The following is a 60,948-nucleotide window of genomic DNA, read 5'->3' on the forward strand; positions in this document are numbered from 1 at the left end:
AAATATACTACAGCAACGAGTTTGTTTTAAATTATCATGATGTTCCTTTAAATGGATAATGTCCGTAAAATAACGTAAAATAAGTCTTTGAAAACAGTAAAGGATGAACAACACACAATGACATGTGACTGATAGCGCACATACTTAGCTCCTGCTGGTTTCCGTTATTGTGGGGAGTGATGAAGCCACTTTTAGGGCAGGGTTTAACCAAGAAAGAAAGAAAAAAAAACATGATTTGAAAAACAAACTGACAAAACGATCCCGCGAGAATCCAAACTAGGCTGACCATGGCTATAAGGGAACTGAAAGTATGTCTACTTGGGGTAAGTAAAAAATTCAAAAGTTCAAAACATTCTTTTAGCTTATCAGACACTGAAGAAATAAGGACTTGCTAATCATTTCAAGATTGTGGTTCTGAGATTTGTTTTAAACACAGTCTGCTATTATGACGTTATAATTAATATTGTTGCATTCGTTTTTAAATAATGCTCAGGCATTTATCGTAGAAGTATTTTTTTTCTCCTTGGCTGTCCATACTGTCTGAAAGTACTGTCTGTACTTGCTGAGGTTTTTCTTGTTTGAAAACACCCGTCTTGAAGCTGTGAAGATGCTGACAAAGATTTAAAAGATTAGCCAAAGCCTTTGTTAAAACATTACGATTAGGATAAAAGGTGGCAAACACTTTTAAACGTGTATTATTTGTAAGTGAAAAATAAAGTATGGCATTCCACTTTTTGTTTTGGACAGTCATGGCAATTAAATATTTATTATCAGCATTGCGTCATGGAGTGAGTTGCAGTGTTCGCAATGTGTACTCCGTTTCAAAGGGAGGTACAGTTGACGATTACGTGGCTTGCCTGATAATTACAAGGATAGTCGTCATGTAAACAAAAACACATTTACTCGACAATAAAAATTAATGAGATATGCACAAACTTGGTCTTTCGTGCGGTTATTTACAATAGGCTGCTATATGTAGCATTTTTTAGGATACTCGAGTTTCTATGGAATGCGTATGTTTTTTTCAGTGATATTTATTTTTATGATGTTGCAATGTTTCCTGATAAGAGAAAAAGGCTACTTCTACTGATACAATGTACCCAGCAAGTGTGTGTGTGCGTGTGCGTGCGTGTGTGCGTGCGTGCGTGTGTGTGTAGTTGTTGATGTCACATATTATCCTTAATATTTGATATTATTGAACTTAGTATGTTAAGTTCAAAGCCAATATGCATGTCTTCATTACTGCATACAACCTATAAGTATAATTTAAATTCTATATTTCTTTGATATCCATAATTTATATATTGTATGATTAAACAGCCAAATGAGCTGTTTTCTTCAGTAAGTGAAATGCTCATTTTGATATCACAATTGTTATTACATTATATTGTCATTGCATTTATCACATAAAAATGTATTGCCACAGGTGTATACAAATAATGATATCCTGATATATAATACACACAAATGTTTGACATTAAAAAATAATTACTGATATGATTATTATTTGTACTATGAATAATATGTTGAATGTTAATATTCCTAAAATGAATAACAACATAAAAGTTTATTCGTGATATCAGGAATTTGGATATCAATGTTTGCATTTTTTTTTTAAATATCAATAATAACATTTCTAACAAAAACTGTCTCACTTTTAATTACATTATAGCAATTAAAAATAGAATCATAAATAATAAAAAAAAAACACACACAGTGGTATCTGTAATTTAATTCTTAATTTCAGTAATTGTGAATTCAATGTTAAAACGTATGCACTGCACCAATACATTTTGATGGAGGCATGGTTTGAACAATGCCTGGCTTTGTGCTTTTGCATTTGTCCGAAAGATGTCAACTGTGAAAAGATGTATTATTATCCGTTTAATCTATTCCAGGACACAGGGGTTGGGAAATCAAGTATTGTTTGCCGTTTCGTCCAGGACCATTTTGATCATAACATCTGTCCCACAATAGGGTAAGAAGACAGTACAAACATACTGAACATGTGACTGAAAATATCTGCTAATATTATATGCCTCTCATCGTCCAGTGTATTTTAAAAAAGAAAACAAAAACATTCAAATCCTCTTGTATCTTTCTCTTTAATATTACATGTACATTTCATTAGAATATTAATATTTCAGTGTAATTTAATTTAACCAAATTTAACACCTTGAGAAAGAGATTCGTCTTTTGAGAAGGTATTCATGCTATGAAATATGTTTTAAAGTAATTGTAGCTAACAAAATCATTCCATAACATTTCTCTGCCATGCACATCTATTCAATCTATAGGTCCCAAATGTGCAGTTTTGAAAGAAACACCTGTATGGTTTTATTTTATTTAACTGGCACTACACCTGTAGGATAAGGAAACTTTGGTTTGGAAACCATGCTTTTAGACTGTCTTGCTTTTAAACTGTCATGTGAAACTGTCCCCACCCCATTCACTGGCTTTTTTCCTGTCAATAACCAATCAGCTGCTTCCCCTATTGATTGATATGCTTTCAGCCAGTAATATGCTTTGACCCAGAAGACACTGCTGAGGTGAAAAGACCCAGGCAGTGCAAGTGCAAAAGGATGAGGCATAAACTGCACAGACATATGTTGCTGATGGAAGTGCAAAATGGCAACGTTTTATGGAGTTATTTTGTTAGGTGCAATTACTTTAAGAAAGACATGGTGATCTCTGCAACGTCAGTGGCACATTACAATGCCTCACTGATTTTCTCAATCTACCACACCCTGTTACTTACAGTTTTGCCCAGGCTGTAACACGATTCATTTCCAACACTGACACACTAATGGTGTTCTTGCTTTTCAGTGCATCTTTTTTGACTAAGACAGTCCCCTGTGGTAATGAGCTTCACAAATTTCTAATTTGGGACACAGCTGGACAAGAAAGGGTACGTCACTGTCCACTGCAAGCACAAAACATACTGTAGTGTGTGAAAATGTAATGTTGAGATTGAACACATTTGTCACTGTTGTTTGAGTAAGCCTGGGAGTTCTGGAGTTTTTTCTTATGGTATGCACTCTGTTTTACAGTTTCATTCTTTGGCACCTATGTACTACAGAGGATCAGCAGCGGCTGTTGTAGTATATGACATCACTAAACTGGTAAATTGTCTTTATTCTGATATCTATTGGTCTCCAGATGCTTTTCTTATAATTTCCATTATGATTTCTGTGTAATAAGGGTTTGGCACATTCAAACCCTGGTATAGTATAGGTTGTGTGTCTGGTATTGCAATACCTGACATCTGCAAAATGGAAATTATTTTATACTGTCTGCTTACCATGTTTTGTTACAAGTAAGAAAGATTCAATTAAAATAAACTTATAGAAAGCAGTTGCCAACTAACTGTGAAATGGATAATATTATACTAGGAATTTGAGCATGGAAGAAGAAAATATTTTGGGGTAGATGTGCTAAAGTGTTGCGCCTGTCTCAATAGTCGCAAACCAGTCGCAAATGGGTCTAGGGTGAAATGTACTAAACATGCACAATGCTGTTAGCGGCTTTTTTGGGAATGCTTTGCGGCAGCAGTTTTTCTTTGAGGTTCACTCTTAGATGAATATGTAACTATGGGCGTTCCTGCATAAATTCACAAAAAGGGGGCAGGGATGAGGGTTCTTGAATATTTTAATGAGATGTCCTAAAGCTGCCGGCAATTGCAACACTTACAATTGCATCAATTTGTTAAGAACTTTTGAAAGCATGTTTTAAACAGTCGCAATTGTTGCTGTCATTTCCCAGTCCGCTTTTTCTCATGTGTTGCCAGTTGTGCTCAATGTATTTTTGAGGCAAACACCCAAGTACCTAATTTTCATTAAAGTCAGGGTGTACTTACAAGCCTTGAAAACAAATTTCTATGACATTTCTGGTTTCCCAGCGTGTTGGGAGCAATAGACTGCACACATGTGCAACTACCCCCCCCCCCCCCCAGCTCATTCTGAACATCTGTATAGGACCATGCTCTATTGTGTGTTAATTGTCTAGGCTACTAAGTAGGCCAAGTTAAAAATAATAATAATAAAAATAAAATAAAAAACCCTAAAATCATTTAGTTTCAGTTCTTTTATTTGCATTGTACACCAATGTGTACAATGCAGCAGCGTGATTTATTTTGTGTTACCAGTAGGCTAAAGTTAAAAAAAAAAGTGTGCTAGGTATTCATTTGATTTTACTACTGTACTGTATAGGCCTACTGTACAGATTTGTATTTTTACATAATGTAATGTGTAGCCTACCCAAAACACATTAATGTTATTTCAGCGCAATGATTTATATTTAAAATACATCGAGAACTATAAATGTATGTGTGTGCTATTTTATTGTATTGTTTTTAAACCCGACACCTCTTTATGTTGGACAAACATGTCGGGTTTAGCGAGGGGCTACTGTATGATTATGAAAAGCTTTTGGGGGGTGAAGGTTGGGGCCCCACTATAGAATCTGATGGGATTAAACTGCCTTTCATATATATACAGTACTGTGCAAAAGTTTTAGGCAGGTGTGAAAAAATGCTGTAAAGTAAGAATGCTTTAAAAAATAGACATGTTAATAGTTTATATTTATCAATTAACAAAATGCAAAGTGAGTGAACAGAAGAAAAATCTACATCAAATCAATATTTGGTGTGACCACCCTTTGCCTTCAAAACAGCATCAATTCTTCTAGGTAGACTTGCACACAGTTTTTGAAGGAACTCGGCAGGTAGGTTGGCCCAAACATCTTGGAGAACTAACCACAGTTCTTCTGTGGATTTAGGCAGCCTCAGTTGCTTCTCTCTCTTCATGTAATCCCAGACAGACTCGATGATGTTGAGATCAGGGCTCTGTGGGGGCCATACCATCACTTCCAGGACTCCTTGTTCTTCTTTACGCTGAAGATAGTTCTTAATGACTTTCGCTGTATGTTTGGGGTTGTTGTCATGCTGCAGAATAAATTTGGGGCCAATCAGATGCCTCCCTGATGGTATTGCATGATGGATAAGTATCTGCCTGTACTTCTCAGCATTGAGGAGACCATTAATTCTGACCAAATCCCCAACTCCATTTGCAGAAATGCAGCCCCAAACTTGTAAGGAACCTCCACCATGCTTCACTGTTGCCTGCAGACACTCATTCGTGTACCGCTCTCCAGCCCTTCGGTGAACAAACTGCCTTCTGCTACAGCCAAATATTTCAAATTTTGACTCATCAGTCCAGAGCACCTGCTGCCATTTTTCTGCACCTCAGTTCATGTGTTTTCGTGCATAGTTGAGTCGCTTGGCCTTGTTTCCACGTCGGCGGTATGGCTTTTTGGCCGCAAGTCTTCCATGAAGGCCACTTCTGACCAGACTTCTCCGGACAGTAGATGGGTGTACCAGGGTCCCACTGTTTTCTGCCAATTCTGAGCTGATGGCACTGGTGGACATCTTCCGATTGCGAAGGGAAGTAAGCATGATGTGTCTTTCATCTGCTGCAGTAAGTTTCCTTGGCCAACCACTGCGTCTACGGTCCTCAACGTTGCCCGTTTCTTTGTGCTTCTTCAAAAGAGCTTGGACAGCACATCTGGAAACCCCTGTCTGCCTTGAAATTTCTGCCTGGGAGAGACCTTGCTGATGCAGTATAACTACCTTGTGTCTTGTTGCTGTGCTCAGTCTTGCCATGGTGTATGACTTTTGACAGTAAACTGTCTTCAGCAACCTCACCTTGTTAGCTGAGTTTGGCTGTTCCTCACCCAGTTTTATTCCTCCTACACAGCTGTTTCTGTTTCAGTTAATGATTGTGTTTCAACCTACATATTGAATTGATGATCATTAGCACCTGTTTGGTATAATTGTTTAATCATACACCTGACTATATGCCTACAAAATCCCTGACTTTGTGCAAGTGTACCTAGAAGAATTTATGCTGTTTTGAAGGCATTCTTACTTTACAGCATTTTTTCATACCTGCCTAAAACTTTTGCACAGTACTGTATATATATAGTGTAAGCCAATAGAAAACATAACTCTTCCAGCCCCGCTACTCTCACTATCTATATACAATGTAGAAAGGAGGAGCCTCAAACATCACATTGTCACATGATTTGAAAGGAACAAGGAACTCAGGTCAGTCTCAATTAAGATTCTCCAGACAAGCTCAATGCAAGCTCAAACTCTAATAAAAGTATTTTCGAATACTGTTAATTAGTTAATTAGAATACTGAAGCAGTCGTACAGTATGTCTCTCCTGCAGAACCAAATCCTTTTGTAGAATTCCACAGCGAGAGAAATAGAGAAATCAGAAGGAAAGGTAGTTATGTAAACATAATTTTGGTATACATATCACTACAGTTATTACTACAGTTATCATCCTTTGTTCAGTATTATTTTTTTATACCACACTGGTGTTCTTAACCCTAGTAATGAGCAATAGTGGTGGTGTAGTGGATATGTGGGTCTAGAGAACAGCGTATGCAATTGAGATTAAACACATTCTTCAACACAGATTTTGGGGTTATGTGGAGGCTGACTGTCTGTCTGTACAGTATGTCTGTGTGTATGCATATCACACAATTTAATATATGTAGAATAGAAGTACTTATTCATTTGGGATGGTCCTTAGATAAAACTTCTGTCTGGTTTAGGTCATGATATTTTCTTACAATACTGTAATTTGTATGTTATTGACCTAGTTTTTTTTTTTTTTAATTTCAGGACTCATTTATAACATTAAAGAAATGGGTAAAAGAGTTAAAGGAGCATGGCCCAGAAGACATTGTAGTTGCCATTGCAGGAAACAAGAGCGATCTTGGTGACATCAGGTCAGTTCTTGGCATATCAGCACTTCTTTGTTTTTGAGGTGGAATCTGAAAAAAAAACCTCCTCCCTTTTTAGCATGTGGCTGTTCCCAATTAGCACCAATTATCTAATTTGGGAACAGCCACATTCTCACATATATTTGGTAGGGATAGGAATTAACCCCACCAAATTACCACCACCAATACACAAACCAAAACACTATTTACAAGCAGGGCCCTGCCCTGCCACAACGCTTTACAAAGAACTTGAGAATAAAATACACACACGTATATATACATATATATATTTTTTAAATATTTACAATTTTTAAATAATTTTGTGTTAGTTTCTTTTTAGGTGTGTATCCCTTTAAAAAGACAATCCTGTTTCTTAATTAGTTGATGCGCACACTTTTTGAAAACAGGATATATTTTCCGATAAGGTTAGAGGAAACTGGTGAAGAAACAGGAGTAGAGATTTATAGCTATTGATTGTTTGAAATACATTTGTTATTCAGGTTCTTAGAAACAGAAAAATGCCAATCAATGGAATAAAATGGTTAAAAAATACTTTAATGTGAGGTGTTTGCCTATGAGACTGACAATGATTGGTATGTATAGGGTTTGTTGTATCTTAATATAAAATAAACTTGATTATCTTGATTATACTGTGTTTGTATTTTTTAGTAGTATTAGCAATAAAAAGTAGGTCTCTGCGAGCCTAGGTGAATTTTTCTTTTTAAATCCTACGATATTGCGATATGGAAATTCTTATCGATATTGAACGATATCGATAACAAAATATCGATATTGGTACCCACCACTAATATAAACATATAAAATAAACAATGAGAAATTTAGCTATATGAACTGTAATGTGGAACGTGCCATCATTACCTTTGGTGCTGCTCTGACGTTTTTATGGAAAAAAAATAAATAGAAGTATACTTCATAAATTAATTTATTTCAGTGTGTTTTAAATTTGAATATGCACTTATTAATTTGCTGTATGAGGTCTTTCAGAATATGTGTTTTGAACCTGTTCTAAGTATAAAATATTCCCTTAAAAAGGTGCTTTAATGAGAGCATTTGTATTTTACAGTCTGACTGGGAAGAGTATACCGTTTGCTTTTGCACACGCGTATTGGATTTCTTATGAGGAAAAGTGCAAAACAACAGTAAATGCATTATTGTAATTCAAGTAACAGATTTAACTCTGTCACCTGAGTTAGTGCTTGTAAACATTAGTTAGTACTGTATGTGTATTTTGACTCGGTTGTTATTTATTTTAATTAAACTGAACATTTTGTGAAGGTTAACCGTTTATAATGTAGGGTAAAGTGGTGGGAAAAAAGTGGTCACAATTTATTAATTCTAACAATGGCTTGGTTTACGTGCACTTGAAAATGGACTCTACAGTCATGACTGTGTGACGTTGTCACGCGAATACATCATGCATCCGCAAAAGAACGTCCTTTTGGCAGTGCGACTTTAAGGGCAGGTCAATCGCTTTTTCACAATAAAAATAGCTGTAAAAACCCATGTAAACCGGAGCAGGAATCGTGCTTGTGGCTCACGAAGTTTCAGCAGTCAAGATCCCGTTCTTCTGACTTAATCTCATGTAATCTCCAGCAGAAAGGCCGTACAAAACACACACACACACGCACACGCACACACGCACACGCACACGCACACACACACGCACACACACACACACACACACACACAATGTACATTTATGGACTAATTTAACACTAGAACCACCGCGGTTATACTCATACCTACAACCGCCGCTGGCAGTCATTATCACGGTACATTTTAAACATCATTAATATTAAAATGAAAGACAAACTATCGGATACAACTCAAAAGTTTTATTCAAGCACATCATGTCAAACATCTGCACAGCCGAAACGGCATATTAAATGAACAATTAAACATAAACGGGTTTATTTTCTAACTTACCACATATTAAGTGTTATTTCCTAATTGCTTATGCCTCAAAAGTATAGAAAATGGCTATTATTCCCCACAAACTTTGCTTTTGTGACCAGGACAGTGATATTTTGAAATTTACCTATTTTCCAGAACATTCCAGATAGATTCAGTGCTGAGTAAACTTGGAGTAACTTCTAGAACTTTCTAGAACTTTCCAGTAATATAAATAGTAGTATAAATACAGGGGCCTTAAGCCCACCAGTTCAGTTTAGTTCCAGCTGCCTAAGTGGATACATATCTGCATTTTTCTGAGATGGCATCAAGGTCATAGGAGACTTCAAAATGGTGGCATTCCTGATGGGTCTCCAAGGCGGTTTTACCAAGTTTCCCTGCTATCTTTGCCTTTGGGACAGCAGGGACACCAAGGCGCACTACCACAGGCGGGACTGGCCACAGCGGACCGAGTTCTCTGTGGGGAGGAACAACGTCAAGTGGGAGCCACTGGTGGACCCCCGGAAGGTGCTGATGCCACCACTGCACATCAAATTGGGCCTTATGAAACAATTTGTCAGAGCTCTAGATAAGGAGTCGGCAGCCTTCAAGTACCTTCAAGACTTCTTCCCTAAGCTGTCTGAGGCAAAGGTCAAAGCCGGTGTCTTCGTCGGACCACAGATAAAGAAGATCCTGGAGTGCAATGAATTCCCCAAGAAGCTCACTAGTAAGGAGAAAGTGGCTTGGAACAGCTTTGTCGCAGTGGTTCGGGGCTTCCTGGGCAATCACAAGGCCAATAACTATGTGGAGCTGGTTGAGACTCTGGTGAAGAACTACGGCACAATGGGCTGTAGGATGTCCCACAAAGTCCATATCCTTGATGCTCATCTTGATAAATTCAAGGAGAACATGGGAGCGTACTCGGAGGAGCAAGGCGAGCGCTTCCACCAGGATATACTGGACTTTGAACGCCGCTACCAAGGACAGTATAACGAGAACATGATGGGAGACTACATTTGGGGGCTGATTTGTGAAAGTGATTTACAGTATAATCGTAAATCTCGAAAAACTACTCACTTCTAAATCTTTTGTAGTCATTTTTGTATTACTTTAGTATAAATACATGTTAATTTGGATTCATATGTTGTTTTTTTCTGACTTTATGTGAACGAAAAGATACAAATTCGCCCGTTTTCTCATTGGATATAGGTACATTTCAAAATATCACTGTCCTGGTCACAAAAGCAAAGTTTGTGGTGAATAATAGCCATTTTCTATACTTTTGAGGCATAAGCAATTAGGAAATAACACTTACTACCCAGGAACAAAAATTGTGTTACATAGTGGAATCAAAGGGTTGTCAGTGAAAAATTGCAGTTTTATGGAAATCTGTTAGTCAGCTACTAGAGGGGAAGCAGGCCTTAGCTAGGCAAATATTTTTGATGACGTTTTTAAACATCAAATTGCATATTGTCTATTGTGAATTATAAAGGCCTGACATAAAATGACTATTCAATTGTTTTATTTCTAGGATTGGCTAAATGGGCTGGGTCTTTCTTTTTCATTTCTGAGACCGAGATTAAATATCTGTATATAAAAATATTTGTGCACATTAATTCACTAATTTGCTTCAGATTAATGCCTGTCCCTGTGATACATGGTGCAGACACAAGTCATATTTTAATGAAGTTCTGTGTGTATGTTACATACCTAATGTTTTTTGCACTTGCAGAGAGGTTCCTGTAAAAGAAGCTAAAGAATACGCTGAATCAATAGCAGCTATTTTTGTAGAAACCAGTGCTAGGAATGCTGTTAATGTTGAGGACCTCTTTCAAAAAATCAGTAAGTAATTTTAGTTTTCAAAACCATTTTTGCTCATTCAGATCACCCAAATTATTTTGCATATATATATAGTCAAAATAAACTGGGAGATTGTAATCATATAATTGTGTATTTCAGGCCGGCTGATCCCACCGCTGGATACTCAAGAACTAGAAAATAGTGAAACTTTTAAACTGACAAGACAGCCAGCATCACCTAGCAAACGCTGCTGCTAACAAGAGAAAAATACATCGGAACAATCTAGGCGTCTGACAATAATTTCAAACAGACATACTTGAAAACTAGATCATTGGCTTCAGTCAGCAGGAGAAGGCACACATTTATTCTTTCAAAGAACAAATATCCCAAATGTAAAAATAAATAAATAAATAAATAAATAAATAAATAAATAATTCCAAAACAATATTTTTTTGTCATATTCCCGGTTTTACATCACTGTCTGAGATCAGGTATATTTTTTTCCCTTGATGTCTGCTAAAGTCTATGTTTTTTCACCTACAACCAAGGTGATTTTAGCCTATGTGGATATCAAGGATGTAATGCTACACAGTTGTCAAATTGAAGCTGACTTTTATTGGAGTGGAGTTTGCCGGAGTTAGTTCAGCGAGTCTTTGCTCCCTAACCAGTGAATGTTGTGCAACTTAAGCAGACATTTCAACAGAATACCAGTGTTGTAGTTCCATGTGTTTTCATTACTGTAGATTATTATGTTAATTTTGCCTGTCAGCACCTATTTAATCTTGTCTTGTATTATTACTTCTAATTGTTTATGTACAATTTTGCCAATCAGCATACATTTCTTTTATACAGCAACAATAAAGTGTCCTTAATAGATAAAGTCAGAAACTAATTTTAAAAAAGTGTTTTTGGACGGCCAAATTCTGTTGGTGATAGCCTTTGAATACTAATTAAAATTAAGAAACACAGGATTCCATTTATAGAAATAAAATAATAGAGCAGGGACTTAAGCAGAGGTTTGTTCCAAATGAAAACAAAAAAATACAGAATAAAGAGACTGCCAGTTGTCTAAGGCTTATCATCACCCGGTGTACATAGACATTATGCGAGATTAAGCTGTGAAAATGTGCCTGGAGGTGTTGTGTGAACACTACAATTGAATGTTGTAGATTAAATAACATAAGGTAAATATATAAGATTTGGTGCGATGCAGTGAAATAAGAGTGTGCTGAGAGTGGCTATTCCATTGCAGGCCAGTTCTACATAAGAGTCACCATCAATACCTGCCAGTGTGTTTTGCTTGAGAGTTATGGAGGAGTAATTTAGTTTTCTGAGTTTAATTTAAAAATCCTGATTCTGAATTCGATGGTGATGGAGCACTGACTCTGGGAGCATCATCTATGACTTGGATTCGTACTAAAGTCGTCTTATCTGTATATGTACCACTTACCTATTCTAACTTTGGTTGATTTAGTAGAATCTACGGATTTGTTAACAGACATTCTGAAAGGATTGGTTGTTGGAAACCGAATTGTGATTCAGCCATGCTAATAAGGCATGCATTTAAAACAAAAAAAAAGAACAGTTTACAACAGCAATAAGGCATTCCTGGACAGATGTAACCAAGCGTTCTCTGGGTATTGCCATTCATTTAGTTATGGTGTTGGCAACTGGCTACTTACCTATTTTGTGTCTTTGTGTTTAACGACAAAGTGCCTTAAACGTGGTGGAGTGTGTACATACGACCATACTCCTGGCACACTTGTTTTGTCACACAGGTTTTGCATAGGTCCAATTATGACGAAACCTGCCAAGGGCATTCATTAGCACACGTTATTTAATGTATCAGGGGTATATGGACACTGCCTGTCAGTCTGACTGACCATCTGTCTGTATGTTACCCTGACATTTTTTCATGTGCATATAGTGGATACAGATCATGGACTGGTTCTTCTGATTGCTCTAATTTTGAACTCACAGCCAATGTGTAAGATGAATATCACTGGCATGCTTGTTTACTACTACTGTCTATAGTTGACTTATATGACAATGAGAATGCTCCTTTTATAGTCCAATAAGCAGAAATCAAATGGCGTTGCATATTACTTATTTGTCTGTGACAGTGTAATATTGTAATCTGGTACAATCTTTTACAACACATTTTTTTTAATTTTAAATGGGACAGAAGATAAGTAATGTAGAAATACCCCAATGTAATGCTAAAATCAATGCTCAGTCAAATGTATTATATTAAATAGCCATTTAGTGTTATGCATATTAAATAAATGAAACACATGGACCTCTATTAAGAGACATGGTTCTGTATAAATAGTAGATTGTACTTAGTGTTACTTATACAGCTCAAAAGGCAATGGGTCATGTTGCCGTAGCGTTATAAAGTCATTAGATGGCTTGGTTTGGGTGCTTTTGTTCTGTGTTGCTGTATTGTTCTACTGACCTGTAGAAGTTGTTACTCAACTGTTGACAGGTATTGAGAGAGTGTCTTATAATAACCTTCAGAAGGCAATTAATACCCATGTGAAGGCTTTCTCTTGGAACCAAACCCCTTAAGCATTGCCCCCAGCCTAAGTATTGTTTAAACCATTGTACAACATTTAATGCCTTATCTCCTTACTGAAACAGGGCACAATGCGTTTTGTTAAGTGGGCTGGTTCTACAAAACAAAATGTGCATGTGCCAAATCATATTGTTAAACCTGCTAAATATATTCGCTCTGCAAATCTTCTGCAAAGATTTTATCTTAATCTTGTCTTATTAATAAACTTTGTTATATTATTTCTGTTTTCTTGTTTCTTGCTTGAGTGTATGCTTCCTTTTAAACATTATAAATGTGTGGAGACAATGGCACCAATGACTCCACACAAAACCCCCATAATGCTGCTGTAAATTGTGTATAAATTGTAAAATTGTGACTGTAAAGTCTGATTTTACCGTCCTCTACAAATGCAGCGTATGTAAAGAATGGTTTTCACCTGCCGTTCTGCACCCGCTATCAAATTTCCACTTTGCCATCATTAATCCATTACAATTATATTGAAATGCATTCAAATGAAGAAAAGAGCATGGAATAGGATGGCATCAGGATACTAAGCGGGCGCAAACATTATAATGTCATGTAAGGATTTTGTCTTGCACTTAGGCAATTTCTGACACTCCAAAAACTTTACACCTCTTTTACAAGGTGCAAACCATTGTAGAAGAGAGTAATTAAGAGCTGTATAAAAGTACACACCTTCAGAGACCTGTCATTGGCTTCAGAATGGCTGCTGTGGTACACTTCCTGATGCGGCGACACATGTTTCTTGTTGAGGAGAGGCAGGAACGTGTTCGGAGGAGAAGACCCTTCCGCTGACATATTTTTTTGGTTTGTATTTTTGTGCTCCACAAATGTCATACAGCGACTACTGCTCTCTGTACTCCTAATTCTGCCGATGCACTCATTGAGACCCTGTGGCAAAGTGGTTTGCAGTGCGTAGGTGTAGAGGTGATGCAGTGCTCAGGAATGATTTGAAACAACACAGTTCACGGTTAAACAGCTCTTTATTGGCTGATAAATAATAACTGGCTCTACACACCAATGTGTATCACTCAGTTAAACCACGGGGTTCATTCGCGAAATAATAAGACACTAAACAAGACACACACAAATACAGACACGATCACTTAATCCAGGGGGTCAAACTATATATTTTGTCCCTTTACTTTTTTTCGTTAATTATACTGTATATGTATTATACCTTGTTGTGTTGGTTTGTCTTTAAAAGGTTTAAAATAAAATATAAAAATGGAAAAGTATTCAAAGGATAAACAATCACAATAAAGTCTCCCTACACAAACATATTGGTTTGACCCAAGATCTGCACCATGGCTAACGTTAGCTAAGTGGAAGTGCTGGCTGTGCGGCCGAATTCACAACTGTTCTCTTGTTAACGTATGAGCACGCAGTGTATGGTTGATCTGTACTGCCTGTAATATTGTCATGAATCAGCTGTTTCAACCAATTAACATTGCTGTGTGAGGCCTGGCATTTAATGTTTTAACCAATTAGCACAAAGCATTGCCATGTGAGGGCGGGTGCTTATTGTTTCAACCTATCAACACCAAGCATAGCCCTGTTATAGTGAGCTCAGCAATGTCTGATGACAAAACGTGAAAAACATTCTCTAGCATCCAGCACTACTTTTAAAACAAAGCCAAGCAAAGAATATTTTAATTGTTAACATACATACAGTATATCAATATATCTATCAATGAACAAGCCATATTATAATGTTTTGTACATGTTATTGTTTGTGTTTGTTTAGCACTTCCCTTTAATAAGCTGCATGTTGGAATTATGTACTGTACAGCATTGTACAGATATGCCACTGGAACTGGTTCTGCCATTTGGTGTTACTTGTGTTTGTATTTAATAAATGCTCAGTTCGTAAATATTCTATATTTTATGCTGAAACACCTGTCCAATGTTGTGGGTTTACTATTTTACAAAAACAGTAATTTGAAAAAGATTGAGCAGTAAAAATGAGGTTCACCAGAGCTTCGCTTCGCTTGCAATTCTTCTTTACTTTTGCATCCCCACTTTTAAACAAAGTTACGTGCCCCTGTATAGGGCACAGTGCAAAATAATTGCCTGGCTGCCATATTATTATTTGCACTGCGCCTATACTTACATCACCCCCTAGTGTGAACTTTTTGATTGAAAGGGTGAATAAATAGAGTTTAGCACATAGATGTCTATTATTTAAAATAATCACAATTAAATACATTCTGACAGCAGCTGTGGAAACCAAATTTCAGAAGTCTACGATCATTTTATGATAACAACTAAAATATTTACAGCTGTTAAATGGCTGTTAACACATCAAAGACTATTTTTAGTATGTTACAAATTATGTTCGGGAGTCAATGTGAACAGGGTCCAGTTCCAACTTCTCTCCTGAAAAATAAAGAACAATCGATTTTCTAAATAATATTTCATCCTAGGTACAGTTTGTGAAAAAATAAAAAATTCAGTTGGCACCATTGGCGATTTTAGAATGGTCCATTTTTATAAGGCTATGGATTCATTTTTTTTCACACAGCTTTACCACACAGCACATAAAGGATGCCATTGTGAAAAGGGGACATTCTGAATCAGTTTCCGCTGTGATACACATGCACTATTCACTACAGCACAGTGCAGCCCTGTGTAAGTTTATTGACCAACACTGTGGTTTTCAAATCAGTGTGCTAGGCATGATTCAGCGGGCTAGCTCAAAAGGTCAGGTAGTCTTGAGCGTGGATGTTACTAGTGGCTAAACAGGACAATTCATGGCAGTATTTTGCAACAGAAAAACAAAAACTAGTAAACTCACAATATTATTATCACCATATGGAAATGTCTCGGCCAGAATACAACGGCATGTGCTCCATTAGCTAAGTGTTATACAGTATGTTGCACCTCACATGTCCTTTTTATTGTTGGGGAATAGTTCTGTCCATGATTCAGTCCTTGCCTGAGCACCCCAGCGTTCATCTCAACAGTGTAGAAAAAAATGTTTTTAGTACGTTTGATTAAAAGAATTGCAATACAAAAAATGACAAGCTTGGTCAGCATTTACCATCTAAACTCTGCTTCAGAGTCTGGCTCCTCTCCTTAATCCACAGATGTCAAAAGTTTTAAAAGCATGTAGAGCCAGTCTGGACAAATTATAAATTAAATGGTCTTAATTTTGGCTCAAGACTGTGTATATTCAGTTCTGTAGTTTGTGACTAGACCAATGTTTACTGGAAATTAAGAATTTGAAAAACAACACTGTATACTGTGTCATATACTGTAGAAAGTGAAGGATCTTCTTAGTTTTTGTCTCAAAAATACAGTTTCTTGATACTTATAACCAAGGCATTATTAATTAGTATTCTTTATTGTTCTATTTATTTTATGTATTGTTTCATACAGTATGTAAAGAAATTATTTCATATGTATTTATGAAATGGAATGCAAATTAAAACTGTCCTAAAATGAACAGAAATGGGACACACACGCAATCACAGTGTTGACACGTATTGTACTTTTTGCATGTGTTTGAAATTGATGGAGGAGAGAGGTGTAAACTTGTGAGGTTATCTTTTTCAGTACAAACAAAATAATCTTTAAAGGAAATCTGAATATGAATTAAATTAATAATTTTTTTAAATAATAAAATATCTTAATCGTACTGTCATATCAAAAGTGCAGGAATAAAGCCAAAAAAGTTATACAAAAAAAAAAAAAAAAAAGTGTGGCAGCGCACGTGGGCTAGTGGTGGTACATTAGTCTTGTCCATTTAGACTATGGGCCTCATTTACGAAAGGGCACTAAATTTGGAGTGGTCAGCCTAACTTGCTGTCACAGGCAGTCTTGGCATGTCCCTTTTGTGCTATAAGAAATTAGATCCTTTTGCATGGAAGGCCTCTGTTGCGAGGTTGTGTGGTTCTTCGATGGAGCCAGATTCAGTTACAATGTGTTTGCCCACTGAAGACATACAGGAGAAAAGAGGTTGGACACCAAGTGATATGAAAAATAATTTGGCCCACACCAGTATTCTGGATGGAGGGGGTACCTCATAAAATTGATATCAACATGAAATGTATCAAGGAAACTGTTATCAATCTAGAACCATTGTTTCTGGTGGAGTACTGACTCTGAACAGAGGGGTTAGAAGAAATCCTCTGGTAAATATGACAAGTGTCGGAGTACAGAAGTGCTTACCTCCATTGCTGTGTGAACTTCTGCAAAGAGCATGATTTCCACGCAGCACGCAGCCCGTGAAATCGCGATTTTCACAGGGCCCTAATGTGTAGCACCTCGTTCTACTCGTATTGAATAGGGCTTTTCAGAAAAAAAATGCTAGGAGCACCCTACTCACTTCTGGCAAATTGCCAGACGATGGGTAACTGACGAGTTTTATTCGAACTTCAGCCTAACCCTTTACCCTGTAGGGGATGTGGGTCCTAAAATCTAAGTATTGCTGTAATAACCTTAGGAACCAGTCTTCCAAATTCTTTGAAAATCTTTTGGTTTCAAGTCCCATCACTGGTCATTAACCACCCTTGAAATTTGCTATTTGTACCAAGTTTAGGCCGTAATAACTTACGTGGGGGGACTCCAAAAAATCACCCAAAGATATGTTTGGATAGATGTTAATGAGATCTACAAGCATCAAGCAAAATATTATGGTATCTGGGGATTTTTGGCAGATTTTTGGCAGATTTTTGAAGTTGTATTTGTCATGCATTCGCGCACTGCTTATGGCCACTTTGGTGAGGCTAAAATACCACATAGTTCTATCCAAACTGGCTATTTCTTCGATTGTGCATTCTCTGAGGATTGATCTAGAGGAAAAAGTAACAGTATGTGCTTCCACTGGCACTAGCTTGGAGCGGAGGGGTTATGAACTTGCATGGGACTTGGGACTTCTTTGTTACAATGACACATTTGAAACTACCAATTTCAAACAGAATGTGTTTACTGTATAATGTTGCTGTTACAAGCATTGCATTATTAATTAGGGTCGTTACGTTTAATATGTCTCATTCAGATGAACGCGCAGGGTTTAACACTGATTTTCAACACTTGTCAAGTGTCTGCATTTAAAAAAAAAAAAAAAGACGCGTTCGCGTCTACTAGTAACTAATATAAGTCTTTTTTGTGTACTCGAATATGTAACATGCAATTCTAATATTTCTTATTTTTATTTTCGTGTAATTATGTATTCGACTACACTGACCCATCCCTAACTCACTGAAAGCAACATTTTCTTAAAGTATGTTATACATTTGTTGAGGTGAGGTGGAGTCATAGGGAACCTTTTGTGTATCGTGAAGAATTTAGTGAACCCATCAAGCTACAAGGCTAGATACGCCCCTGTTAATAACAAATAGATATTCTTTAAAAAACTACACACCCCTGAAATGTTGTGTTTTTTGTTTTTTTTTAACAAAAGGCTTAAATTCATAAATATCAGGGGAAACAATGTCTTGTAATTTGCCCAAACATTAATATTTTTCAACAAAACTTTCAGGATATATTGTAAAGTCCCTCAGGTCTTTGAAAACACTAAGCAGAATACATAATAATATTAATAAAAATGCTTACTTTTTTTTTTTTTTTTAAATCGTTGAGTACTGGATTTAGTGAATTGATATATCATCACTTTCTTTGCAGTACCTACAGACCTGCACTGCTTCACTTTATTATTATTTATTTCTTAGCCGACACCCTTATCCAGGGCGATTTACAATTGTTACAAGAAATCACATTATTTTTAAATACAATTACCCATTTATACAGTTGAGTTTTTACTGGAGCAATCTAGGTAAAGTACCTTCCTCAAGGGTACAGCAGCAGTATCCCACACCTGATATTAAACCCACAACCCTCCGGTCAAGAGTCCAGAGCCCTAACCACTACGCCACACTGCTACTTTACCTATAGACTGTTTCTGCTTGCCTGTACCAAATGCCTGCATCATAGTGCTTTCTTTCATTTTGGGTTACAAAGATGTCATTCCAAATAAACAGATGCAATATTCCACGTACCATAGAATATTATTCTATTATATAATATTCTAATATATTATATTCTAGAATATTCATGAAAAATGTAACGTTTTTTAAAAAATTCTAAATTTGTCCAGGTAAATTTTCTCTATTAAGGGTGGTGCTATTTAGATCCTCAATGCTCAATGCAGGCAGCAGTGTGGAGTAGTGGTTAGGGCTCTGGACTCTTTACCGGAGGGTCATGGGTTCAATTCCCGGTGGGGACACTGCTGCTGTACCCTTGAGCAAGGTACTTTACCTAAATTGCTCCAGTAAAAACCCAACTGTATAAATGGGTAATTGTATGTAAAAATAATGTGATATCTTGTAAGTCGCCCTGGATAAGGGCGTCTGCTAAGAAATAAATTATTATTATTATTATTATTATTATTATTATCAATGTTTAGATCATTAAAACACAGAGGTGGAAATAAGACTCCTATTGCATAACAGTTTCACCCATGCCAGGTTTCACCACGTGCTTAGCCACAGGTAACAAGGTCAGGTGTGTCATATTAAACACATAGTAAAACCAGGAACAGATCAAACTGCTATGCCATGGGAGTCTTATTTCCAATCCTGAAATAGACCCCCACTGTATAACCTTGGGCAAGCCACTTGATCTTCAGATGCAATACTGTGTAAAGACAGGCAAGATATTTCTGCACAGCTATCTTCTTTTAATGGTCTATGAGAACGAGTTTGTAAAGAAGCAAATGAATACACTGTTACAAACACTTTTCTAATTAACGTTTTTCCTTAACAAGACAGTGTTTCTATTTTGTGTTGCAGCTTCAGAACAAGGACCTCCTCATTTTTAAATTCCATACACAGTGTGATGCAAATGTCATGGGGAAAGTACCAAAGCTTCACTATTTATTTAAAGTATTTTCAATGGATTGTTAATCATTTGCTTCACCCACTGAAGGAAGTAGGTAGCTGAGCCCTACCTATATAGGATGTTTGAACTGCCACAGGGTTTGTCAACTCTGTTTACCTGTATGAGGTAACTGTTGGGTTGTGACTCTTTAACATCACAGTTAACAAATCTACATTCAAGTTACTCCATCTATGCAATAAGTTATAATAATTAGAGGTGTGAGCTCTTTGAGATTTCGTTCCACAGTATATAGCTTGTCCTAGATGGAGGCATTAAATGCAATCAAGGTGAGCTTGTTAGTGTTCATCTACCTCACCAGTGGGCTATCCTTCACAAAATGTGTGGTAAAGCATAGAAAACATTATCTTATTGTATAGCCCAAAATGCATCTTTAATAATCAATCAAGATTGATCTATCAATCAATCCTTTATTTACATAGCACCTTTTATACAAAAAGTATATTAAAGCACCATACTGGACAAAACAGAAGAAAATCAAAATACAATTCATGTGTATAAAAATTAAAGAAGTTTAGAATTCAGTTTAAAAGGCTAATATATAAAAAAAAAGAAAACAAATATAATACATTTGTGTAGAGATTAAAGAGAAACACAGTTTAAAATTCAGTTTAAAAAGGTAATCTAAAAAAAGTAAGTTTTCACTTTTGACTTAAAGTCATCAATTGATGTAGCACTTCTGATCTGAGGTGGCAGTGCATTCTACAATGTGGGAGCACAGTGACTAAAAGCTCTCTCTCTCCCTACCTTTTTGTGTATACTTGTGGGAGGCTCAGAAGGCCTGCAGTAATAGATAAAGATTTTATTTAAAACAAAAAACAAAACAAAACAAAAAAACAGCATTCTTTTATTTGGTTAACAATTTAATGATCTGACATTTTTTACCGTTAGTACCAGTAATGAGTATATTAGCTGTAACCTCATTTATTTATCAAAGGCACCACCTTGTCCCAACACCCACGCCAGATGTGCGTACCCCCTCCCACAGCAACATTTTCATTTAGAATTAAAATACTGTTAAGTAAGCACAAAGCAGTGCTTGTTCGTGTTGCAATTGAAATAGTATAGTGGTTCAAGATATGGTTAGCCTGTGAGATTGATTTATTTAATCAATACAGCTGACTGTGGTAACCATCAAAAATGTGTGTTAGAACTTCTTTACCCAACAAAGACAAAAAGCACTGTCAGGAATAGAACAAGACAATATTGTTGACCAGCGTATAAATCGTTTTTGAACTAGGAAATAAGGCACACAAAAAACCCAAGACTGTCATGTACAGCATATTTTCTCGGTAACGCGCCCCCTTACTCCCGCGTTAGTGGCCGTGTGCTCGCCCCTGCGCGCCTCTGCGGTTCAGTGACTCAGTGCTGCTCTTGGTTCTCAGACTAGCAGAGACTGCTTGGCATTTTCTGCTCCGCCATCACCAACTCTTTCCAGCAAAAATGTCCAAACTGGAGCAGATCCTCGTCCTGGAACCACCGGTCGACCTCAAATTCAAAGGTAAGGGCACGCCGCTGCAGTCGTTGTGCGAGACAGACATTTTCCTGGAACACCTGAAACTGGGAAGAAATGCACACCCCCCTTCGGTTACTGCTGGTAAACTGCCGTCGCCATTTTGAGAAAGCTAGCGAGAGTCGGCAGGCCGCAGCTATGCACCGGACTCCAGTAAGAGAGGAAGCCCGTCTGGTATGCAGGACGGATAATTCAGCGTCAAGGATGAAATGGAGGGTGCATGTTTCACAGGGGAACGCGCGTCGTGGTTGTGTGAAGTGTATGGCAGGATAGTTTTGGTCTGAACCGGCAAATATATGACCAAAACTAGTCTTCCCTGTCTTCATTTCATGGATTCAAACTACGTTGACCGCTGACTATCAGAGGACCGTTTACCAGTACTGAACAGTATATTTTTTAAATATTGATTTATTATGATTTTGTGGTTTGCAGCAGATTTCCGTAGATCATAATCTCATTGACAAAATATACTGGTAATGTTAATGTATAGTGGAGTACAAGAAATACGGTACCGGTAGTTTGCATGATTTATAAATGTGACCTTTTTTTTATTCTGCAAACATTATTTAATTATACAAATATTTTTTGTAGATAAAAAAAAAACGTACTGTTGGGAGATTGGAACACGTTAACAAATTATTGATGCTATGTGCCATTTAATAGGGTAAACTGATTTAAAGCGACGATGACATGCATGAAGTAAGTTACAAAACTATGCATTTATGATATTAGCAAATCGTATACATTTAAATCCCCGTATAAAGGTATGCCAGGGTGTGTGATAAATGGGTACAAAAAAAGACACAAAAAACCATGGCAAACCTAACGTGTTTACACCACAGTATTGATGTGGGTAGTAACTACATTTGTGTGTTAATTTTATTTTTTAATATAAATTGTGTCCCATGTTTTTTCCATAGAGCAGTGGGCACACCACAGAGTGCCTGTTACATAATGTAAGTTAAAGTATTTGTGATTTAAAAAAAAAAATGCTGTAGCTGTTCAAGAATATGGTAAAGTAATTTCAGGACTGGTTCAGGTGCAAACACATGTGTATGCCCTTGGTTGTAGATATGTGCACAAACCAGGGCCTAGCCTGGCTTGCTCTACCCATTTTTACCCACAGTGATTCTGCTGGGATAGGAGTGGTTACTGTCGGTGGTAAATATGTATCTTAAAGCAATGATGCATCTTTTCATCATATGCATTTTTTGACCAGGATTGCCAGAAAGCTCACAGTATTGCGACATATACTTTAGTCAGAATGAGGTTGCAGTACATACCATCTTAAATAACCATGTTATATTCGATGAACGTTTTTAAGGTGGCATTGTTTGGCTTTTTTGGCAGATTTACATTCATTCTCTTATTTAGTAGGGTTTTGAGGGGTATCAGGTTGGTAGTAAGCTAAATGCTATGACATTTTTTCTTACAGAAAGTGGAATTTTTAAAGAATGATAGATCTTTAATACACAGGCTTTTTTTTAACAACTGTAGATCTCTTGAATTTAAGACAGCTGTCAAGCGAACAATATAAGTAATTCAGTATCTCACAGGGTGCACCTGTTGATGTTTTAGTTGCTGTCCAGCACTCGGTCCTCAGAGTGTGGATGGAAATGTGGCTAGTTTTCAGCATGGCCAATTTAGCTGTAAATGGATACCTGCTGTCTACCAGAGGAAGCCAAAGTGTTAAATAATCTTTGTTTTCACAAATGCCACAAAAAACATATCTAATGCTATGCTTTCTATGTGTTGGTATTGTATTATTATTATTATTATTATTATTATTTATTTCTTAGCAGACGCCCTTATCCAGGGCGACTTACAATCGTAAGCAAATACATTTCAAGTGTTACAATACAAGTAATACAACAAGAGCAAGAAATACAATAACTTTTGTTCAAGCAAAGTACAAGTGTGACAAACCACAATTCAATAATACAGCAGATAATAGTGATAGTTACATCAGGATATGATTAAATAGTGATAGTTACATCAGGATGTGATTAAATACAAAGTACTACAGGTTAAACACTTGGCAGATTGCAGTATTCTGAAGTACAGAATTAAATGCAGTAAACTAGGGGGCAGATAAGAGCAAAATAAAGCACATTTACATGAAGGGTGATAGTGTCCCAGGATACAAACAGAGGAGTTCTACAGGTGCTCTTTGAAGAGGTGAGTCTTGAAGAGGCGCCGGAATGTGGTCAGGGACTGGGCAGTCCTGACAGTATTGTACAGTCCAATAACTTGTATAGTTTTGATAAATTAATATAAAGTGGTGTTGCTGTTATTTAACCCACAGTGTTTAGATAATACAAATCTGCCAAGCGAGACATTTGTGTTTTTTGGGCGCTGTTCTAAATCTGCAATTTTCTACTTTTGACCTACTTGTGAGTGTAAAAGCAAACAAAACTGTGACTTATCAAAACTAAAGACTGGACTCCTAGACCACACATCCCAAGATTTCCATGCATTTCGTTGTATTTTTCATTGTATGTCGGCAGTTAATCAGTGTTTGAAAAATAATTGTTAGGTACTGGTAGGCAACATTTGAACATTACAAATAGTCTACCTTTTTATTTTAGGTGATGCAGTTGCTTGTCTTTCTAGTTCCTCAGCCATTGTTGTACGATACGTAATATCTTGGTTTGTCCCAGGGATAATGACCAGCAGTGGAGAAACAATATAATGTTACACTAAACAGTCACAAACTCTCAGTGTTAACTGTTTTATCAATACCAGGAAATGATCCTCTCGGACACCTGATGCTTTCATTGCTCATTTGCTGCAGCCTTAACCATGTGATGTTTGATGGAGGTTTTTGATAGAGCACTTGTTCAAGACAATAAATAAGTTATGAATTACCATGCACTGCAAGTCTCAGGTCCAGCAAAATGTGCAAACTTGTCTTCAGGATATAGTAAGTTTGCTGTATTCAGACTTATGTAAAACTTTAAGGTGTAACTTACTTTTTGTTTTTCTTTCAAATATATATTTTTATTTTTTTGGATTTGCCGTGCAATTTCCAGTAGTGACACCTCCCACAAGTCTTTAGCACAAACCATTTTTGAGTAAAAGGTTGGTTAATGTTAAGGGGGGTACCCATCAAGCACATTTTGACCTCCAACTTTTGACCCCTTCACCTGATCAGTCTGAAAATGTGAATTTGAGCTTGTTTGCCTGAAACACCCCTAAGAACCAAGTCTGGTGTAAATCTGAGATGGTAGGGGGTAACCTGTTGGGTGATTTTTGTCATGGAATGACATACTGTACCTCAAATTTTCTGTACATGTTATGAAAATGCCCTTTTTTATTTTATGGAAAGCTCCTCTTACCTGTAAAGAATAAATGATGATTAGAAGAAAAACATAAGATTACAACAACATTAGAAGCTTTCAAGAGTGCTGCAGAAACCAATTAGGCCTATTTTATTTTTTCGGATTGAGCTCTTCACAGCATTCAAATGATGACTCCCAGGTGGGGGTAAGTGGTGTTGATTGGTTTAATTTTCCATTCTAAGTTAAACTTGAAGAAGCGACTGTTTTAATTTGTGTTGATCATTGCTTTCCAGAGGCAATGAAAACTGACAGGGTTGGGGAGTTTGTGAATAAGACAGGATTCATACCAACTCGGAGCTTGAATTTCATTTTTGTGCGCTGGGGGGATTTCCCCCCTATGCTGCAGCCAATGGGGATGGGGGGGATTCCAAAATTTTAGGGGGAAATGGCAAAAGAAAAGGCACTTTTGCATATAAAAAAACTACATATATTTTACTGCATCATCATTCACACTGGTGTTGCTTTAAAATAAGCTGCTTTCAGGAGACCTAACAGCTGTTCATCACTGTGAGACAGAGCACTCTCCATTGCTTTTGCCATTGTCTGACGAAGTTGTTGCATGCAGCAAAAGAAAGGTGCTTTTCTTTTTAACCAGCACTCCGTTTCTTTTTTTTTTTTTTTAAACTCTTTACACTCAGCCCTATTTCTGCTTGTTCACTGTTTTCATTTATGTGTATTTAACTACTGGATAGTTTGTACTGCATGCATGTAACATACCAAATGAAAGGCCACAAAATGTCCTTTCATATTCTGTAAGTTGCAACAGGATCAGGCATATATATATATGGTCGAGGTGAGAATGTATGTTTTTCCAAAATAATTGTTTGGTCACTGCTATGTGGATTGTAATCATCGATGGTTAAAACAAACAAACAAAAAAAAAACACAAAACACTGCACCATTGAACCTCAGTATGAAATGAACATGGGGAGTGGGGGGAATCTGAGCTTCTAAGCTTTCCAACGATACCACCCCTTTCACTCTAGCTGCTACAATGATGGAGCAATAGACTCAAATCGAAACCTAAGCTGTGAACTCTGTCAGATGATGAGAGGCTTAACTAAAGGCGATCATAGTTCCGGCTAGGAGTACCACATACACACACTGAATATGTCTTTGGAAAGCCCTGAGACTCAACCAGGTTGGTGGCTTTTATGGTGCCTAAGTAATATGTGCGCTGACGCCCTAAAATGAATGATTTGTCAGAGTTAAAGCGAAAGTCACCGCTTGCAAAACACCTAGATAGACTTAATATCGTCTTCTTTTTTTTTCTAAAAACTGTTTACTTTCTGCAGTGTACTGAGTTTCTATAGTCCTTAAAGATAGCGGCCGAGAATCATGTACGAGAGAATAAAGTCTCGCGGCACTTAAAATATCCAGCACTACTTTTATTTATTTATTTTAACCAGAACTACTCGGAATGCGGCTCATAGTGCTTTCGTCACTGACACCCACGTCCTAGTAGAGTGTTGTAGTGTTTCAGGCATTCTAAATTGGGTGACAAATACAGTAGCTTGGTGTCTTAAAATATCTCTGCGGGATTTTCCCGCACTGAAAGTTGCAGATATACGGGAGCAACTTGGAAAATGCGTGATTCCCGCAATCCTGCGCTGAAATGCAAGCTCTGCTACTATACAGTAGGTACCACATGTTTCTTGTCCAGAACACTTAACTGGCAGTGTGGAATAACAATAGTCTCCACCAGAAGTTTCTGCCTGTTTCCAGAGCAAGATCTGATAAATAACTGGGCCGGAGTCAAGTTGGAGGAAGGTTGCGCCTTAAATCTGATCTGATTTCCTTGTTGGAGTCTTGCCCTCCTTTTCTCCACTAGCTCCACATAAGTCAATGTAAAGATTCTTTGCACTCTGATTTGCTGAGCTATAGGGATATAATCTCTAGTCTATGCCCTTATAATCCTTGTAATAGAGGTCTTCATGGGTCCAAATTAACCAACCCGACCACGAACCGACAATTATTTACCCAACCCGATGTAAAATTCTTATTAGACACGGATCCGACCCGGCCCAAAAAAAGTGGAACGCTTTTCCTTTCCCCAGCTTAGTATATGCACTGACTACATACAGTATTAAAGCAGTTTTTTGTTTTTTTTTCCCAGTTAACCTGGAAATCTGGATGAACTACAGACTGTATTTATTCCATCATGAACCTACACAGAGGACTGTAAAATTTTGTTTAAAAGTTACAAAGATAAATAAATGATCAGAATCAAATTAACTGAAGTACGATCTCGTAAATGCAAAACTTGTTTTCCTTCTTTGTCTATAACAACAACAAATTCCCACACCGCAGACTTCCATCTTTCTGTGAGCTTTTGTTCACGGAATTTGTTTTTCTTTCATGTCCTTCATAAATAAATCCATTACTCATACTTTTAAGAATGATCTAAAAGAAACACCTTCGATATGGTTCACGTGTCTGCTGCTGCGCTCTGCAAGCCATGTCATGTGCTACTGGGGGAAGCCAATCCACGCAACAGGAAATGTAAACAATGATTTTTTAGTACCAAAGAGAGCCTCTTTTAATAGTAATCAACAGTTTTTGTATTACTGAGTAAACAAAATCCGACCCGACCTGAGTGTTGCTTGACAATTTTGCACCCGAAAATCCGTTCGGTATGGATCGGGTCTCGGGTATGGGTAGACCCGTGAAGACCTCTAACTTAAAACCGCATCTCTTAACCTAACTTAAAGATATCGGAAACAAAACTTAAAAATAAACCTGAAGTCCATCTTGGATTTACTGTGGATGCTGAACTAACTTTGAGTTTCAATTGTTAAACTATTATATTAAAATAACATAATTCAAATTAAAAAGCTGCAGTGTTTTGTTAAAATAGCAAATCGCTGACTTGGTATATAGCTTAGCAAGTACCTCAATGTTTTCTTGTCACTAATGAGTAGAGCACCCGTGAAATTCTTTTTTTTTTTTTTTAATTTTTCGTTTTAGTTTTTACAAATGTTGTTATTACAGATACATATTAATAAAACAACTCAAATAGATGTATATCAATAGTAGTATAGTAGAAGTCATGTTTGAACTAAGTACATATTTATTAAACAATATCCACTAAATACTGGCCATGCCCTCTATAAAAATACATTAAGATAAAATTTTAAAAAAAATAAATATATATATATATATATAAATTTACACTGCCCTACTATTGTGGGGCTGTCGTAATAATTGCTCATACAGCAATCTACCCATTTAAAATAATAATAATAAAAAAGAACATAGGATTTGTATTTCAATCCCATTTCCCTGAAGAAGTATACAACAAGCTTGGAGTTTCTCAGTGTTTAGACACTAAGCAAAGCAGATTCATTCATTCAAATCCATTCAAAACCAAAACAGCATTTGCTTCGGTGCAAAGTTGACACCACTTGAAATAAAACAAAGAATGAGCATACTAATACAAAATACAGATGAACCTGTTTTATACCACCTTGCTTTATATCAAACCCCCTTTATCCCGATTTTTTAAAAACCACTCGCCGTGCACCACAAGTTCTGTGAGAAATTACCTTTCAATATCATCTCACAAACCTAATTATTGTCACGTTTTGTGCAGTCTGTCAAATGCTGTGTGGCCAGGCTAAGTAACCATAGGATATAATCATTTTATATAATCATTTATATTAATCAACAGCATCTGTGTTTGTTTTCTCATGACATAGGTACTATTCTAGAGAGATAGTGACAACCCTTTTGTAAAGTAACTTAACAATTACATTAAGATTAATGTAATTCTCCTTTATTTTAGATATCCTGGTTGCCTGTCTTCCTCTTTAGGATAGTAAGGCTGCAGCTTATCACAGACTAATTAAAGGGATCAGCATTTCAGAAAGTGTGTGTTCAGAAGCCTCTGTGTGAGGTCTTGTATCATCTCTCATGGAAAATAAAGTAATCTGAACTGTGTTGATATCTCTGTCTAGGTAAATTGAATACTGAGTTTTATCTGTACCTGATTTGAAGTTTAGAATGTATACTTGAAGAAACTAAAGATATAATCGTATCATCTTTGTGTGTTTGGCCACACCATGTTTTGACTGTGGAAGCTAAATTGCCAGTACAGTGTGTGAGCAAGATTGACAGTTTGACCCAAACCTCACATATTAAATCATCTTTGCAAGATGTGCAAGTTAGTGCTTTCTGGAAGTTTAGATTTTTAGTGCAGTCAGCCTGAATCAGACATTGAAAAAGATGGCTTGTCAAAACTGTTCTAAACCGTGACAGATACTAGAATTGTATGTTACAGTAACTCATTTTTGTATTCTTGTAATATATGGTAAAAGTAATAAGGATAGCCTAATTTAATGAAGACCCCATCCTGAGGTTGTGTTCAGCCATTGCAAATCAAATCAACAATATTTAAATACCGGTAAATAAATGGACAGTGGGTTTTGGTGTATCTGCCTTTTGTTTCATGGCATTGTCCTTGGCTATACAGTAGACCTGTACAATTGTCTCACAAATGAGAACTAAAATTCAGCACAAAGGTTAAAATAAAAAGATCAATGAAAACCTATTGTGTTGCTGCAGTGCAAATTTTTTGTGGGGGTGTGGCTTTCTGGCATTTTAGTGCATGTACTGCAAACTGTCTCCAAACCTGAAACCCCTATCATGTTGTGTAACATTGTACTTGTTCAATTTCCTACTTCTTGAGCATCTGCTTGATTTGTGGTTTTACATTTGCTAGCTCATGTTTGTACAGTTCAGCAATCTCACAAGGCTAGTAATACCTGCTTTCTTTCATTCTGTCACACCTCACTTGAACCTTTAGCTCTTGGTGTTCACTGTTTGCACTGACATTTTAAGCCTAAGTTTTATGTAGGGTTGTCATTTAAATTTACTGTAGTAAATATATTTCATTTAAATATGAAAACCAAGAAATCTAATTAGCTGTGATGGTTGTACTGCACATTGCACTTTGTAAAAGGTAAACATGCTCACATTGTCAGATACTATCTTTCATGTGGGTTGTAAATGGGGTACAACAGGATAAGGGCTCTCCAAAACTTTCCAGTTGAGGGTCGATTTAACTTTATGATGGATATAAAGACATCCTAAATGCTAAGCAGAACAACGCAGTGACTAATTAAGAAAACGGCTTGGAAGTATTTATTTATTTATTTATTTATTTATTTATTTTTTACACTGTGGACTGCAGTACAATGTAAAACGTCTACTGTTGGCTTTCTGGGAATGGATGGAGTGACGTCAACATTTGCACTGACCATTAGAAGTACAACCAGGTATGTTCCTTGTTTTGAATTATTTACAGGTTATTGAATGAACAAAGAAATGTCGTCTTGGACATTGTTTGTACACTTGGTGAACCCGTCCGGTTCCTCCGAAGAGTGAATTTAAACTTTAGCGGCTTACACTTGTACTGTCTGCTGTAGTACGCATATGTATTTCCTTTTATTCTTTATTTCGGGTATTTGAATACACATTGTCCCCTGTCTATTCGAATAGGAAACTATTTGAAATTCCCATTCCTGTATTTAATACAACCGGCTACTAGTACATTTAAATTTGCCACATTTCTTTCTTTTTCTCTATATATCTAGCTACCGTCAAAAAAAAAAAAATACCAGGACACAACTACCATTAATTTTACCAAGTATTAACAAGCAACCAGTAGGCCCTTATACTTAGTAGCATTACTATAGTACAGCTAAATAGACAGTGAAAAAATAGCATTAAACTTCTGGGCCATTTCTTTCTCTTGGCAGCTGTTAACATCTTTCAAACACAGTTGCTTATGCTTGAAGTAGTCAGCAAGAGAGTCTAGAAGGGATTTCAGCAAAACACGCAACCATACACAGGAGGTCATGTGATACACAGGAGGTCATGTGAAAGGGGCACAGCTCGGTATTAGGGATATGCTTTTGGTACATTTTTATGAACATTTAAATGCTATGCAGGTGCCAGTAGACTCAAAACGAAACCTAAGCTGTGAAGTGAACTCTGTCACATGATGAGAGGCTTAACTTCAGGCAGTCGTAGTTCCGGCTAGGAGTACCGCATATACGTCTTTGGAAAGCCCCGAGTCTGTACCTTTACTACGGCGCCTGAGTAATATGTGCGTAACCTTGTTTACGCTGGCGCCCCAAAATGAATGGGGCTGAGTTTTAAGAGTTTAAATTGAAAGTCATCGCTTGCAAAACAACACCTAGATAGACTTAATCGTTTTTTTTGTTTTGTTTCAAAACTGTTTACTTGTACTGCAGTTTATTGAGTTTCTATAATGCTTAAAGATAGAGTCCGAGAATCACGTACGAGAGAATAAAGTCTTGTGGCACTTAAAATATCCAGCACTACTTTTATTTATTTATTTATTTTAACCAGAACTACTCAGAATGCGGCTCATAGTGCCTTCGTCGCTGACGCCCACTTCTTTAGAGATGAAACACTGAACGCCTGAAACGCTACAACTTTCTAAATTGGGTGAAAAATAGAGTAGCTTGGTGTCTTTAAAATATTTCTGCAGGTCTTTCCCGCACTGAAAGTTGCACGGATTCCAATTCGTTGTTATATTAACTCTACTGTTCAGGGATCGGTGCCACAAAGGGAAATCCTTTTTTATTTTATTTATTAAATTTATTTATTTATTTATTTATTTATTTTAATAACTAGCCCGTTCTGTGACAAATTACATGTCAAGGACATCCTTTTTTTTAAAAAAAATTTAACAAATGATTTTTGTAAAAGTGTACTGGTAAATTAAAGCCTATACATAACTCATTTACACTTATGTTGTCTGAATTAATATTGAAAAAAAAAACTTCCTTTTAAAATAGTGTTATACATATTCACAGTCGCCATCTAGATCATTCTGTTTATTGTGGATGTTTGCATCCACAGTAATTTATGAATGTTTTCATTTCAAATAATGAAGCATTGAACTTGTGTTTTAGTGGTATGGCAATTTTGTTTGGCATAATTCTTCACATACCACGGTTTTCTCGTCCGGTTCCTCAAAATAATTCCAAACGGGGCTTTGGCTTGTTCCTTTTGTTTTAGAGATGCAATTTTATTAAAAAAAATATATAAAACGTCAGGAAAAAAAAAAACGCTTTTCTTGCCCTGTGTGGACTGAACCATACCACACTCACTATAGCATGAACACACTGCACCAATCAAGAGACAAATCAACAGAGAATAAAACCCAGCCCCAGTGTCAATCTTTCTGCTGCACCAATTAGAAAAACTACTTGGAGGCAATTGCCAAACCCCTTTCTTTTTATAATATCCATCCTTACTGTGGCACCACAGCAGTCGGATCTGCGATGGACTGCTGTATATGATGATAAATTAATACATTAAAAAATGTGTTTAGTGAAATTTGTCACGAGACCGGTTGTACATCTAGCATATTATTCAATGTTTAACCACTTCTTTTGAGTTTATACGTTTTAAAATTCCCATCTCGGTGTAGGTTCAGTCTGTCAGTCCACTCCGATCCAAGACATTCCCATGTCTGTTTTCCAGTTCTGCATAGCAGGAACTACGCTGAATATGCTCACGTCAACATTGTAAAGCTTGTACCTCACACAACGCAGCTGTATTACCTGCATTATTTCATAAATAAATACAAAAGAATCTGCAGTGGGGCTGGGTCAGATGGACAGACACGTGTTCTGGGGATGCAGACATCGGAAACCTGAGTCCTGACAAATCATGCGAGCGTAAAGGATATGGGTACCCGCGTCCCTGAGAGCCTTGTAAATATGTTGTGCTTTAATCCCTATTGGCCATAAAATAGAAAAAAACCCATAAAAGGCAATCGATGAAATGCTAGGCCTAATACATATTATGTAGTGTGGCTTTGCTATGTGTCATTTTGATCTTGAATGCTGCAAGGCTTAGCTTTTTTTTTTTTTTTTTTTTGTGGTAGTTATTTACCTATTTCTTTAGTGGCAGTACCCCCAGGTAACAGTCGGATTAAATTTACTGCTTTCAGCGTTTTAAGGTCGATGCTCCATACATTAATAAAGCAAACTTTTGGCCTGTAATGTTTGGGTCTCGATTAAGTGTGGTCTGTTTTATGGAGACATGGCTAAAACTGCTGAATAAAAACCAATAGCTGTCTTGTGGAAATATGGGATGATAGGATTTTGTTATTTAATTGAATTTGGAGTATTCAAAAATGTTTCAGCTTATTATTATTATTATTATTATTATTATTATTATTATTATTATTATTATTATTTATTTCTTGGCAGACGCCCTTATCCAGGGCGACTTACTGAGTACTTTCACGTTCCCATTCGTCCAGAGCACAGAAAGTACTTCTGCTTCTCTTTTCAAGGAAGAGATTACGAGATTGCTGTGCTGCCATTCGGCCTCGCCCTAGCTCCTTGTACGTTTTCAAAGCCAGAAACTATTGGGTCTGATGGCCGCAGCCATATCGGCCATTCAGCTGGGTCTGCTTTGAATGCGCCCGCTACAAGCGTGGCTCAATGCGTTCTATCTCAATGCCAAACGTGACGGACACCGTCGGCTGACTGTGTCACGCATGCTCGGCAGCTCTACGCTGGTGGAGGACAACCTCTCACCTGCGTGAAGGTGTGCGAATGGGAGTAGTGTTGAACCACCAAGTGGTGACGACAGACGCCTCCAACTTAGATTGGGAAACGGTCTGGGAAGGCAGAGGGGTAAAAAATCGGTGCAGTGCCTTTTAAACCTGTTTTATTGGGAAAAAATACTTTTAAACTGCGTGTGTGAAAATAAATTGGACCTGACGCGCCTGAGAGGCGATTGAATAAATGGACCACTTAGGGTTAATGTGCTCCACAAATATTTTATTTAACCCAAAATAAAATGGGTAAACATTTCTTAAATAACTGAGTAATGGTTTTTCTCATATTGATTTAATTTTGTACTTTGCGCATTTTGGAGTGCTGTGACAGGGTGCTCGTGTCACGTGTGTGGGTAACCGCTGCTTAGGGCAATACAGAGAGACATGGGAGGTGGAGTTGAAACGCCAGCACAGTCGCGCAGGATTTATTAATACAAAAGTAATTAAACAAAGGGTACATGTGACCTTACTAGCGATGGTAACGCACAGAGGACACATACAAGAAGCTGTACAAAAGGCAAAATAAAACACAGTACAAAAACTAAATAAAAGGTGCCACACAGGGCGAGCGCTAGCCTTATAAATGAGGCGTCCCGCTCCAGGAACCGGCTACACTTATGAGCCGTTATTCATATGATGACTCCTGCTGCTTCTTACTGCCTTGGCTGAGCGGTGCCTTCGCAAACACCGCTTGCAGTTCCAGGGTTCCTTACTGCAGAGCGGACTCTCTCTTCCCGAGTATACGCAGCTCCCCTCTGTAGCATGGCATTGCAGTCGCCCAGAGCGATCTTCACCGGATGTTTTTAAACTGACGGACACTCGGTCAAGACCCGCCCACCTGATTGAGGACCAGCACAGCCAATCACTTGCTGCCCTTCCCCTCAACCAAGCCTAGCAGGCAGCAAGTCTCAATCGATCACCCGTCTGTAAACAATAATTTAATTGCACAAATCAACTCCAAAAAGACACACAATAAACCCATTTCCACATACAAATTATACCAAAACGAATTCCCACCTGTGCAGGGCAATCGCCCTGCCACAAGTGCGTATGGGTGATTGCCTATGAAATCAATAAAAAAAAAAACGGCCATTTTTCAGTTGACCGCCTCTGATTTTGATGAACGTTTGCACATATTGTCTTTGGAAGAAATGGTTACACTGAATTGTAGTCCTGAGTCATCAAAGCTTGACCTGATATGGACACCCACCCTACCTTTACATGGTCATAACTTCCTCCATAATTGACATAGAAAGCTGGTGTTGGTGTCGTTTTTTAAAGCTCTCAAATAGGTATATCTATTCATTAGATGAAATTGATGTGAAATACAATATAAAGTTGTGTGAATCTGTGACCTTTGACCTCACCCAGGTCAAATTGCGTAACCTTGGATTTTTGCTAAGACCCTTATCTACATATGCAAGTTTCATTTTGTGCCTGCCATTGGTTGAGGCACAGCGCAGAGCTGAATGCAGAATGTCAGGTGAATCTTCTAAGTGAAGCAATTACACACTTAATACAATTAAACAAATATTTTATTTGCAATAGAGTATACTCTCCTCTCCTGTTAAAATGAAGCTGCAGTGAACTGCTGCAGCTGTAACAGCTATTGATCTATTAATGAGTTAACCAAGATGCCCCATTTACACAGTTTGCTAAAACAAACTAATAGAGGTGAATTAAATAAAAATCAATACTGAATTGTGCATGTTTAATTTTGTCCACACCAGTGGTACTTTTGTCAGTGCATGTTTTGGTATTTTAAACTCTTCAAATCCAATGAATCGCTGAGCCTAGAAAAGAAAATGTATTGTGAAAAGTGGTGGAAATGTATATTTCATTTTCAGGTCTCTGTCCTTGTATTTCTGCATGCAACACAATTTACCACTCACCTATGCTTAAACTGCCCTTTTCCCTTCGTAGCCACTCTTTTGAGGCTTTTGATGCTTTGGCCATCTCCTTGTCTCTCAGGGTGAATGTCCTTCCTGTTGAAGTTGTTGGCTCCACTGATGTCCGCACATCCCTCATGTCTACAATAAATTGATCTGGACGGCGTGGGAAACAGAATGACCGTGCTGGTCCACTCGGGTGCAGGAAGTTAATTTCAGTGGCTGTGTCATGAGTCATGCATTCTGATATTGCAACATATGGCATGTGCTGAGAATTCCCATCTTTGTCTAGCCAATAGAAAACAAAAGAATGTATGGTTGCCTGAGTTGTTCCAATGGTGTGATTGTGCTTCATCTTGCATGGTAAGTGAAGTTTTGTGCAAAATCACCAACAACTAGCAATTCATTTTCTTGAAGGAGTTCATCCCTCAGCTGTTGATAATATGAACTGATCAACAGGTTAATTGATTGTCTGAAGGGTGGATCTGTCAGTTGTAGTTCACTTCCGATACTCCACTGCGTCCACCAGGCTTTCTTGAAAGAGCATTTGTAGTCAATTCTGTGTCAATTTCCATGGTCAAAAGTTATGACCATGGAAAGGTTGGGTTTGGGGTCCAAAATGGGTCAACTTTGACTTTATCTCATGAATGGGATGTCACTTGTGCTAAAACTTTACCCTGTAACCACTTCTCCCAAAGGCAAACATGAATGGAATTTTTTGTCCAAATCAAAAGGGTCGAGGTTTTTGGTGATTGATTTCATATGGAATGACACGTATGCTTTTTTTTTGTTAATCTACTTTATCTTTTTTTTTTTTTTTGTCTATTTTCTGGGATACACTGCTACTTAAGTATTTATTTATTTATTTTTTCCGATTTAGTTCCTGAGTAGTCGCTGCAGTTATTATTGAGGTGTACTTGCCGCTGTGTGGTGGTGTTTTCTGTAAAACCTTGATATTCTATCAGTTAAGAAAAGGCTTAATGCAAAGCTTGTTTTTAATGTTGTCTTTATTACGCCGGCCGGAGACCTGCTCTTACAACTGCATTATCATATTTCCTAAATTCTTTAAATTCTGAAATAAATTTTCGATACCCGGGTAGTAAAAAGAGACCTGGGTCAGGTAATTTAAAATCTGACGTGCCGAAGTTGTCATTAAGGCAAAAGGGTGTGGTGTGGGGTGGGGGAGCGTTGACTCAGGCAGGGGCAAAATTACAGGCATTATTTACAATCGGTAGATAGATTATGTTTACAGTTAGGCATGCTTACAATTCCGAGGTAGAGCACAGTTAGACTCATATTGACTGGTAAAATACAATTCAAAGTTGCTGCAGTATGTCTACTGTTTTGGCATTTCAAATATTTTCACAAAACAGACGACTACAGTGTGCAGTGCAGAAGCACATCATAGACATATGTAGGTGAAAAACGCAAACAAGTCGCTACATTTAAAAAAAAATGTATATATCCACTAAAATAAATGGCTTTACATAATCTCTGCAAGTAAGAAATTTTAGTTTCCAGTGTGAAAGCACAGCATGAAATAATAAATGTAACATCCAAAGTAGTACTATAGCAATAAAATGTTCAATACAAAAAATGCCTGAGTTACAAGCTCTTGCAGCATCTTTTTTTTTTTTTTTTTTTTTTTTAATCCAAAATACAGATTTTAGTGTAACGGGAAAGCGTAATATATCAGACTGACGGAGGCTGTATCATCTGATCTGAAACCGCTGAGCTTCCCCGCCTTCATCACCTGAACCTGCATCATTTTGCATTAGTATGGTAATTCTTAGTTTTTTTTCAAGTGGTGCAAAGTTTGCAATTGAGCAAATGCTGTTTTGGCTTTGAATGAATTTGAATGAATGAATCAAGCTTGTTGTATACACAAAGAGAGAAGAAAAATGAATGGTCAGAGAATTGGCTGTAAGTGAGACTGGGGTTTCCATTTCAACCATAGGTTGAGTATTGCATGGTGGAGGTCTCAATGGTTGCAAACCGTGGAAAAAAGCCACTCTTAGGAGAACGTCACAAGCACAATCACTTTAAAGTTTGCAAAACAGCATTTAAATGATGGATATGAGTTTTGGTCAAAGGTTTTGTGGAGTGATGAAACAAAAATCAAGGTATTTGGTCACGGTGATAGTTACGTTTGGAGAAAGTCTGGTGAGGTGGAGAAAGTCTGGTGAGGCAGAGAAAGAAAAGAACACCATACCTACTGTCAAGCATGGAGGTGGTAATATCCTTCTACGTGGCTGTTTTTCCTCTAATGGCACAGGAAATTTAGTTCCAATACATGGTAAAATGGATTCCATAGCATACCAAAAGATACTGGCCAATCATCTGAAACCCTCCGCTACAAAACTTGGTTTAAAGCGCAACTGGATGTTCCAACGCAACAACGATCCAAAGCACACAACATCTACTTCAGAATGGTTAAAGAAGAGAAAAATCAAGGTTCTGGAATGGCCTAGTCAAAGTCCTGATCTAAATCCGATTGAGAATCTTTGGTATAAGTTGAAGAAGGCTGTGCACAAGAGAAGTCTTCAGAATTTGAATGAACTAAAGAATCATGCCAAAAGCGCATTTGAGAGATATCCTAATGGTTTAAAAGAGGTTATTCTTGCTAAAGGTGCCTCAACTAGCATTTAATTTCAAGTTCCTTGTTGGTATGACTACTTTTAATTAGCATTTTTGGGGTTTTGCAAAAAGATTGCTCAAATAAATAATTGTAAACATCTACAAAAGCAAAAAGTTTGCTACAAAAGATTTTTCATATCGTTGCCCACCCCTATCTGTTCATATTTCACAAAGCCTTAAAGTGCTGTTGCCTTCTGTTAGCTGAATGTCTCATGTACGTGTGTACTGGGCAATCCAAAATGAGCACCCATATTAACAATGTATAAACACACTCCACTCTGCTAATAGCTACAATAGCACTGTATTCTATGTATTGTGAATCTGTTTTCAGCAGGTCTTTGCGGGTGAGTTTTTATACTATGCTTGAAGCAGTGTGGTCCAGGGCTTGTAACTAGAAGGTCACTGGTTCAAGTCCCACCTCTGCCACTGACTGACTCACTGTGTGACCCTGAGAGTCATTTAAACTTCTTGTGCTCCATCCTGCAGATGAGATGTTAAATCAATGTCCTATTGTAAGTGACTTTGCATATAATGCACAGTTCTCAGCCTACCTCTGTAAAGTGCTTTGTGATGGTGGTCCCCTATGAAAGGCGCTATATAAAGATATTATTTATATATACATTCTTAGTTGACAACTGCAAGTACAATTATGTGATGCATGGCCTCGGACCATTGTTGCTTAATTGATGGAAGGAATCTTTTCCTTTGCATTGTTTTAAAAGTCCACGTGTATTCGTAGACGCCACATTAAACAGTGTAAATGCCCCTGTACTTCTAAAGTAAATGAGCACAGTAAATGAGAGTACCAGGCCCGGGTACTCTCCCGCCTAGACTACAGCAACTCCCTCCTGGCTGGCCTCCCTGCGTCCGCCACCCATCTGCTCCAGCTCATCCAGAACTCTGCTGCTCGCCTGGTGTTCAATCTCTCAATCCAAGCAAATAGATATCCATATGCGCCTGTGGGGAAAATGACAATGACAAAGTAGCCATAAGGTATTATGGGTCCCAATTTTTAGGCCACACTGACGCCAACACCATGCTTAGAAGTTTAGTACTTTTTTAAAAATTTGTTAACTGCATCTACAATTAAAAACGGACATGCAAGAATAAATGAGTAATTTTAATATGGTCCTAAATGGTTGTTGTGAACAGATGGGTTTTCAGTAGCCGACCAAAAGAAAGACTTGAGTCTGCATGTTGGATTTTGTCTGGGAAGGCATTCCATGCTTTTGAGGCATAACAGCACAAAGCTCTTGAGCCGAATGTTTTGAGATTAGCTCTAGGGAACTGTAGGGATAATTAGGTCAGACAGATAGGTTGTGGTCAGATCATGTATTGATTTATACACCAGTAGGAGAATTTTATTGTCAATGCAGAACTTCACAGGGAGCCAGTGTAGAGACTTCAGGACAGTGGTGATGTGCTCAGTTGATTTTGTCCTTGTAAGAACTCTAGCTGCAGAGTTTTGAAGCAGTTGAAGTTTTTTCAAGGTGCAATCGCTAACACCAGAAAAGAGAATTGCATAATCTACTCTTGACATGAATGCATGGATGAGCATTTCAACATCTTCTTGTGACAGCATTGGCCAATGTCTTGCAATATTTCTAAGATGGTAATAGGACATTTTTACAGTATTATTAATGTGCTTGTTAAAACCTGAGGTCTCTATCAAAGATGACTCCCAGATTTGATAGTTGGGAGAGGGAGAAATGACCATGTTTCCTATGGAGATTACAAGAGGAGAAACTGACTGCAACCTCTGAGTACCGAGGATCAGAATTTCAGTCTTGTCCGAGTTGAGCTTCAGAAAGTTACTTAGTCATACAGGCAGTCATTTATCGTGGAAAGTCCAAGATTTGGGTCTGCAGGTAATGAAGTAAATCTGATTTATCATCTCAATCTCAAACCTTCTAAAAATGGATTTTATGAATTGTTTTTTGGTCCTAGAAATTGTGTGTTGTCATGGAAAGTGCTTAAGTCTTTGAATTCACTCGGTGGGGGTGGGAGGAATACCCTGACTAACGTTTAATTCAATATTCCATGAGTAATGCGGTTTGCTCAGTGATGGACTGTTGTGAATCATGGGCATTTCCAATAGCCTAAATAATACCTCAATACTCAAACAATCTTCTACTTGCATGGAGCTGCTGTTCAGTTCAGGAACCTCATGCACAAAAAAGAGAACCTTGTTTGTGGACTGTTTATAAAAATATATACAGTGCCTTGCAAAAGTATTCAGACCCCTGACCAATTCTGTTCTGTTTGATATTTTATTTTAAAACACTGAAACTCAAAATCAATTATTGTAAGGTGACATTGGTTTTATGTTGAAATATTTAAGAAAAATAAAAAAACTGAAATATCTTGCTTGCATAAGTATTCAACCCCTGTGCTGTAGAAGCTCCTAGTTTACACCGATGAAAGAAATTTATTCAAATCCTCCTTCCTGGCTTTGTTAGAGAAGAGAGCACCGTCTTGCATCCAGTAGTTTTGATTTCTTCAACTTGTCATTCAAACCGGATACTAGTTGCTATTGTGGTTACTGTATTGTTGCTGACAGCAAACACTATTCTGAATTTAAATTTTTTATAAATTTAGTCATTGCCAATTATTTTTATTATTTTCTCCCAATTTGGAATCGCCAATTATTTCATTTTGCTCAGCTCACCGCTACCACCCCTGCACTGACTCGGGAGGGTGAAGACGAACACACGCTGTCCTCCGACGCGTGTGCCGTTTGCCGTTACAGTGTGGACTCACCATGCAGCCACCCAAGAGCTCTCTGGCAGCTTACAGGCAAGCCCGCAGACGCCCGGCCAGACTACAGGGGTCGCTGGTGCGCGGTGAGCCGAGGACACCCTGGCCGACATAATCCTACCTCCCCCCGGGCGGCTCTCGGCCAATTGAGCGCCGCCCCCTGGAAGTTCCCGTCCACGGTCGGCAAAGGAATAGCCTGGACTCGAACTCCCGACGTCCAGACTAATAGAGCGCATCCTGTACTCCACGTGGAGCGCCTTTACTGGATGCGCCACTCGGATCCCAACTATTCTGAATTTTTTTTTTTAATTAATTTTTTATTTTTTTTTGTAACGTTACTTGCTGTACTACATTTAAGTAGATAGATTGAAAGTATAAGAATCAGTGATGGTGCTCTTTCTACTGCATTGTACCCTTGTTCAGGTATGTGTGTGTGTATGTGTGTGTGTGTGTGTATATATATATATATATATATATATATATATATATATATATATATATATATATATATATATAATATATATATATATATATATATTATAGATGGCCTTCCGGGTTAATAATGACAGCCTTTTATGGGCCAAGTGTTTTTCAGTGGGATGCTCCCCCAGGTCCAAGGTTTTTTTGGCTGTAGTTGACTCTTCCTAAAAATTCACAAACACAGACGTTAACATAACCAATATTTATAAATGAAAAGCAGTAACTTACTTTAACTTAGTGGTGCTTTGCTTCGTAATATCCATGGAGAAAAACAAGGTCTTGTTATTGTTTACGATTCCATCATCTACCTCAAAACCGTAATATTTCTATGCTTCACTGTGCACAGACTTCAGGGTTGTTAATTTTCTAGTCACTCTGGAAGTAATTGAATCTGAAGCTGGTCTGCGTGTAAATGCAAAATTTGCGAGTCAGCATTATTTTGAGATGTTTTGATGTCTCAAAAAGTACATTTCACTTATTTATAATACCAAAAATTCACGGCGATGAATAATAGGTTAAGTAAACACGCAGCCAAAGTGAAACGCTGACGCATACGCATATCTGAAAGTAAGGCAGGGTGCAAAATTCGGCACGACTCCGTCAATATTTGTTGTGCCAAACTTCATGCAGCATGCAAATAGTGTTTGGTACCTAAATGCAAATCAATGGAATAAAATGGTTAAATAATACTTTAGTGCGTAGTTTTTCTTTGGGCTGCTCAGATTTAACAGATTAATCGGACCGATTTAATCAACTAAATAGTTGATCGCAGATACATTTTTTTTTTTTTTTTTTTAAATCAATTTAATCGGGCAGGGTTTTTTTTTTTTTTTAAAACTCCATTTCCCAACATCCCCTGCTGAGAGAATGCGCTCGAGAAGGCTTCCCGCGTCAGTTCGTATCTGGTTTGTTAGTTACACACACACTTTCTTGCACTTTCTACAACTACAGCTATTAAACTCTTTCATGGATTAATGTTGTGCTGTGAATGTGTTACATTTACTGAAATAAAAAATGCTTTTAAAGCTACCAAATTTCCATTGAGCTTATGTTATTTTAGATTCTATTTTTTTAATGTATTACTATGCAGGACAGCCACTATAAGATTGTTACCTTTATTAAAAATGTGCAGGAATGAATATGCCGATTTAATCTACTGATTAATCAACTAATGCCCAAAAATGAACTGATAATCTTCATTATACTGTGTTTTGCATTTTAGCAGTATTAGCAATAAAAAGTGTGTCTGAGTTTTCAGTCAAATTCTTTTAATCCCACGATACAAAAATTACCAATATCATATCAAAATATAGATTATTGGTGCCCATCACTAAAAAATAAGTTTGACCACCCTAAGATTAGTTATCTCCATTCTTGGCAATTGGTACTTTTTGATATTAATTCTGAGTCTGTATGCGCATCAAGAGTATTTGACCGGCCCCTAAATACTCTTTCTCTTCTGATTTCTCTGCCATATCGATGGGCAGCTAGTTGTATCAGCATCTTGGTATGTCTTAAAACAGGATTTGCGATGACAATTGATACTTGCTGTTGGTGTCTGGCTGTTGCAAATTTTAGTCAAAATTAGCGGTGTTGCAGCCGTGCAAAAGTTTTGTGAAACCCAAATTTTAATCTGCGAGGTGCCTGTTACTATGTGATTCAGCACAAGTCGCTTTTATGAAACTGGCCCCAGTTGTTAGGGATGGGCATGTGTAATCGTTTATTTGAATAATCGTTTAGAAAGTGACTAATCGTATAATCTATGTTGTATTGCAACACATACAAATGGTCTGAACAGAACCATTAATAACACTAAGCCTGCCGCTGCAAGCACGTATTACTATAAAAAGATTAAATGAAGTACTTCTTTCTATTAAATTGCTCACGTTCCTGACAGATTAAAAAAGTGTTCTTTAAAACTGCAGTTAGGTTAGCTATGCGTAACAGAGGTGATTTGACTGCACCATTGCATGCAGGCCCGTATTAAGGTATTTGGGGGCCCAGGGCTACTGACATTTCAGGGGCCCCCTTGGAGAACCCCCCCCCCCCCCCCCCCCCCCCCAAGCACAAACTCATACAATACCAACACAATAATGTCATTCGAATAGACAGTGGACAGCGTTACCACTCACATCACAGTAGTAGCTATGGCATGCAAAATAGTATGGTAGTCGGTACTACCACTAGCTCTCATTACCGACTGCATCGTTTCGAATTAAATCAACGCTAGTTGTAGTCGGTGGGACCATGTTTCAGGCAGCACAGCATGATATGACATTAGACAAAAACTTAGTGTAGTCGGCGCTACTCTCAAGCCTCCTTAACATTGCAAAGTATAAAGACACATTTGACTTACCATTGCTAGATCTTATGCTTTCTTGCCTTAAAACTTAAAAAATAATTCCTTACTAATGTCCGTGAAGTCCAGTTGGCGAAGCAGGTCATGTTCAGTGAACATGAGAGTTAAATGATTGAGTCATTAAATTCAGTAATTCGTTAAATTCTCTCTGAGGCGGAAAAAGTACTGTCTTACTGGCAAATAAGGGGACACTTGCTCACCTAGTGCGACCTCACCTCCTCAGTTATCGGACCCCAACATGCCGTATCAGAGCTAGCAATAGCATTATCTGTTTTGTCAGTTTCTCTCGCCTTAAATTGGCAGTTCAATGGCTGGCTCTCGTTTTTCTCCTCTGCTGTAGTGGCTGTGCACTCAGCGCTAACCGACTCGCTGCTCTCTGCTTGCTCCTCTGACTCATGTGGCTCTTCCTAACTTTTCATTCTTCTGACACTGACTTTTAAAGAGTTTAGTGAGTTTTGGGGTACTATTTATAACCTCCTCGGATTTAGCTAGTTTGAGTTTAGTGATTTTTTCTTTTTTTCGCACCGCTACTCAGCTTTTCTTATTTGAGTTAGCATAAGATTTTTTTTATTTCGTCAAATAACTACGGCATGCCAAAAGGACACAAAATGTTTTAAAAAATAGGCAAATTGTTTAGTTTAGTACGTGCTTTTTTATTTGCCAACCGTTATCAGTTTGACTTTACAGCAGTGGTCCTCAAAGTAATTTGGGCACGGGCATAAATTGATCTTACTTGGCTGTTTGCGGGCACGCTGACTATTGCATAGGTTCTTATAGTATAACGTTATATATAGAGTTTTAGTGGGAGTTATTCTTTGTTTACGCTGATAAGGCCAAGTCTCAGGCAGTAATTGTGTGTGCTGCGCTTATTTTTCAAATAATTCATATAAAATACGCAATGCAAATCATTTTAAATAACATGTTTACATAGATAACCATGAATAAACTAAAATAAGAGGATAGCGTCTCGCTTTGTGTCAATTTGTCAAATCTGTCAACACTACTCTTTTTTATAGATCGCTCATCTCCCAGTACAATTATTCAGAGAAAGTGGATTTGTAACTAAATCTACTACGGTGTTTCCCTTGTCTGGTGAAATTAAAAAAATATATATAGAGAAAATTCAATTCTAAATACTGAAATGTATTATTTTTCTCAATAACAGTCGACGAAATTCAGTGTTTACCCGGCATATTAACAGCCCGCCTCTGCTCACGAATGATTGGACAGCTGTCGGATCTTTCACTTTCCCATTGGCTACTCACTCGCCTTCAATTTTCATGCAGAATACCGTGAACGGCCTCTGCTTAATTATGATTGGACAACTGCGTAAACTTGGCAGATATTTGATTCTCCTATTGGTTAAACTTACTGTCAGTACCTGCAACTGAAACAGACAGAGTTAATGTCCCACCCAGCTAATTTATGGTTGGGCTACCGCAGAGAAAATGCAGATATTCAGTTGGATGATCGTATCGCAGAGGTACTTCAGGAAAGAAAAAAATATGTCGAGTACGTACAAGCACAGCATAAGCGAGCAGCACAGAATTTGCCAGCGGGCACCACTTTGAGGACCACTGCTTTACAGGGACGACGGGGGCCCCCCTAGGAGGCGGGGCCCCGGGCTTCAGCCCATGTAGCCCATTGGCTTAACACGGCCCTGATTGCATGTATTAAAACTCTAATTATTCAATTCAGTACTAGTCTAGAAAAAAGTTGTTTTTTAAAAAAAAAAAAAAAACAGTTTGAGAACCCCCTAGTTTAGATAATTAAAATAGACCCTTGTGTCTTTACAGTGGCAAACACTGTTTTCAATGATTCTATCAAAGTTCCTTTGGCCATATCATTGTAGATCCTTTTATTTTACTTGGTGTTTACAAACCATTCCAACACATTCATTTCTAGTTAATTTTGGGAGTAGATAGCAATTTAACACTGACAGTTTCTGCTGGTTTTTGACTCCTGGTAATGTGTAGCTGAGTTATTATTATTATTATTATTATTATTATTATTATTTATTTCTTAGCAGACGCCCTTATCCAGGGCGACTTACAATTGTTACAAGGTATCACATTATACATTATTTCACATTATACAGATATCACACTACTTACACACAATCACCCATCCATACAGTTGGGCCTCCACTGGAGCAATCTAGGTAAAGTACCTTGCTCAAGGGTACAACAGCAGTGTCCCCCACTGGGGATTGAACCCACGACCCTCCGGTCAAGAGTCCAGAGCCCTAACCACTACTCCACACTGCTGCCCATACTGTACTGTCCAGGAGAGAGAGAACCCTCACAAAATCCAGACTAGGGTTGTGCTGATAATATCACGCAAAAGGTCTGGTTATTTTTTTGATCTGAAGAGATGATTTAAAATATATATATATATATATATATATATATATATATATATATATATATATATATATATATATATATATATATATATATATATATATATATATATATATATATATATATATATATTCATATTGGTGTTTTTTTAAAGTCTGCTTTTATTTTACTTGGATCATATAATAAAAATGACTAATGACTAATTTCTAAACAAAAACAAAACAAAAAAAACACTTTGTTTTTCAACAACCTCAATTAACAAATTGTATGTAATAGAGTAAACTGCACTCTTGCTTAACACATTTGATGGATGCATGCTACTTCATAACATGCAATCCAGATTACCCCATGGCTAGATTTATGCGAGCTGGGCGTTGGAGCACAGCAAGCTGCTTTTTGGCAGACGCCATTTTTCTTATCTGTGTCTTGCTGCATCACTGACCCATTCCTGATCACTTCACAGGTCCCTTCACAGATGTTGTCACTACAAACCTAAAGCTGACAAACCCCTCCGACAGAAAAGTATGTTTCAAAGTGAAGACCACGGCGCCACGCAGGTACTGTGTACGGCCGAACAGTGGGATGATTGAGCCGGGGTCTAATATAATTGTCTCAGGTAAGGAACAACCCACCCCTATTTATAGATAGATACTACTTTTAAAAACAAATAAATGAATAGCTACCTCCTGCTCATTTATGGAAGCTGTACATCATGTTTGTTTTCCACTGACCCCAGGTACATGTATCTATGCTTACTGTGTCCATTTTAGGTCCTCAGATATCACTCCTTCCTGTGTCAAGCATCCATCCTCCTTCAGTCAGTCGTCAGGTATCGGGTATCAGTCCTCCTCGAGTCAGTCGTTGGCAGTGGCGGCTGGTGGTCAAAAAAAAAAATGCGGAGGCACCAAGCCACCAGCAACAGAAGAATCTTATTGTTCTATTCTATTCTGACTGACAACACTTTTCATATCTTAACGTTTTGCCCCAATTCAAATCTGTTAAATGCATTTTCTCCACCAGCCAGCAGAAAAAAGAAAACTAGTCCACCGTAATTTATTTTAATAAGCTTAATGGTAACACATTGCCAAGGTATGTTTAAAATACAACATTAATATAGCATTTAGAATTCAAGACCACGTCACTAACATACTTTGCATAAAATATTTTCTAAACAAAGTTGTTAAAGCAGGTGGAAGGCAGACAAAAATCAAGCACATCCTATCGATTTAATTTGTCAAGCTTAGTAAATGGCCAACAAAATAATTAGATACCGTTCTGTACATATGAAATTGTAAACTAATTGCTAACAGTACAGTGTAGCTGCTTATTTTTTGCTTTTGTTTGATTGGGTGATTTTAGATGACTCTGCCCTCCTCACTCCCCTTAAACAAAACAAAAAAAAAAACTCGGGAGGACTGATGCCCAACGACTGATAACTGACTCGAGGAGGACTGATGCCTGACGACTGACTCATGGAGAACTGATGCCTGCCGCAGGAAGGGGCGATACCTGAGGATGTCCTAAAATGGACACCGTACATGCTAATCTTGCCTCCCTATTGGATATACTGTAATTTTGTAGATTTTGGTGGAAATATGCATATCCTGTCATTCTGAATTACTTACCACTGAATACAAATGTGCATTCTGTCCTAAAAGTAACTTGATACATGCAGCACATTTGTGGAAGTTGTGAGTGCAGCAGTTAATTTGCTAGCATTACAGTAACATTAAGTTCCAGACCATGTGTATTTATACACTTTATAGCCTGTTTTAATGTTGCAAATAAGTACTGTTTTTTTCTTTTGCAGTAATGTTACAACCTTTTGACTACGATCCGAATGAAAAAAGTAAACACAAATTTATGGTACAGACAATCTTTGCATCACCTCATGTTACAGACATGGAGGCAGTGGTGAGTATATAAAAAAGGAACCTTTCAGCTATTTGTTACTTTTGTGAATTAATTCAACAGAATCTGAAAAGCGCAACAATGATTAGTTAGTTGGTGGTTAGCTTTCGGTGCAGAAGTGCATTTCTGAAATGCAGTTTGTTTATTTAAAGAATTTAACTTTTTTTCTAAAAGAACAGCTATTTGATTTCTTAGCAGGGAAGGCACCATGCCCTGAAGTTAAATAAATGGCTTTTAATGGTATGCGTTGTACATTAGCACTATCAGCGCTCCAGATAAGGTTTTGGATCACCGACTAATTTACTCTCCAATTTTGACACAGAGTAAAATGCAACATTACTTTGAAGTCAGGAGTACTTTCAGTTAATACTGTATGTACTTTAATACTAATGTATGGGGTATGCATTAACTACGGCCTTATATTTAAACTGTAAGGTTACTTTGAACAACTTAATTTACAATCCAACACTTATTTTTTTATTTTCCACCTGAAATAAATTCCAACAATGTCTTTCGTGGCCATTTAGTCCTGTCTTAATAATATGAATAGTATAATAGTCCTGGAAATTGCTCCTCTCAATTTTTATAGTTGGCTACTGCGTTCACCGAGTCTCCTCCCACTACTACATGACTGTTACAGTGTGGTGTTGTTGTGTTATTTTTTTATATAAATGTAGCCGTCGCCAATGGATTTTACCCTGGTTTTCTCCCCAATTTGGAATGCTCAATTATTATTTTTATCCCGGTTCACCGCTGCAACCCCCCAGTGACTCGGGAAACGGAGGCTGAAATGCACGTCCTCCAAAACGTGTTCCTGCCAATCCGTCGTTTTTCGCACTGGGGATCCACAGCGAAGCCACCAGACCTATAGTGCCAGTGGACAACATATATCTGAATGGCTCTACAGCAGACCCACAGGCGCCCTATCAGCCACACTGGTGCCCAGTGAACCGTGGATTGCCCTGCCGACCTACGCCCTCCTTACCCGAGCGGTGCTCGGCCAATTGTGCGCTGCCCCCTAGGAACCCCCGGTCATGGTCGGCAGTGACATAGCCTGGATTAGAACCTGTGATCTCCAGGCTATAGGCCGCATCCTGCACTCCATGCGGAGCGCCTTTACTGGATGTGCCACTCGGGAGCCCACGTTATAGTTTTTTAAAAACGGACCCTGCACTACTGCAAATAAGGAAACGATAATATTGTGTACTTTTTATTGATCGCCTTGCTATAGCAATATAAAGCATCCCAACTCTCTCCAAACACAGAATATTGTATTTATTATATGTATTTACCTTCCAAAAATGTGGTAGGTACATTAGGTAAATTGGTAGGTTATGTTTAAGGGGACTAAAATGGCGGAATCCAGTCGCTTATTCACCAGTCACAAACACGCATTGCAAGTAGTGGATTTAATCGTACATTATTTATTTAATTGGTCTTATTGGTCATGTGTTACTGACAATTCCCAGGCAGGCTACAATTGGCTGTCTCGGCATTTCTGTGATCCATTCTTTAACTACTGCATGCAGTATATTCACTATTGACTATTGAGATGTCGGGAACCAACGAAGTATAAGAAGCTTGATAACATGCGAACTGAAGCTGTGCAGCAAAATTGCTACGTGTATTTATGCATTAAATTTTAATTATCATATTTTTTTTCAATGCATAAAAATGCCCCTTATGCAGCTTGTCTGGCGCGCTGACTACTATGTAAAACAAATCAAATTTAACTGGCAGATTTTTTTTATAGATGTAAGGAGTTGAGGATTATTCTTATTGCCCTTTTGCAAGAAATGGCCACTGCCAATAAAACAGATGACAATACAACAAATGTAGGTGAACTGTTACATTTTATGACCTTGAAGAGAAGTTGTCTATTTTATGGCAACAATTCAAATAGATAAACTATTTGTAGTTTTATTAGAATATCAAGGAAGCTAATTAAGTTCAAATGGGAATACCAACTTTGTGTGAATTGGTATTTTACATTTTTCAAATCTTTTTGTATCTGTTTTAATTTCCACATGTAATGTAATGTTTTGTTTATTTTATTGAGGATGTAGATTTGGTATATGGAATATGGGTTGGTTAATCGACTTATTCAATAAGGCTAGACCACCTTTCAAGTTTTCAGTCTACAGTTAACAGTACAAGCAAGCAGAGGATTCTCCCCCCCCCCCCCCCCAAAAAAAAAAAAAGTTTCTGGAAATTTGTAAAATCCTGGCTGTGTGATTTGTCTGGTACAGCAGAGGGCAGCATTGCATGAAGATTTATTTTATTTTATTTTTTATTTTTAACCAGAAACAGGACTACATCCAGCTACATAAAATGTACTCTTCCCCTGGTGGCATATAATGTATTTTATTCAGTAATAATGTGTTTTAGTTTATATTTTATTGAACTGCGATAGCTGTTATGAAAAAAGTCACCTTCATTTTAGAGGATAAAAGTAGGGAAATTGACAGTGTTTCTTGGTTTTCTATGTTGCTTCAATACTTGGAGCACCATCCTGTTAAAGTTGTATAGGTCTAGAAATGGAAACAAAATACTGAATAAGAGACGAGATCTGAAAATTCGAAGACTGTTTTACTGTTTTTTATATTAATTTATTTTACAGAACAAGCATTTATTGTTTCACACTGCTTATAGTTATTTCCAGCCTAACCCTTTTAAGTTTGTGAATTTTGGCAATATTCAGTAGCTCTGCAGCATAGAATTGAGAGCTTGTATTTGGTAAGCAAATCCATAGAAAATCATTTGCTTTTCATAGCAATTTTTGTTTTACAAAAAATGTAAGCATTCACTTTGAAAGTATGAAGTTGCATGTGCACAGACCTTTTTTTAAGCTTTCTTATGAGGGGTTTCAACTTTTGACGCTTGACTTGGTTATGTGTAATTGTGTGTTAGAATAACTTGCAAACCTTTATTCTCTACAGTGGAAAGATGCAAAACCTGATGATCTCATGGATTCCAAATTAAGATGCATATTTGAACTACCTTCTGAAAATGATAAAGTGGTAAGTAAAATTTCTTAGGCCCTCCAAAAGAAGTGTAACTTTATTGCTGCCTTGTTATACAGTGGTCCTTTATACCATGGAAATGGTTTTCAGGTGGTATGGTGATGACTTTCATTGGCCCTTTTTATTAGTGCTGCACAAAACAATTCAATTATTTAGATTGAGCTCTTCACTCAAAGCAGGTGCTGACTATCAGGTTAGGGTTATTGTTGATTGGGCTACCTTATTGTTCAAAATAAATAGGTTTAGAAACAGATGCTTGGATGAACACTGCTTGTTTTAAGCCCTGCATAGATGAAGAAACATTTTTCCAGATAAAATGTTTCCTCGTGTATGCTGGATGTTTCCAGAAACAAGGAAATGTTTCCCGGAGTAGACCAGGGTTCTACTTTTGAGAAACATATTGTCTTTAGCCAATCAGGAGAGACTCTGTGGGCATGAGGCACTGATCGTGCAACTGTGCAAGAGTTCTATGGAAGATGACATGGTTTGGAATCCTGCTACATTCAATAATTTTATTAATATGTACGCTGATGCATTGTGGTGTACTTTGGGGTTATTCGTGGTCCTACATGCCTCAGCAGCTCCTCAAAAGTGTCTGGATCCACGCAACTGTTCCTGTGCTTACCCCATCTTTTACAAAGTTTGTGCAACCGTAAGTGCAGCACCATTAGGCTTTCCTCCATTTTTGGTGCATGCAGCAGGAATGATCACGTGCTGCTTGAAAAAGTTTCCCCGACCATGTTTTCTGACTATTTAAAGACCGATGTTTCCTTGTGTATGCAGGGCTTAAGACTGGAGAACAACAGCCATCACTAAGGCTACGATTTTGACACGGTAATGTTTAGTACATTTCACGGGCGAGGTGCGGCAAAAAAACATGAATTCGCCAAATGTAGTTTTAGCTACATCAACATACACAAGCTTTTAAATAGGACACGAAAACCAATAATATTGGTCAGTAGTCAGTAGTCAAAAGACTTGCTTTTGACTACTGACCAGTTAAAATGTTACTTTACAGTATGAAACTTGCAGTACATTCTTAAGACTGAGAATTTCTGGTCAGAGTCGAGGGTCTCTGACCTTGTGCGAAAAGACATGCGTCTTTTTTGGAAAGGTGTACAGCCTTAACAGATCATCAAACCTTTCACCTGTCATTCTAAAATATCTGTCATATACCCGCATCTCTCTAAATAATGTTTGAAGTTCTCCCTTTCAGGTTCTCTGTTTTGAGAGGATGGATGTACCAACGATGTTGATTTAGATTTTTTTTTTTAAATCCTATTGTATAGAGGTACAAACTCCGCACATCTACTTAAATGTAAATGTATCCAATTTCGAAAATGCAGTCTATATTTTAAAGTATGAACAACTGCTGCGACCACATTGCGCTAGAGTTTTCCACGATTCTGAAACAGCATGTTGTAAAGAAAGCCTCTAAGATGGTAAACTTCTGTTCTCTGATGCATTTGTTCTTCTGTCTTTGCAGAAAACAGCTCTCAATTATTTTTGCATTTTAGCTGTCACCGATTTACATGCTTGCGTCTATCTCATTTGCTGACCTACATAGCTACGCGTAAATGCTGTGTGCACACACAGCCAAACAATTTACAGATACTCGCAGATTTGTATTTGCCGTGCATGGCATGCTGTATTTTTTTTTTTAAAGGAAATAAAGGAAGCGCCGAATCAAGTGTTTTTACATTAATTTCTAAGATTTCGCACACTTTTTAAAATGTAAGATTTTCACAATTTCCCTGACCTCCAGAGACAAATCATAGCCTTAATCATCACAACTCCAAGCAGCTGTCTTCAGTTTCATGGTAAATTAGTCCAATCAACACCAGTGACGGTCACCTGTGGTGAGCATATCCAAATATTTGGTTTGTGCAGCTCAACCCATTGTGACATTCCACTAGCACCTGCTGGTTCATTATAAGGCTGAGCGCAAAAACACACTAACTGTGGCTGCCAATTACAACATTAAGGATGGACTGTAGCCTACTTACGTAGATCAAAGTGTTTTGAAAAAATCTTATGTAAACTTTTTGCTACTTGGGTGTAAAAGACATCTGTTCTGGTCCTAAATAGTAGTATTTTAACATTCTTACAAAATCCATGAGTTTGACATACATTTTGATAATAGTGATGACCTGTAACTGTGAGACTATTGATCAGATGCCTTTTTTTACTCCACTAGAGGCCCATTTTTGTCTTTACAACAGACAGAGTGCACATGGGCAAGTTGAAATTTAAAATGCATGTTGACATTCAATTATGAAAGAACCGCCAGCGTAGTACAATACAGTAGTCTCCGGCTAAGAGAACACCCCTCGGGGAGCAAGCAAAGTGTTCTCAAGATGAAGTTGATCACCAGACACCAATATGAATCAATAAATAGATATGTATTACTTGTCATCACACATTCTTGGGAATACCAAATTCTGTTTTTCAAAAATGGCCAATTCGATTTGTTCCCACTTTTTATCAACATATTAATCATTAAATGTGGCATTTGAACATAAATATAATGTTGGTAGTTAAAATAATTAAATTAATAAATATTACCACAATTCATTTGTTTTTTTCAATCAGACTCTTGTTGCTGTAATAGTAAGTAAAGCACCAGAAGACACTTCAAACCTGTCATAATGTTTATAGACATCACTTGGCATTGTTCGCATTAAAATAGGCAGGAAAATCTAAGAATTATATTACAACAGTTCAGAAAACCAAATGTCCAGCACAGTTGTGAGAATCATATTTACAGTCTTCCACTAACGCAATAGTTCAGTCTACAAATAAAGGTGTTTTGAAAAGACCTGTTTAGCTTATTGCTGGCATTACAATAACAAATAAAAAATATGAAACAGTTTAGTAACAGTCCAGCAATATCATGTGAGAGTAATCCTATGTACAGTACTCCACAAATTAAGTTTAGTGTTTTACTGGCATTATAATAATAACCACGATAAAATGTGAAACACTGATAAAGGCGTGTTGACTGACTCGTTGCTCTAAAAGAGGTTCACTGCTGTGTATTACCTGATTGTAATTTAAGTAGCGCCCCTTTTAATGTAAACGCATAATAAATCCTCTTAATTGTTTCTTTCCTAATTCTGCAGTGTTATATTGCAAGATTTAAAGATGCGTGTCTCCAGACAAAATGTCTTTACGAAACCAACGGTGTGTAGTGAAGTGACTACATCCTTTACAGAGTAAAGTGATAAATTTCCTTTAAGGATTGTATAGCTAGAAAAATATAATTTAATTAAGAAACGGCCATGTTTTAAAATTGCTAATTATAGCTTCATTAAAGGCAGGTAGCGTTGAAAGAAAGAAATTAAACAATGAAATACACAATTAATTTTGTGTACTTACTTCGGGAAAGCTCCGTCTTGAACACAGTACCTTAGGTCTTAGTATTTCAACACAGAAGAATGCAGTGCTTTGCCATTGTTGCCTTCTTATATGCCTTCTTATTCTCTACGTGTTTGCGACTGGCATTATGATATTTAATGGTATTGACTCGTACATGGTCACACAAATTACAGCAAAACTTTAAGAATACTATCGCACCATACTCATATAGATAATCAGATTTCTTTTAGCTCTGTCTTACTGAAACATTGCTTTCTTTTCTTCGTTGGTGCAGCCGCCATGTTGAGTTTCATAGAGACATGGAGTGAAGTCACATGATGAATAAACTCGCAAAAAAAATAAATAATGGACTACTTCTAAATAATACAGGAAGATTGTGCTTCCCTGATTTTAGTATTCAATTATACGACGAGTTTAAAAATTGTAAAGTTTCTGAGCAGCACCGAACAGCCCTCTCCATAGAGGCAGAATCGCCAGACGCCAGCTTCACCCACCCTGTACCAGTAGATTCGCTGGTGCCCGAGCAAGCTCTACACTAATGTGACATGCATTTTTAGAGGGAAATCAGAGAATCAGCTGCAAGACAGACACCAATATGCTTATGCTAATGCTTTGTAAGAATAGTCTCAAAATAATAGGTTTACCTCGAGAGGCTGGAGTCGTGATTACCACTGAAAGTAATGTAATGAATTTGAAGTTGGAATAGTGAAAAATTTACTGAATTTCAACTGTAGACTTTCAATACTGACTTTACAGACAACTCCAGAATACTAATTAAATAGTTCAGTATCTTAATACTGAAAAATAAATGTCTGTCTTGTATTGTATACAGGACCACAGTGTCCAGTACAGCGCTTGGCTCGAGTGGATGCCTCAGAAATGTCTATTAGAGATTACAGAAGAGCTAGATGCCCACAACAGTTAACTAGAAAACAAGGTTTTTATTAATGTCTAATTTACAGAAGTAAATAAAACTAAACATTTTATGCTACAATAACATTTTACACAAGAAATATTATATTAATTAGCATAACAAAATAGTTTGTCTCGGCACATCTAATCTGGTAGCAATTATGAATACAAATTCCAATACAGTACACCCTCACATACAGTAATACTACACCCTACCCACCCCTGTTTTAAAGTGTATAGAAAAAGGAGTGTTAAATGTTACCCATCCAGCTTGCTTGCTTACAAGTTTCTTCTGCATGATGCTTCTTTCTCCTAAATAGAAAAGTAGAGTTGAAGAACGGAGACCAATAGGCAGTATTTTAGTGACCCCACAATCTTCCACCAAAGCCTGCAAGGTCAGTTCAGACAGTGATGCTCGCTTGCCACCACGGGGCGCCCCAACACCAGGGGGTGCTCCTGAGCATCGTACCCCCTTCAGCACCAGATACCTTCAGACCCCATTGACTGTTAACAGCAAGACTGATCTGCAGGGATTTGTGTCAGCCCCCAGCAGTATGATCAAATGGAAAATAATGCAGGTTTGTTGTAGGGAGAGTCCAGCTGTTTCTAGGCATTGGCTTTGCTGTAGTGCTTTTAATGTAGTGCTGTAGGTGAGATGTAGATGTGTACAATATTCTCTTCCTTTTAAATGTCTTGGGTTTGGTTGTAGGACTTAGTCAGTACTACCTTGAGAAATGTTATCAAAGTTATTTCTGAGTATTTCCATCCATACCTCATGTCCCATCAGCATGTTTAATTATGGATTAAGGTACTTGGCTCCTCCTTAAATGTTTCATATGCAATGTACCTTTTGATAAAATGGGAGATGAGCTAAAGGTTTTTTTTTTTTTAAGCAAATTGTGTGTTAATGTTTCTAATTTAAGTATTACATGTTTGTTGAACCCTGTAGCTTTGAGAGATGTAATATACAATTTAAATGTTATCAAAGATCTTGCACATTTCATAAACCGATTAAAGCGAAGAGAAAATTCATTTATTTCACACGCTTTTCACCTCCAACATATAAAACAAGACTGTTACAGTTCAAACAAGTAATAAGGATTTTATTTGGCTGAATTCCTACCCATTTTAAAATAGTTGCATTTTTGTCAAAACGGTTGTCGCTCTCATAATATGCACACAATAGAACATCATTTTGAAACTCCAGCCTTCAATTTGCAGAACTAGATAATTTGCTTTTATACGCTATAGGCGTATAAGATTTGGAAATGTGTACCAGTAATAGCGATATACAAAAATTTAAACTACACTTGACCTTTTTAAAGCTGGTGAGAAACTAGATTAAAACATTCATTGGTCTGCTGCTCAGCAACCAAGAAATATGTTTCCTTATGATTTTATAAATTTTTGTGTAGCTTCCTTGTGATATGTATAGCATCTGTTGGTTTTTTATTTTATTTATTTTCCTCCAAAACACATAAAGCAGCTTTGCATAAAAACAAAATTTCAGAGCATAAAAAGGATTGTGATTGTAAAAATAAACAATACACATTATTGATTTTAAATAATGATGTAGTTGTTCAAATATTTGATTAACTGATTTATTGGTTGGTTGGTTGATTTTGATTTATTTTGACATCGGTGTAGGCGTAACAATTTCCTTCTAATGTTTGCAGAATGATATTGAATCAAGCAAAGCTACTCCAGTTATTAATGCATCGAAGCAAGATGGTTCTTCCCTGCCAAAACCCACCAGCATGTCACTGGATGACACTGAGATGAGGAAACTCATGGAAGAGTGCAAGAGGCTCCAGTCTGATGTGATGAAACTCTCAGATGAAAACCGGCAACTTAAGGTACAGGGTTATTGGCTAAGTGTCAAATCAACTGTGTATACCTTTAGATCCCTATGATCAGTAAAGACCGGGGCTGTATGTATGAAGGTTGTTTGAATCATGGGGTTTGTGGCCGAAACTGTAGTGCTGTTCATTTGTCATGTCAAAACCTGGCTTGTGTTGGTTACGGCCGTCTTAAGAAGTTGCAAAGGAATACTAAACAGTAATGTGGAGGTTCATTGTGCACCAGCTAGAAGGCTATTTTAAACAAGGGCCATATATTAGATTTTTCTTTTAGTGTAGAACATTTTATATAAAAATTATTGATTTAAAATAATGTGCAATAAATAAGGGCTTGGGCGCTTCATAAATGTGCAAAACGCAATAAGCCACAATTTATTTTGTTCACATTTGTTGAGGGAAATTGCAGTACACCTCCGGATCTGTTCAAACACCCAACTCTCCAAACATATTTTGGGGTTTAAATACTCTCAGCTGTCTGTCTGTCTGTTAACAGAAATCTTGACCACAAAAGCATTAAATATAGCAATTTCTGCTGCCAAGTTGCTGGAAGAGACTAGTAGCTTACACATACAGTAAGATAAGCCTGCATGTATAGACTTGTATGTGCAAATGAATAAAGCGTACAACATGTCAAGTATTTTAATTATCTGCAAAGCACCAGAATGTAAAAAAAGTCGCAAATAATCATAATAAAAACATACAAGTAAAAATAGTCTGACGTGCAAAAAAACACGTGAATGCAATAAACCATGAAACATCCCTGGAGTTACACCACTCTGGAGCAAGTATAAATTAATAGGCTAAATACAAAGATGTGAACAGATGAAAGTAAATGAAACTAGTATTCAAATTACATTTATGAACATGTATATTAAATGAAGAGCTGACTCACAAAAGTATAATGTTTACTGTGCATCCATAATGGCAAAGTCAATACAAAACCGGAAACCTAATTTATACATCTCTTTTTATAAACTTAATTTTATAAGCTCAATAACCCACTCCAGGGTGTGCAATAAGACTTTACTACCCTTCCCAGGTTCCATAGTGCCTCACAATGTGCCTGTGGCGTTCAGTAAGAATGATCTAAACACACAATGTCGTGGGTTAAAGTTTATATAACGATTTTTATAAACATTCTCAAACGGTGTAAATATATGAATAAACTAATAAACCACCTCTGAAACACCTTAAAGGGTTATAGCTGCAAAAAATTGGCTTAAGTAATAATTTCTTTAAAACAGTCCTGAAAGTTTTATGAATAGGGCCCTAATTATTTACTGATATACAACATTTTATTGGTAATGTTTCCAGTGATTCAATGAAATAGCCTGTAGCTGAGAAAGATTCAGTAGTTCAGTGTTTTCTTTTAATTTGTGTAATTAAATGGTATAAACAGTGATATTTTCTGGTATAACTTTTTTGTGTCTTTTCAGGATGAAGGTTTGAGGATGAGGAAGGCACCTAGATCAGACAACATGGTAACAAACACAGGTGGCTTGATGGGTAGAGACAGTTCCAGCTCTCTTCCTTCTCTCCTTGTTGTAATCGCAGCCATTTTCATCGGATTCTTCCTAGGGAAGTTCATCTTGTAGAGAAGAAGCATGCAAACGTGCTCATTTAGGCCTGGAAATGTTTTTCCGTTGACCTGCCATGTCATTGGTAGTATGGCCCATAGTGACCATGTTTGTGTACAGCATTATAAACAGGCCTTGCCTTTAACAATCTCACACACTCACAATTAGTACACACACAAGAAAACAAGATGTTCCTTTTTTCAGTTCTTTGGGGTGGGAAATATAAAAGTTGTACGTTGTCAAAACATCAATAGCAGGCGTGTCAAGGCGTATAGAGCCCTTTGATGAAAATCCGTAAAAATAAAGAATTGTTCTTTCTCTCTGTGGTTTTAATAAGAGTTGAATGGAATGTTAAGTGTCTTGTAAAATGTTATTTTAATCCTTTTTAAAGACAAATTTTTCAACCTGTTGCCTCTTGAAATTCCATTTGTTAGACCAATTCATAATCCCACTTTCTTTGGGAATGGCAAGAGGTGTGCTGGGGAAAATGGTGCCTCCTTCCTTGTAAATCTCTCATCCCTTTCCTGTCCTGGTTGATACCAACCTGCTGAATTGTTTTTGTTTGTTTCTTTTTATATTTTTTCTTTCCTGCCACAGATTATAACCCTTGTGAGGCAATTGTTGACTGAAAAAAGCTCCATTCTTACAATTCTGTCCCATGGTATTTAACATTAAATAAAAAAAGAAAAAAATCTCACTTTTTTTGGATTTTTTTTTCTGTGTTGCTATCATTAATAAAAAAATTAAATACTGCAGGTAGTGCCGTATACCGGTACAAAACAATTTCTAGTTTCGTAACATATCACGGATTTAGTCATATACATGTGACCTTTCCTTAAGCCCTACCTTAAGGCATAATCACTGCCAGTGTATTTTGAGTTTAATCAGAGGTTAAATCTTGGCCAGGACTATAATCCCACAATTCACTCTGTGCACATTGTGAGACATGTCTATGGAAATGAGCAAAGAGATTTTATAGCATATGGATAAAAGTAAATAATGAGTAGTTTTAGTTGGTTATATTACAACAGGTTTTATATTAAATCGTGTTAAATTGTTATTTATTGGTACTCCATAATTGTGTAGACGGGGGCAAACAAGTGAAAGACTAGGAAAATCTGAGTATCTGTACACCAGTAGTTTAGTTGAACAGTAAAATTGTACTTCATTGCATGTGATGGTTTGTGTAAAACTTGTATTTATCTATTTTAATAGACAAAAGCATTGTCCATTATTCCCAAACAAAAGTGATGTAATATTCCCATGCAAAGCAAGCTCAGCTTTTGTTGATATGCTTAGTCCAGGCTTAAAAAGTCTTGTATGTTTTTCCATTTTAAAGGCTTTGAAAAAGCCTTAATGACAGATTTGCAGCTGAAGGTCTTAAAAAGGTCTTAAATTTTTTTTTTCTATTTAACACTTTGGATGCCAACGTCACCGTTCGGCGCAATGCGGGTCTGTACCAGTGGTGGGAATCAGTGGCAGGCAGCTGTACATTGTCTATTTAATAAATGTTGACTAAAACAACAAAAAAATATCGCCACAATAAGCAGTACAACTGCTGCTTTAGATTGGTCTATTTGAATTAATGCTGTCATTCAAGTTTTTTTTATTTTTTTAAAATTTTTTTACCAAATCACATTTGAAAGTGAAGTTGCGGACAGCCAAACAAAACGAGAAGGAGGCGGTGCTTGCGCTGTGATGTGATATGACTGGTTTTCCATGCAGTCCGTTAGTATCTCTCTCGTTATGAATTGAGGTTAGTTTCTGATATTTAATTAAAAATGAAATGATTTTTTATTAACAACTTCTGTCAATAAGATAGTATTGCTGGATAACCGATCAAGAAAATAACGTAGTAAGTTTTCAATGACTGAAAGCAGCTTGTCAGAAGAGTGCCGCGGGAAACTACAGGTAGGTAACTAACAAACTCCCTCCTCAGACTCAGAGGCATGGGCTGTACTGCCTTTTTCTGTGATAACTTTTTACAAAGAAAAAGTTTGGTGAAAATGCTGAAAATTATTTTTGTTGAAGAAAATAAGATCGCCCTAGCTGTGCATAATTTATAATTTTCCCCGTATATTTATTTCTCGAACAATGTCACGCAATTATGTCCTCACATCCTTGAAAATATTTTTTGTATAGGTTTCCGTGGTCATCCTGGTCAGTTTGGTGCACAGGCAAGTAGTAACCGCATAGGAACTTTGGAGCCGCTGAAAACAAATCAAGACACACGCTGTTTCCTTAATTGAAGAGTTGTTGGCACTTATTTTTAATACAATGCCGAAGAGTTGTGTGGTTGTTGGATGCCACAACCACGACTACATGAAAGACAAGCGGCTGTCATTTTTTTGAACTTCCGA

The 60,948-nt window shown here is 37.3% G+C and overlaps 2 protein-coding genes across 3 annotated transcripts; both read left to right on the forward strand.

Moving 5' to 3' along the window:
* The first annotated feature begins 136 nt into the window (after positions 1 to 136).
* LOC117435490 (ras-related protein Rab-31-like) lies at positions 137 to 13,299 on the forward strand. The gene is made up of 7 exons (XM_034058691.3): positions 137 to 323; positions 1,899 to 1,978; positions 2,827 to 2,908; positions 3,051 to 3,122; positions 6,692 to 6,798; positions 10,436 to 10,545; positions 10,663 to 13,299. The coding sequence occupies exons 1-7, from the start codon at positions 288 to 290 to the stop codon at positions 10,758 to 10,760; spliced, it is 585 nt and encodes a 194-aa protein (XP_033914582.1). The 5' UTR covers positions 137 to 287; the 3' UTR covers positions 10,761 to 13,299.
* Positions 13,300 to 21,167: 7,868 nt separating this feature from the next.
* LOC117394850 (vesicle-associated membrane protein-associated protein A-like) lies at positions 21,168 to 59,285 on the forward strand. 2 transcript variants are annotated; one of them, XM_059015646.1, is made up of 7 exons: positions 21,168 to 21,482; positions 46,392 to 46,544; positions 47,739 to 47,842; positions 50,779 to 50,859; positions 55,473 to 55,730; positions 56,829 to 57,008; positions 58,448 to 59,285. In XM_059015646.1, the coding sequence occupies exons 1-7, from the start codon at positions 21,425 to 21,427 to the stop codon at positions 58,604 to 58,606; spliced, it is 993 nt and encodes a 330-aa protein (XP_058871629.1). In that variant the 5' UTR covers positions 21,168 to 21,424; the 3' UTR covers positions 58,607 to 59,285. The 2 variants fall into 2 exon arrangements, with proteins under 2 accessions (XP_058871629.1, XP_033849390.1); XM_033993499.3 differs by lacking the exon at positions 55,473 to 55,730 and having other exon boundaries at positions 21,189 to 21,482.
* The last annotated feature ends 1,663 nt before the right edge of the window (positions 59,286 to 60,948 follow it).

This window comes from Acipenser ruthenus, chromosome 3 (assembly GCF_902713425.1).
Source record: "Acipenser ruthenus chromosome 3, fAciRut3.2 maternal haplotype, whole genome shotgun sequence".
In the NCBI taxonomy this organism is placed as follows: domain Eukaryota; kingdom Metazoa; phylum Chordata; class Actinopteri; order Acipenseriformes; family Acipenseridae; genus Acipenser; species Acipenser ruthenus.

Excerpts from the sequence above, each read along its gene's own strand:
- LOC117394850 (XM_059015646.1), top strand. The coding sequence starts at position 21,425 with ATGTCCAAACTGGAGCAGATCCTCGTCCTGGAACCACCGGTCGACCTC. Across the intron at positions 50,860-55,472 it reads CTTCTGAAAATGATAAAGTG|AAAAGTAGAGTTGAAGAACG; the intron begins GTAAGTAAAATT and ends TCTCCTAAATAG. Across the intron at positions 55,731-56,828 it reads TCAAATGGAAAATAATGCAG|AATGATATTGAATCAAGCAA; the intron begins GTTTGTTGTAGG and ends TAATGTTTGCAG.
- LOC117435490 (XM_034058691.3), top strand. The coding sequence starts at position 288 with ATGGCTATAAGGGAACTGAAAGTATGTCTACTTGGG. Across the intron at positions 324-1,898 it reads TGAAAGTATGTCTACTTGGG|GACACAGGGGTTGGGAAATC; the intron begins GTAAGTAAAAAA and ends AATCTATTCCAG. Across the intron at positions 10,546-10,662 it reads GGACCTCTTTCAAAAAATCA|GCCGGCTGATCCCACCGCTG; the intron begins GTAAGTAATTTT and ends TGTGTATTTCAG.